Raw genomic sequence first — 71,741 nt, forward strand, 5'->3', positions numbered from 1 at the left:
GCTTCCCGTTTAGATAGGTTTCCAGTACGAGTACAAGCAATTGAAAGTATTAAGTTAGTATTTCAAGAGTAGTGAGGAACTGGGTTACTCATATAGAACATTGTGCATTTCGTTGAGTGGAAGTTTTTTAAATGCACCTTGTGCTGAGTTGCTCCTATCATAGATGATACTGGCAACTCTCAACTTCCCGTGTATGCCCAGCTACTTGTAACTGCACCTTTGGCGGCGAGTTCATTTTGGCTTATCGCCTGTCTTCTTTCTGGGTGTGTTCTGTATGGTCTCGACAGGTCTCCTGGCGTCGTTAACGTTGGTATGTGCGCCGATCAGTTCAAGTCAGTCAAGGCCACAAAGAACATGGCGAATATTGCACAGTTCTTTCAGCAGCCCAGCTCCACACAGTCGACTGCTGCTACTTCTGCTTCTGCTGCTGTGGCCGCTAAGCCAAGAAGCACCGACAATGCTTGCGGAATGGAAACGTGTGAGTCTGTATCCTGTGCTCAGCCCAGTCAGTCTGTATCATGTGATCAACCAAGTCAGACTAAGCATCCTCTGCAGGATAGTTTATCTACTGAATGTGATGATGTAGTGCAGGCAACGAAGGGGGGCGCTATAGTATCTACCGTGACTTCCACGTGTGGAGGACAGTCAACAAGATCCGTCATCGACATGCTACAGCAGGCGCCAGCTGCTGTTCAGCCGCTTGCAGCTTGCTCCACTGCCGTCGGTGTCCAGCCTGACAACACCACTTCTTCTTCTTCTTGTGACTGGCAGCGGTGTGATCAGTGCAGCAAGATGGTGTCTGCCTGGGACCTGCCCGAACATTTAGACTTCCACTTTGCACAATCACTGCAAACCAAAGAGCGGTCTACCATGAGGGAAACGAACGAAGCACGGCGCAGTTCTCTGCCAGGCCCCGCCGCCAAACGCACGAAAATGCCCCAGCAGAAAAGGAGAAAATCATCTGGCCCATCTGGCCCTCCGATTAACTCCTACTTCTCTAAAGGATCGCCCTCATCAAAGTGAGTCCTTTCAAACTTCATCACACAGTATGCTCTTCTAATTTGTCTTCTTCTTTCTCTTTGGGCTGATTTTCTCAATGCTGACGAGATTAGACAATGCACGCGATTCATCATAACAGGCAGTACATTGCACTTTCATGCAACTAGTTTTACACATTCTGCCGAGTAGAGATATCCAAGCCAAGCTGCTTCTATCCTAATATTTTCAAATTCTGAAATTCCCTGTATTTGGCCAAGTCATCCAAAATGCTTCACCAAAAGTCATATAACAGAAGACCTTCCATGAGATCAGACTTTTCACTTTTGACATATTCTAGATATGCGCATAGACTGTTCGTCCACCAGCTTTCTTGAACTCTGAGCATGGATGGGGGGCAGGCTAACTTATTAGGGGATGTCTATGACCATCTGTAGTTAGATTTTCACAAAACGATATTTCATTTCAACTCTCCCTAAAATTAGAGGAAACATCCATTGTATGCTTTAACTGCCAATACATGCAATGTGCTATTTCCATTTCTGTTGAAAAAGAAAGAAGAAGAAAAAACGGAGTGAAGCCACCGAACCCCAAGTTGTTTTTGTTTTGTTTGTTTTTTAATTTTGCGGAGAACTTGCTAAGAAGTTGAATCAATTACGGCCGACCCCTTGCAACGACATCGAAGTAGTATAGATGTACATGTGTGTATGTGCACCTGTGTATGTGTGCATGCGTGTGCTCTCGACTGTACCTTGCATGCTATCCCTCCCGGATATGGTAGTACAGCCCCACCAGCAAGGAGAAGAGGTGGAGTTGTTGGTAACTGCACGTGCGTGTCACAACATACATGAACATGAGCATTATACCGTCACTTCCAAGCACATTTCAAGCGGTCTTACTCACAGCAAGGTGATATAGCCAGTGAAAATGACTGGGTTGGCTTATGGGGGTGGGGTGGGGTGGCAACTGGTGGCGAAGAAAAAGTCACACCTGCATACGACATGCGTGGGTTGCTATGCACCCACACACTGAGGCAATAGCAAAGTCACACCTTAGTGGATCCAAAATAGAAATCTGATGTGAACTTACAACTCCCTGGGCATTTTTGACATCATCACTTTCAAGCCCTATTGTCTGGATTTCACAACATCCCCCCTGGCCCTCTCCCTCACCTGCAAAGTAGTACAGTCTGTCCCCGGGGAAAAAAATCCCAGAATTTGCAGTGTAATTTGCGAGTAAATATGGCATAATTTGCGATGAATTTGCGGTAAATATGCGGTGAATACTATTGATATGCGGCAAGTTTGTAGTTGATATGAGGCAATTTTCAGTGAGTATGTAGTGAAATCAATCAGTTACAAGTCTCTGGTGTAAGCACTCGTCATATTGGAGTACAAAGCCGCCACGATTAGGCCTTTCCCAAATCGGCTGGCCGAAAAATTCGCCGAAAAGTAGCCTTTTCAGAAAATCGCCGATCTTTTGGCCGAATTCTGAGATTTTGCCAAGAAATCGCCGAATATACATCTACATGTTTTGCAGGGTCGTGGGCAACTGGCCATGACCGCTCGTGTACGCCTGCGTCACGGCCCGTGGGCATTTCCCAAATCGGCCGGCCGAAACATTGCCCGAAAATAGTGGTTTTGAAGAAATCACCGATCTTTTAGCTGAATACGCAATTTTCGCACTGAATTCGCCGAAAATTGATGTTTTAGTGCCTCAATACTCAGTCAATACTCAATAGCATGCAAATACAATTTCTGTAGCCATTATCTGCGAAAGGTGGCTGCGACTTTAGAGCCGAATTTCCACCTTTTACAGAAATTTTCAGCCGATTCTGGCGATTTTTTCAGCCGATCGAAAAGCCGTATAGGCCAAAATAAATGGCCGATTCGGGTAAGGGCTAGCCACGATGAGACGTTGCTGACCGAACAGTGCACTGTGTGTACGTGTAGTGCAACAAAAAAGTTCAAAAAACGCAGGAATATCGCGGAAAACGCGGTCTTTTAAAAACGCGGCCGCGGAATCGCAATTTCCCCCGGGGACAGTACAGTAAAACCTGGTGTAAGCGACCTCTGGGTTTAGCGACCACCTGCTCTTAATTAACGACCGTCTTCCCATGCACCGACAGTTCTACACACCCACTGTGGGACCTGGTTCTAAAGACCACCTGGCTTTAACGACCGTGTTTGCTTGCACCGTGGGGTGGCATGAACGTACACAGATAATGAGAAAATATTCGACAAAAATCAGAAAATGTATTGTCTTCATGATACATGTAATAATGTACTGTATGCCGGTGACCGTCCTGCTGTCTGTACCGAACGAGCCCGATAGACATGTGCTTGGATCTGGAGCCCCCCTCCCCTGGCACCTCAGCCCAGCTCATCTGTACTTTTCTCACAGACTAAAACACCAAGAGTACATGAATTGAAAACCTTTTTTTCGTTTTGTTCCCATGTACTCTTGAAAGCACCAACTGCAAGGACCAAAAACAGTTCCATAGTAGTATGAGTGTTGTGTATGTACATGTAGTGTACTACAATTGTAGTACAGTACCCCTTTTCGTGTGAATCTTATCCAAGCTTCTACAAGTTGTAGAAAATGTCTACTGACAGCAATGTTGACTAGTGATAAGCACAAGTTAGATTTGCAGATTCGCAGTACGGTGCGAAGTAATGTGCAAAGGGCCTATTCCAGTCCCTTTATCGCTGCACAGCTGAGCAGCACAAACAACAGGCTCCCTTGCAGCAAGTTGTCTTTGAAAGTCGTTTCACGGAGGTAAAGGAGACAGCTCGAAGGATAACGTACATCACACAAGTACCCAAAGCCTAACCTGGCACACCAGTGACTCATTAGAAAAAGCATTCTTTGCCATCAACCGTGCATGCCAAACACACAGTCTGCGTAGGAAGCAAAACGCTGCAAAACAATACAATTAGGTAGATCAAGGGAGAAAGGAAAGCTAAAAAAACAACGACAACAGAGGCATGGGGGCCGGCCTGGGTTAGAAAAGAAGGACTGAGATAGATGCAGACAGAGTTTGCTGATTGGCACGGTTTTACTTAAACCATGGCATGATCTGCTCTTCGAAAAAGGTCTGGTTCATCTGCAGATGATCACTGTCACTGGCAAGGAAGTGGATCTTGCCGGCAGCTTCCATCTCCTGCAGGCCGAGCAGGTCTTTCTGATAGACCCTGGTGTCCTTCATCGACACAGTTTCCTTGTCACTGTTTGGCTTGTAGAAACCGAACCATTCGCTAATGGATGGCTGCACCATGGTGTCACGCATGAAGCGCACCAACACCAGGTTGCTCAGCTTCTGAAGGTTCGTCTTGTAAGCAGCATTGTAGGTCTTCTCGTTATTGATGTCGGCGAGGAAGACGTTCTTCTCGACGTACTCGTCATAGTGGAATGGATCCTGCCAGTATTCGGCCTGCACAAGGTGGTCCTGAACGAAAGACACGTAAGCGCCCACATCCAGCAGCTTGCGCATGATCTCGCACAGAGTGCTGTTAGCACCGGGACAGCGGGGAAACCCATACACACCCTGGTGCTGACCACCCACCGAGACCAGGTTGTGCATTTGCGGCTCGGGACAGCGCTGTGCAACGGCGCGCAGGAACTGGCCACCCTGTGAGAAGCCAATAGCATTGAAGCCATCGGCCAGCTTTGGGTCTTGCTTGAGCTTGGCGCAGACCTGTGTGATTTGGTCGTTTGCGTTCATCAGGAATCCATTCTCCGTGTCCTTGACAACTGAATCGCCTATCTCCAATGATCGCACATACACACCTGGAAGGGCAGATTCGAAGGCCTTCTTGATTGAACCCATACTCAGTGGATTGCAGCAGGAATCGCCCATTCCATGCCACATGACAATCGGCAAAACAGCCTGGCTAACATGGCTGCATGCAGCCAGAACAAGCACCAACGCTGACAAGCTACGGAAACACATCTTTACTGGATCAAACAACTACCAGACTATCCCGAGCAAACTTTTCGAGAGACCCTTCACCAGTACTATACAGTGTTCACTTTCACACAAGAGAAGCCCGGATGCAGATCTTCGTCAAACCGTACCCGTACATAGATAGTATACGAAATACTATAAAAAGTGCAAAATGCGTATCATCTGCTTTGGCCAGATTATTATTATTAATTTTATAATGTTATGATGACATAACAGATGATAATGCGCCCTCAGCCACATGTACATGCACATGCCATTCACGTGATCACTTGATTCACTTCTAATTCTACAAGATACAGTTTAAAGGGGAACTACACCCAAAAATCAAAACTTCATGGTCCGTAGAGTTTTGGACGCTGATTCGAATGGTGAAGGTCCCACTTCGATCCGACCAAGCGTTCCTGAGATATCTTCGGTTTAAATTGTACTTTCGGGGGACGCGCCATGACGTCATGCGGCCGCGACACACCCCCAACACGCCCTTCTACGTCATTGAGACTCGCTTGCCTGGGCCAAGCTCAGAAGTACAGGTATTTTGGTATGTGAAAGGAATAGTTCTGACAAAGACGTCCTCACCATGAGCGATTCCGACGTATCAGACGAGCTTGAAAGCTCAGAGCCTGAGCTGAAAATGTTTGGCTTCGGGCATGAGCCGAAATTTTCAGGAAAGGATATGGCAGCGCAAGCGGTGGCTTCCATTCGGGCTGTAAATGTGGATGAAGCAGAAATTACTGCAATTGGAGAAGTCGCTCTCCATCAGCAACATCTGGCAACCGGTTGGCTGGGCTATTTCGAAATAAAGCGGCAGCCAAAGCAGCTCAGACAACCCTGACAATCCGTAAGTGTTTTCACAGTATAGTCCTACGTAATGCTCACAAATCGAATCGTTCTCTTCATATCGTAAATTGTGTGAAATTTTGTATTCGCACAGTACTCAGATCAATAGTCTCCTCACTCGTACTCCTGTACATGGAGTTTGCTGCGTAACATGGCTAGCATTTATCTCCGTGCAAGTCGTGCAATGTGTATGGGTTCACTTGTGCTTTATCTCACATAAGTGGACTGCACCTCAATTCGTAGTGTGGCGAAATACATTCTCACCTTTTGCATTATCACTTAGTCTTTACAGAATGCTGAGACGTTCTCTTGTATTTCACGTAGCTGTGTACCAACAATTACGCTGTGCACTCTAGCAGCAGCAGCAGCAGCACAGTAGCATATTGAGTGCGTTTTGCCCTACATGGTGTCTCATGACTGAGTTACCGGAACAGCTCTGTCCTTGATTATCATTCTAAAATGTGTGCACATATCCGCCTGCGCCCCACACACACGCACGCACATGTGCTCACCTTGGTGGGCACATAGTATAGTAGTCACACATGCTCACGCACGCAGACACGCAATCTCACAAGCGCGTGCGCACACGAGTGCATAAGCATACAAGTGCCTGTGCACATGCTCATGCACGCACACATGCGCACACTCATGCACGCACACATGCGCACACTCATGCACTTGGTTGCATACCCACACATCCCTCAGGATCACTAACGGCAATGCATCTACTACTTGTCATTCCATGTCCCTCCCGCAAGGGGGAGAGAATGACATAAAGGAGAACACAGAATAGATGACGTGAATATCTTTGGAATGTTATATTACATTACACAAAAGCACACGCATGTGCGCGCACACACACACACACTCAAGCGCATGCGCACACACACACACTGACGCGCATGCGCGCGCACACACACTCAGTGTCACGCGCGTGCGCGCGCACACACACTCAGTGTCACGCGCGTGCGCGCGCACACACACACACTCATGCGCGTGCACCCACACACACAATAATAATAATGTCTGTCTCTCGCGCGCGTGCGCGCAAACACACTCACGTGCGCGCACACTCACGCACGGGCGCGCGCACGCACACACTCACGCGCGCGCGTGTGCGCGCACACACACACACTCACACGCTTGCACGCATACACACAATAATAATATTGTCTGGCTCTCATCTGCATCCATACTGAGAAAACCCAACGAGTTCCCGAATAGGTGTACACCGTTGCCGGTATGTGGACTATCTTCTCTCCTTGAACTGCGGGTCATTGCGTGATGTAGCTTATCAGCAGTACATACTGTGTGTTCATACAGGAAAAAAACATGCCAGCTAGAGGCGCTGGCGCTGCAAACAGTCCTTCCTATAACCTTGGGGCGGTGGCAGTGGTCGTAGCTCAACAGTGAGTCACTGCGCCGATGGTACAGCCGCTCTTGATCTTCTTCCTGGAAAATCAAGAACAGCAATCGACGACAGGTTCATCGATCGCACGCAGTATAGCCTAGGGAAACAGGAGATCTACTGCCGTCCTCCTCATCAGGCCGGTTTCGGAAAGCTTCACATTTCGTAGTGATGTAGTCCAAAACAATTCTACAAATGCTTTGGAAAAGAAAGAACTACATACAGTAGCTAGTGTTTTTGAAATATTGCACTCACCTCCGCTTTTCGACTGACACTTCACAGTGTGGCGTGCGAAAAAGGACGCACCACAGTTTCATCCACCAGCGTCCGCATCGGATGGGTGCATAATATTCCTCCTGAAAATCCTCCTCTGCCAAATGGCTGGAACACACGCGTCCCTAAATTCCCTAAATAGTCCCTAAATTGTCAAGCAAATAATTATGTCGCTTGATAGCTGCTATGGTGCACTGCTCGGCCTGTGCCAAGCACAATCCTTCAGAAATTGGTGCAGGTTCATCCCAGGGGGGTTACCAGTAAGATAATAGTAGCCAACAACACAGCCAGAAGCCATGATGACACAAATACCCTCTTCTTCCATGGACAAACAGGAAGAAGATGCGAAATCCCAGTGTTTCTGGATCTGGCCAGAGGATCACCAAGTCTCAATGACGTCACGGGTTTGTGACGTCACGGCACGGACCCGAAAAGGACAATTGCAAACTGATATACAGTATCTCAAGAACGCTTGGTCGGATCGAAGTGGGACCTTCACCATTCGACTCAGCGTCCAAAACTCTACGGACCATGAAGTTTTGATTTTTGGGTGTAGTTCCCCTTTAAGGAGGTTCGCGACGGTTAGCGCCATGTTGGATTTCCGAATTTTTTTCTGAAAAATAATGCCTTTCGGAGTGGAAAATGGGACGCGATCATTCAAGTAGTTTGACCATGACTTCGCAGCGCGTGCTCGAGTCGAGACAAGATTTGAGGAAGAAGCTCAGCCGCTAGTGGACTTGCGGATTTGTTTTGACATCGGCGGTTTTTGGATAGCTTGGTTCTCCTGCCGACGTGTCGTGGAGATGAAGACGCGGGAGAGTAATCCGTCACCCACGATGCGGCCTCGCATTCTGCGTACTGGACGATTCAAGAAGCCGAGAAGGGGGACGCTTCGCAAGCTCGAACGATCGATCGAGTTCCTGAAAAACGGAAAGGGCGATCTCCACCACCAACGCCACTGGATTCGACTCCCGCGAAGAGGTCGTTCAGTGCCCCTCTTCACGGTCGACGAATCGTTCATCTCAGGTATCTGGCTGTGGGATTGTCTGCTTGCCAGAATCCTGGATGTGGCAAACCTCTGGCGCTCATTGATTGCGTTGAAGAGAAGAGGTATGGCCTGGGCAGCGTACTTGTCATTCCGTGTCAGCAGTGTGGGATGGAGAATTTTATAGATACAGATAGCCCTGTAACTGCTCAGCACCCTGGCCCCCGTGCTTCCACAAGCAACACCAAAGCTGCTTTGGGTAAGTGTGTTTTTCAATCTCATCAGATTTATTCATGATATTTGCGAGTCATTGCCACCCTATGGCTATGGAAATGTATGAGCACACTGTATGCGCGGCGCGCGCGAGCGTGTGTGTGTTTGCATAGACCTGCATGTTTGTGCATGTGTGCACCATACGCATGTATGAACATGCACATGCATATGCGCTCATGTGGACGTGCCCTCGCACATATACCATACACACGTGCATGACCGCCCCAAGGGCATGTTGGTGTGACATGATTGTGTATGCGGGCACTTCCACTCATGCACATGAGTGTGCACATGCATGTGGGTGGGTACGTACACGTGCGTGAATGTATGTGTGTGTACGCGCACGCGCGCGTGTGTGTTCTATTGCGTGTGAGAGCATGCGTGTGTGTGTGTGTGTGTGTATTGGCGTGGGCCTGCGTTTTGTAGTGCGTTCAATGATGAGTGTTTTCAATTCTGATTGCCGGTACTTTTATCCCATTGTTGCGGTTCTATAATTTTTTGTGTTACATGTGTGTGTGTGTGTGTGTGTGTGTGTGTGTGTGTGTATGTGTGCACGCATGTGTGTGTCGATGGTGTGCATTTTTGTGCTGGGTGAACACTCTGATCTCTAAACCGCGATACCGGAGCTCCCAAGCTACAGCCTCAGATTGATTTATAGTTCATCGCTGGGAATGAGTTCGCTGCTCATGATGCTGTTGCGGATATTGCGGCCCTAGTCGAAGCTCGCCCTGATGCCAGTATCCTGTAGCACTCTGTCACTTTTGCATCAGCATGTTCGGCGATGGAGTTTGCAGAACATCAGCAAAAGCGGCTGGCCACCCTTCAACCGTTGGTCCAAGCAACGTGCTGCTCTAAATCAGTTGCAGTGCGGGCAGCTGCTAGTGGGTTGGTGATGAAGCACTTTGTCTTGTCCTACAAACGAAGTGGTGAGCCAGCCATTTCCAGACTGATGAAGGAGCAAGTCGGAGGTAAGAAGCGGGTGACAGCCTCAAGGAAGATTATATTAGCGGTGGCTGAACACCTAGCCAAGAACCAGCAGCAACCCAACTGTAAGTAACGCCCTGTGGCACAGCGCTTCACTTGTTTGTGCGCACCGTAAAGTACCATCATTTTTGCCAGTGTGGGAACACGTTCTAGCTCGCATAGTTGAAGAACAAGAGGACTCAATGTTGTCTGATTCGTTCCAACATGTCAGCTTTCATTGTAGTTTGATATGGGGCTGTGCTAAGCGCTATCACAGCTACATGTGTAGTGTATCCACTCCAAACCCCATGCCCGGGAGAATTCCGTCAAATTTGTCTAAATCGCAACTTGTACTCCTGACTCTTCCTTACTTTTTGGTCCCGTATACCGTAATGTCGCGTGCATTAGCCGGGGCTTATATGCCTATAAGCCGGTGATGGAGTCAGGCTTGTACACAAGACAGGCTTATACACGAGACAGGCTTATATGACAAGCACCACTCAATGACCAGGCTTGTATGCGCCGAAACAACTTCAAACAAGCAACTTGCCAAGGGACAAGACGGAAAATGCCATGGGAAAGGTAAGTTTGAAGCTTGAAGAGTGCTGCATGGCCGTCGAGCGCAGCTGGTGTTGATTTCCGCATCTTCCCACGTTTTCCGCGTGTGCAAGTGTACGGTACCATGCAAACATGAACATGTAAAAGGCGCGCTCACCAGTCTTGCGTAGTAGCCCGGCTTACGCACGCGACACGTGGCGCGTCTCGTGTACTGGCCCGGCTTATGCATGCGACAGGCTTGTACGCGAAAAGCTGTTGCAGATTTCATGCTTCTACACGAGACAGGCTTATGCACAAATCCGGCTTATGCACGCGACATTACGGTATCCATAATCACTCCACTCTAGTTTCTGCCGATCCCGCGTACCCGCGCGCGGTGTTCTCACGCACCGTATTGCGTGGTACGATAATGTTGTACTTTCCTATGCCGCGTACCCATTTTTGGCTTTCTTCTCCCTTTTTATGTATTCTCCCTTCGACAAGAAGTGCTTCTCTTCCCTTGGTAGTTAGAAGACGGTTGTCGTTTTTTCTCTCTGAACTTCAGTTTATCCATGTAATTCTGGTGCCCCTGGCTTGCTGTGTCGTGTGGTGTTGGATGTGAGGAATCTGCATGCTTTCCGAAGATTCCAACACATGTACACGTATCAAAACCAAGTACCAACAGGAGAGTAATCATGGAGAAAAGTACCTATCGATAATGCGTGCACCCAGGGTTTTCCGGCAAATTCACTAGTTCAGCTATTCCATCCTTGTATTGTTCTGAACGCCGAGGGCTCTAGCGAGTTTATGCAACACCTAACAGCCAAAAATCCAATAAGTTATGACTAAAGCAGCAGCAGCGAAGTACAAGCAATATAGATACGTGAATTTACCAATTTTAGGCAAATTTTGACAGTTTTTTGGATTTTTCTCCAGAATATGCACGGTGACCCCTATTTTCGCCACGGTAAACCTGTTCCAACCCACTTATAGAATGTATTTGAAGTATCCACATATGGGGCAAACTCAAAAATAAGCTGCAAAAAATATTCAAAGTTTCATTTTTTGCGTCTTTTTGTTCTTCTCAAGGAAATGACGACCTGGATCCCATCGTCAACCAAAGTGTACATTTTTCGGTGTTGATATCATCTTAGTCAATACCTCGAACAGTCTGTATAATTTTATGTCATATTTTCTGTCCTAACTAGTGTTATGGACGATTTCTCATCAATTTTCGGATTTTGCGATATTTTGTGTTATCAAGGAAAATTGTGTTTTTGGCAAGACCTATTCAGGCAATTGAAAAACTGATGTTACTAAGCGAAAATATAAGGCTGTACCTATTCAAACCTGATGTCAGATTGGGCTGATGTTGAAATTAATTTTTTGGGCCTAACTGTCCCGAACCCCCTTAAAATTATTTTTATTTGAATCACATCACGTGTACGCGTGTACACGACGTACTACATATATACGTGACGTCGACAAGACGAGTGATCGACGTCACGCGTCGCGCAGATTTTGTGTAAAATGTGAAAAAAGTGAAAAAAATGATGAAAATAGTGGGTCGGTCACATTCAAAACATTCCGATCCACTGTACTGGCAAAGAAGAGTGTATTCGTACAGTCTTGTACATGTATTATTATTTTTTGAATTAAAATTAATTTGTCTTGTCTTGAAAGTGGCTCATGTTCTCGATCATAGCTGCAGCAGTCTCCGCAGGGCTTTCCTTGTTTGTGACTGGCATATCCTCATTAGTCTTGTAAGTTGTAAGCTCTCGAGTTAGTTGAACACAATGGAGTTATTCCTACCTCCTGAATCTGTACGCGGTATGACGTCTCTCGTCAAGGAGTCGTTCTCCACAGATATTGCAGTACAGGGGATTAATGTGCCTAAAAAGAAATGCCAAGAGGTCGTGAAAGCACTGAGGAAAAATTCCCAATGCCTGAAAGTTTCAGGAGTTGCGCCGGTACGCGAGATACCTGACGATGCGGTTAGTGGCTGAACAGTTTCTATTTCTATAATGATACGTGAAGACCCATTTTCAACTCCCTCAACCTTATGAATATGTGAAGGGTTGTTCACTTTTTTCTAAGTTTTCGATGCATGCATGCGTACCGTTAATTCTAGACCAAGCGCATCATTCCCACATTTACCTACGTAGCTACATACGTGTACATGCATGCACCATAATGATAATTATTTACACAGGAATGAAATAAGAACAGAAAGAGTAAAAAGGTCCAGAAACGTTTTTCATCAATGTTCACCGTTGAATCTCAATCCAATGCAGGCCTTGGTGCTTCGGTACAGAGATGCGTTCGCTTTGAACCCGTCTGAGCTTGGTCGCACTTCGGTGCTGTACCACAAGATTGAGCCACGTGATCGTGGGCCTGTTGCACAGGCTGCTCGGCGTATGCCATGGAACTCTCGTGAAACTGCTCGCGAGCTCGTTGATGATATGAAACGGCAGAGGCTGGTGGAAGATTCTACTTGTATTTGGTCGTTGCCTATTGTGAATGTCAGAAGTAAGACGGTTGACACGATTTAGTGTGGACTACAGGAAGCTTAGTGCTGTGACAGAGCGGAACCGGGATTCCCTCCTGCGAATTAAAGAGACGCCTAGCGCTCTGTACGATTCAAACATGTTGTACCCGAGACCGTTGTTCAGGTTGTCGTTGCTATGCCTTTGAGCAGTTGCTGACAAGAGAAGACGGTCTTCTCTACGCCCGACAGTCATTATCAATTCATGTAATGTCATTCGGAATGTGCAATGGCGCCAGCCATTCCAGCGGCTCATGAGTTCACTACTCAGGGACCGTCCGTGGCGTACCTGCTTTCTAGTGTATCTAGGATGAAATCACTGTTTCAGCGTTCATTGATGAACATCTCAAATGTTACGATGCTGTGCTCAGAGAGTTGGTTGCAAAACCGTACTGTACTGCCGCAGAACTGTGCTACAGTGTGTGGATTGTATCTGTCCTTGTTGGCAGTAATGAGCCTACCATGGAAGTCTTGGCGAGGTCGCCAAGGTCTTTTGTAATGGGTGGAGTGTGGGTGGAACCGATTCGTTGGATACTACCGAGTCTATGAAATGGCTCTTGGAGCTCTGCGGCAGTTTTGTACTGAACCTGATACCTACGTCGGTAGAGGTGTCTACCACAAGTTATGGCCTATGCGCTACCTCCATCTGAGATGGCACGAAATGGCGAACTGTCATACGTATATACTTTGTGTTAGAGATTGGCGAACGTGCATTCGGTTGTACGTGACACGCTGCGTGCTGTTCATCAGCGCCAGGCTCATCTCTACGATAGTAGAGCAGTACCAGTTTCATTTGAAGTTGGAATTTTTTTCGATAGAAATGTCCCTCCTGTGGAGCCACATTTCGTACTTTACGCCCGTACCTGTTACGGTACAGAACTAGTTGGCACGGCCAACAAGAGCTAGGCGGTTACACGACTCGCTGACTTTAATATTAGTTGAGATCACGGGAACGGGATTCTTGAGAGGCCGGGGAATTGTCATGACCAGGGTCAGACTCGTCTTGAAAGCGACCATGCATTGAGTTCAGCAAGCCAAAAGCTGGACTCCGAAATATTCTAGAGTTCTGTAAGAACTATGATTCGTCCTGTGAAGGATTTGGCACTTTCGTTAGCTGAGCAATCATGGCTTACAGCTCGTGGCAGAGAGCCACCAAGTGTTGCCGTACGTCGACGACACCTTCAGTACAAGTCATCAGCGTTGTACTCACTGCACTGTTGAGCTTGAGGGGACCACGCTTCGTCCTGCAAGGGAGCTGATACCCTTGTTAGTTTAGCAAGAGTGGCACCTCTTCTCGCGTCATACGATGTAAAGGGTCTGCAGTGCTTCCCCTACTGACTCCGTGCCTTTTGGAGGGAAAGCGGCCCTGCCGTCTGCTGCTATGTTTGGGGGAAGAGCCCATATTGGGTGAAGCTACAAAAACGCCACAGCTACGCTTCCCGCCTGCTGCAATGCCGATCCAGTCGACCGGATCGCGGACCAAGATCATGCCAGCATTTGGAGATGATTAATATTCATATTTGGTTGAGCGGGCTCCCCGTATTGATATTTGTACATGTACTACATTCTAGTTTGGCTGATTGCACCACTGTTTGAAATGTAGGAATAATACTTACGCATTCTTACCTAACTTGCGCATAATGTAACGTCAAGAGTGCATAAACAAGAGTATGCAACTGTGGTTATGGGCCAGTGCGTGGCGCGCTGCCTTCATTTCGTAACTTGCCTCCATCACGCTCTGAAAGCATGCACTCAAACCCACAATTTCTCGTACGAGCCCATCCGTTTTTGCTCGGTTCATTCCAGTACCTACGCAATCTCTAAATTTTGGTGCGTGAACTCCAGTTCCGTACGAAAATTCATTTCAAACCAGAGGGAAAGCATGATGTTTGATTTTCCCCAGTGCGCGGACTGCAGCTGAATGATGTAATGAAGGCAGCGCACCGCGCATCTGGCCTATAGAAAAGAGATCACAGTTGCATACTCTTGTTTATGGACTCTTGGTAACGTATATAAAGAGCTGTTTTGCTAGCATTCATCCTCGACTCTCGGGGAGCACTCACTCCTCTCGATTCTCAGATTCACTCTCTGATGCTTTCTGGGTCTCTGACTCTTCATGCTTGATCTTTCGATCTAGCATTGCGATGGTTCAATAAACACTGTTCAAGTGGAATTAGAAACCTGTTGTTCTGTGTGAGCTAGCTAACTTGGATGGCGACTACCATATATTGGCCGTCTACCTGGGTAGCCACTAGACTGATCTATGCCTTGTCACAAACCCACAACGCGGCCATGACACAAGCAAGGAAACATTTGTCCCATGAAGATGATTCCCTTTACGGAATTGACCCAGCTTATTGTGATTGGCTGTTGTACGATGCGGTAAAGAAAAATATGTCGTTCTACTGGACTTATCCAGCTATCTTGGACTGTTCTTTCTTGCCCCAATCTTGTGCAGAACTCTATGTTGGTGTTGCTTATGCCCGGTGTCGAGCAAGAGAAATTTCCTGCGTCCGTCTCTGATCTCCTGGCATCTGGTACATCGACCATCAGGGAGACACAGCTTACTATTGGCTTCAACAACTTCAGCACCACACAGCTCCTGGACAGCATTCTACCCAAGTCTGTGCCAAGAATCAATGCATTTGCCACAATCGGCCACATGGCACACATTAACTTGCGGCGAGAGCAAGAGCCTTACAAGAGCATCATTGGTATGTGACTTTTAGATAATAGTCTTACAGAGCATGGTTTGCTTCGGAACTGTCTCTCTCTCTCTCTCTCTCTCTCTCTCTCTCTCTCTCTCTCTCTCTCTCTCTCTCTCTCTCTCTCTCTCTCTCTCTCTCTCTCTCTCTCTCTCTCTCTCTCTCTCTGTCTGTCTTACAAGCATGGTTTGCTGCAGAACTCTCTCTCTCTCTCTTCTCTCTCTCCCGTTTTTTTCTGTCTCTCCCTACGTCTTTGTGTTTTTGTCTGTCTTGGTTTGCTTCGGAACTCTCTCTCTCTCTCTCTCTCTCTCTCTCTCTCTCTCTCTCTCTCTCTCTCTCTCTCTCTCTCTCTCTCTCTCTCTCTCTCTCTCTCTCTCTCTCTCTCTCTCTCTCTCTCTCTCTCTCTCTTCTCTCTCTCCCGTTTTTTCTGTCTCTCCCTACGTCTTTGCGTTTCTGTCTGTCTTGCAGAGCATGGTTTGCTGCGGAACTCTCTCTCTCTCTCTCTCTCTCTCTCTCTCTCTCTCTCTCTCTCTCTCTCTCTCTCTCTCTCTCTCTGCTCTCTCTCCCGTTTTTTTCTGTCTCTCTGTACGTCTCTGTGTTTCTGTCTGTCTGGCTGGCTGGCTCTCCTCTCTCTCTTTCTCACGGACTGACTAAGTGAGTTGACATTGAAGGACAATGTGATGCTCCTCAAATCCTAGTAGTAAACACACATCATGCGCCAATCGCAGAGCCGGTGGCTACCCCTATGTGCTGTTCAACATGGCTCTGTGGCTCGCGCCTTATGGTGTACCTTAGTAGTGGTTTGTTGTTTGTGTGCGTGTCTTGCTTGCTACCGCCGATGCTTATCTAGGTGAGGTGATCCTGGCGAAGAACCAGATCATACGTACAGTTGTGAACAAGACACACTCAATCAACAACACGTTCCGTACGTTCAATATGGAGGTCCTGGCCGGTGAACAAGACACACTGGTGACACACAATGAGAACGGCTGCATGTTCAAGTTTGACTTTGCCAAGGTATTCTGGAACTCGCGCCTATGCGGCGAGCACCAGCGTATCGTGGAGCAGCTGAGTAGGTCCGACGTTGTGTGTGATGTGTTTGCCGGCGTGGGGCCGTTCGTCATCCCCGCTGCTAAGCGAGGCTGCCGCGTCTATGCAAACGATTTGAACAGCGAGTCGACCGCCAGCCTGACAGAGAACTGTCGCTTGAATCACGTCGCCTCGCGGGTGTCTGTGTTTACCCTGGACGGTCGTCAGTTTCTGAAGGAGATATCCGCCAAAGTAGTTGCCGGCCGGGCTGAGAACGGGGTGAACAATAGCAGTGTTGGAGGCAACGAAAGAACGCACGTTGCCTGGCCCATGTTCAATCATGTTGTGATGAACTTGCCGGCGATAGCTATCGAGTTCCTGGATGCATTCCGAGGTGTTTTCACCGGGCATGACGATGTGCGACTGCCCATGGTTCACTGCTACTGCTTCTCATCTGCTGACAATCCCCACCAGGAGGTGCTCGAGCGCGTCAAGAGTGCGCTAGGCGTCAAGGAACTTGGCGATGAGACCAAGCTGCACGAGGTTCGCAGTGTTGCTATCTCCTCTCGCCAATATTGTGTATCATTCCGTCTGCCCAGGGAAGCAGCAATGGCCGAGCCGGACTGCGGGTCAGGTAAGCGACATTGCAAACTCAAATGAAAACAGGTCTACTGTACTGCTGTTTCCTAGGAGACAGAAATGCAATCGGTCGGAAGAACAGAACTAACTTCACATCACAAGAAACACTTCTGAAAGTTTCCACGAGTTCTTTCATTGCCTTCTCTTCAGGTGCATGCCGGAAGAAACGAGACTAACCAGAACAGTAACTGATACGCAATGTAAAGGTGATATAACATGTTGATCGGTTGACAGCGTGTTACAAGGCGGCGGATGCACTGTGTTGAAAACAGTGCTCCTGACTGCAACCATCATCGGTTGGCATAAGTGCGTATACAAAACGTGTACGGATACGACGTACTCTGATAAGACGTACAACTCGAGTATGGCGGGCTTTTTAGCAGGTCCCAACAGAGCTAGTGTATTCTAGAAAGTGCTGACTTTCAAACCTTTAGATAAAGAACACGTGCAAGTCCTATAATCATGCACAAGTGGTGTAAGTGTGAAGAAATCGGCATAGGTGTGATATGCAATGTGATATCAATTGGCAGCGAAGGTACTGAACTAACGATGTGTCGGTTGTTGTCGCTTCTTATCCGTAACTGTGTCGTGCGGTGCAGATGAACCAGATGCGAAGCGAGCACGTGTGGACACATGACAGCCACATGGATGACCAGCCAGTAACCGAGCAGTTATTGTGTGACCAGCCCTGTCTGAGTAGTCATGGTGTGGGACCAACGCGCATCTGGGTAGTCTGTGCGTGTGTGATCACGCACACTTGGGTGGTCACTTTACGAAACAAGTCGTACCAGGATAGTTGCGCATAGTCAGCGGTGATTGTACAATCGCTGTGCAAACTTCTTATAGTGCTACACGGATGCTGTTGTAGGCTGTAGCTATAGGGCACAGATCAGTAGTAACCAGTCACCAGGCACAGTTGCCCTCCCCTACCTGCTGCTGGCCACCATGTGGGCCATTTGCTAGGCCGACCAATACTGCACTGGCCCCGGGCTCTAGTCCAGTGCGAACGCAGCTCAATCTTGCTTTCGAGCAGTGGACATTCCGGGAATGCCCGGCCTATGTCAGGTCTCCTGGCCTAGCTAGTGTCATGTAAGGGGCCCAGGGACGTCACTGGCTACACGTGCCAGTTACTTGCTCAGAGGTCTGAAACCTCTGAGGTAGCATTACCATGATTACTGCAAACCCTGTAAGGTTCACAGCTACATGTATAAACAATGGCCGTCATCTGGATTTCTCATGCCAGTACACATTTTCTATGCCTTGTTGGAACATTAGAGCATTGTTGTTGTTCACTGTGACCTTGGTGACAGTCCCATAACCCAGTACATTGTAGTTGGCCTTTTCTAGATGACTCATAGCCCTCCACTTGATTCAAAGCGCACTGCCTGATTCGTACTTTGCAATGTATTCTAATTTATTTCTGGTGTAGAGAGCACTATTACTCTAGTTCTATTTTCCAACTTTTTTTAAAGAATTTAAAACATGCAAATAATGTCTGGATGTATCATGTACAATCCTGCACTTTAGTGTCACAGCACAGCGCGTTTGCACAATACAGCCGTGAGCCTCGGCGATGTGCACAGTGCAGGCCAGGCCGTTGAATTGTTCAGGTGCTTTGCAGGCAGTGTTGTGTTGTCAGCACACTTGGGGCGCGTTCGAATTGTCACTCTTTGACTTTTCGAGGAGTTTCGTTTTTTCTGAAGGAAGCTTTATTTGCCTCTTCAGAACACGAAAATCTCCTCGAAACTCCACAATCTCATCTGATGGAAGAGGTGGATTAGTTCCGAAGAGTTTGGAATAATAGATGGTCGGTCAGATCGGACATCATTATCGCCATGACAATTCCACTGAAAAACTCTAAAATGATAGAAACCGTTCTATTGTGTCACTTCAACTGATCTCTTTTAAGAATTTGTGCGAAAACTTGATGACAATTCGAACGCACCCTAATAGGCCATTCACACGACGTGTAAACACTTGGACGTGTGTGACCAAGAATAAAATGCCACTGGCAAACCGTGATCCAATTCACTCGGTAGACTGGACAAACTTTGGAACCGTCAATTTATCCATGACCTGAAAATGCCGGGAAATGTTAAATTTTGGATTTTCCTTTGTTCAAGCACTGCATTTGCAGTCGTACGCACTTTCAACCAACATTTTTCAAGGCGTGCAAAGATAATCGCGAGCAAAAGGGCCTCAGCCAAGATATTAAAAAATCAGCTGCACGCGTGTGTCCAAGTTTATCGTATCCGAGTATATACCCTTGGAAACGGTACGATATAAGTGAGTTTGCACGTCGTGTGAATGGCCTATAACTATAAGCAAGGTTTATGTACTCTTGCTATAAGACATGTACATACATGTACTGCCTTTGATCCTAGAGGGTGGTGGCGTTCCCACGGCGGATGCGGAAAACTCGGCTTCCAGCCGAGTCTCACGCGAACCGTGAAATTTAAATTTATTTTTTATACATGTACTGAAGTACTTCCATGGATACCTACATGTTTATGTAGTGTACCTTTTGCTCATTCAATTCCGAGTTCAGGTTTTCACCAGGGAGTCGTAAAATACGGTATTTTGCGACTCCCTGGTTTCCACCCTGGTGGTAGGCCATGGCCGAACATTTGGTGAAATGAAAATCTAAAATCAATTTGCAACAAATAAAAGGTGTGGTTTGGGGGGAGAAATTAATGCGGTCATCTTGCACTGCAAGGTGCCAATGTGCCTAACAAATGCCAACATTTATTCACTAGTTTGAAGGGTCGAAAAGGGAAAAGCCGAAAGAAAAAAATTGACTACCACTACCAGGACTCGAACCAAACGTCAACAAGGGGAATAGAAATTATCAAATTGAAATCTATTTTCTCAAGCACAACATATAGGTTGTGATAGCCTCCTCGATTTAATTTCAAACTGAACAAGACAAGATGCTAAGAGCAGTCAAGTGCCATTGCTGACTGTAGATCGGCTATGTCCCAGATCCACCATCAGGAGGAGCAGGAGACTTGATCTCCAGAGACTGCGATAGTGTCAACCAGCTCAGCAGGGAAAGGTTTTGTGTGACCTTCATACCGCCGCGGAACGCCCCGGGCCAAAGCGAGGACGCTACACCGTACAGGAGTACAGAGGCGGGCACCACCACCGCAACTCCCGCCAATCCGTACCAGAGGTATGATCCCCAGTTCGTGCCCGGGCCAGAAGAGGAATGTTCGCTACCGTTATCATCACCACCGCCGTCACCACCACCACCGGCAGCAGCAGCATCACTACTGCCGTCAGCATTGGTAGTAGCTTGGGCTGATTGACTAGTGCTTTCCCGGCATGCACCTACGCACAGCACAGCACAGCACAGCACAGCACAGCACAGCACAGCACAGCACAGCACACACACACACACACACACACACACACACACACACACACACACACACACACACACACACACACACACACACACACAAGATGGGCAGAGTACAATACAATCACGATATGCATGTCACACAAACACCAATGATTGCTTACAACTTCAAAAGAAGTAACCAATGATTGCTTACTACTTCAAAAGAAGTAACCAATGATTGCTTACTACTTCAAAAGAAGTAACCAATGATTGCTTACTACTTCAAAAGAAGTATTACTCTTTTTTATGATCTCGCTAATAGTAGTATTACAAGAGCATGTTCTTGTATCCGATGTTTAGCGATTTTGCTGAGTGAGTTTTCTTGATAAATGTAACAGCACTTCTTTATTAGAGAGGTTCTGCTACACGGAATGATGTACCAAACTCTGTGTCAACTGGAGTGAAGTTTGACACAGATTTTTCGTACGTTGCACCGGTTCTGCTGTACGTAACATGCTCGAACACCCCGCCATATGTACTCTGTACGCTCAGTTTTCACACAGAGTCCAGTCCGATCGAGTCGAATCGATCGAGTTACGAATGTTTTAGTGTATGCATATCCATCGATCTCTAGAGATCGATTCCAGTAGGCACGGATGGTAAAGGGTTAAAGGGGAAGTTAAGGCTAAAATCAAAATTTCACCAGTTGTAGTTTTCGGGGTGCTGAGTCGAATGGTCTTGGTCCGAGGAAGCTGAGACGCTCCCTTCCTACTTTAATCCCAATCGAACTCGCGCACTTCCACCGAAACTGGGTGACTGCGCCCTACTAGATGGGGATTTGTATGCAAAATGTCACTAAAAGCGCCATTTCGTTCTTATAAAAGCACGGATGACCACGATTGGCCCATATGTTGTAGTCTTTTGGACGCTGAGTCGACTGGTTTTGGTCCGAAAAGGCTGCGATGCAGTGTTCGGCCCTTATTCCCAATCGAACATGGTTGAACAAGCGGTCACGTGCTCCTGCGTACACCAGTCACCTGGTCACCGTGCCTGCAGGGTACAACTTACTAGCCTGTTTGACCTTTTTTGGGTGCAGTCCTGTCACTCGAGTTGAACCTTGGTGTGAAAGTTGTCGCCTGCTGGCGCGGTGACCAGGTGATTTGGCCACCCAGGAGCACGTGACCGCTTGTTCAACCATGTTCGATTGGGAATAAAGGAGGAACGCTGCATCGCAGCCTTTTCGGACCAAAACCAGTCGACGCAGCGTCCAAAAGACTACAACGTATGGGCCAATCGCGGTCATCCGTGCTTTTATAAGAACGACATGGCGCTTTTAGTGACATTTTGCATACAAATCCCCATCTACAATGTAGTAGGGCGCAGTCACCCAGTTTCGGTGGAAGTGAGCGAGTTCGATTGGGAATACAGGGGGAAGGGAGCGTCTCAGCTTCTTCGGACCAAGACCATTCGACTCGGCACCCCGAAGACTACAACTGGTGAACATTTGATTTTAGGCTTAACTCCCCCTATAAGGTATGTCCCTTTGGCTACAATCCTGCTGTAACCATAACGACTTCTGGATGACCACTACACTACACGTTATCTCTGCAGTCCTGCGGTAGGGGACATGATCGCTTGGCAAAGCGAGCATGTGTGCTCAAGTACCGGAACTTCAGTACGCACGCATGCACATACACATGAGAGCACACACGCGTACATACATACACACACACACACACACACACACACACACACGCATGTGTAAATCTGATCGTGTTCACTACATTTCGGCTTCTGACTTTTCGAGGACTATATTGCATGCCGCAAGATGTAACCTAAGCTACTTTGTAAATTGATGATTTGCAGCAGCCCGACAGACATCATTATATTTACCATCCTTTTCCGTTTCTTCTAGCGGAGTGGTAGTTGTGCCATCAACTTCTGTGGGCAATTGAGGAAGACCAGCATCAGTCGCAGGTATAGGAGGTCCAGGTGAGTCAGTGACATAATTATATTTACCATCCTTTTCCGTTTCTTCTAGCGGAGTGGTAGTTGTGCCATCAACTTCTGTGGGCAATCGAGGAAGACCAGCATCAGTCGCAGGTATAGGAGGTCCAGGTGAGTCAGTGCTGTCATATCTCCCTACTCCGACTTCTTCTCTGCTCACAACGGACGCACCACCAGTACTGTACTGTGGACTATCAATGCTGTACTGCATAGTGTCAAGGGTACCACCACCAAGTGCTGCTCTTCCGTCGGCGCTGACCTGCGAGCTGTACTGCATAGTATCAAGAGTACCACCGCGCAGTGCGGCATTTCCGTCGCCGCTGAACCGCGAGCTGTACATCACACATCCATCTCTGCCTGGCGTGACACCACCACCACCATCACCACCATCAGCACCAGAACCAGTAGCCATGGGCGCCGGGGTCACCGGCTTCTCGCCACTTTCATCCGGAGAAGGGCTGACCAGCTCAGCTGATGCACTGCTGGCATAGGTAGGTGTATAGACAGGCTCCGCTATCGCGTGGTCACCGCCGGCATCGCTTGCTTGCTGTGGGGTGATTGGCTGACTGCCGGATCTCTCAACTGCAACACCACCAGGTGAAGAGACAGGTGGAGAGACAACCAAACAAAAACAAACAGACAGACACACAGATTCTGTCGCGTGGTTTGCCCTTCTACCATTGTGCATGTATTTTCCAGACAGATAGACGGGCAGATAGATGGAGAGATTGGCAAACAGAGAGGTCTTGAAGCAAATCCAGTTAGTGACCAGTACAATCACAGGTGTAACACACCATCCATAGTGTATCCATGGTAACACACCATCCATAGTGTATCCATGGTAACACACCATCCATAGTGTATCCACCAAGTGTTGACTGTAGACCTTTGATATTCTGGCAAAATTCCCGGGCAATGTTGGAACTTCCTGCCTCTACAAAATCTTCACCCCCCCCCCCTCACACACACATGCAAACATACACACAAACACACACACACCATTGACCATTTGACGCCCATCGCCAGAGGCGAAGATAGCGATGCTACTGCAGAAGCCATAGCAACTTGTGCTGGGATTGTGCCATTCAACAGCTTGCAAGGCTGAAGAATTGAACGCCACTATTCAGCCTGGTCTACACCACACAGCTATGAAGTGGCTTTCTCTGGCCAGATAATCCCTACTTTTTGGTCTTTTTTCATTTTTTTCCGCACACACGTCACACCACATACTCCGGCATGCACTGGCTGTCGGCAAGAGTACATGAAAACCAGAGTGTGCAGCTTGGGGCCTTTTCTGCTATGGGTGTCTGTCACGGCGAAATTCCGTGATTACATCATATTTGGCCCAGATCTGAGGCGGGAAATGGCGTAGTGCGTACAACTGAGCTGCAGTTGTGCAGAAAGAGACCTGCTTGAATCCTGCTTGCACGCACTACATCACTAAAATGATGTAATCACGGAATTTCGCCGTGACAGCAACCCATCCGAGCTGCACACTCTGGTTTTCATGTACTCTTGCTGTCGGTAACCACCCAGGAGAATGAAAGAAAAGCCAGGAGTCTGAGAAAGAGAAGAAAGACGTGTGTGACCATAATCTTGGGGAATCGAACCCGCAACCTATCGATTGGAATTCGTTGCACATACCACTGCACCATATGGGACACACACACACACACACACACACACACACACACACACACACACACACGCACGCACGCACACACACATGCACTCACACACACACGCACACATGCACTCACACACACACGCACACACACTCACACACACACACATACACAGTCACACATTGATGAAGAAGAAGAAGCATCACCACAACACAGTACATCACAGAATACTCACATTGCTGCATGGCTTCCATCCACGCTGGGACTATTAAAAGTCAGGGCAAGAGAAGCAGCAACACGCAGCCAGCGTCACCGATCAATACAAGAACATGTTTACACACATGGCGTGCACATCCATGTACTATTGTGTGTGTGTGTGTGTGTGTGTGTGTGTGTGTGTATGTGTGTGTGTGTGTGTGCGTGTGTGTGTGTGTGTGTGTGTGTGTGTGTGTGTGCGTGTGTGTGTGCGTGTGTGTGTGCGTGTGTGTGTGTGTGTGTGTGTGTGTGTGTGTGTGTTTCTCAACAATTTTACTTGGTCATAGGGAAATGCCAAAGGATGGAGACAGACTGGGAAAATAGACTGGCAGACAGACTGGCAGACAGACAGACAGACAATGAAACGGAAGATAGCTGGACCACAGGAGCAGGACTAGACTGATTGATACTGATAAATGAATTCCTTGGCTAGACCTATGCTGATGTGTCATCGTAGGGATATCAAAAGCTATTGCCGAGACAGACAGACACACATAGACATGAGAGAGAGGGGGGGGGGGAGAAATGGGGACGAATTGCCAGTTGGGCTGAGAAGTTTGCACAGAGGCGTAACACATGTTGCAACGGAGGAGATGTTTCCAGCTAACTTATAACACATCACCACAGCACACAGCACACAGACTACTTACTAGCATCTTGTTCTCTCCAATGGTGAATTTCTAGCAAGCATTGAAAGAAGAAACAGACAGAACAGGCTCGCATGCAAAACAGAAACTGTAGACTATAATGATAGTATGGAGTACAGGACACATTACCCCCTCCCCCCTTTCCTACACATGAACACACACATACACACACACACACACACACACACACACACACACACACACACACACACACACACACACACACACACACACACACACACACACACACACACACACACACACACACACACACACACACACACACACACACACACACACACACACACACACACACACACACACACACACACACACACACACACACACACACACACACACACACACACACACACACACACACACACACACACACACACACACACACACACACACACACACACACACACACACACACACACACACACACACACACACACACACACACACACACACACACACACACACACACACACACACACACACACACACACACACACACACACACACACACACACACACACACACACACACACACACACACACACACACACACACACACACACACACACACACACACACACACACACACACACACACACACACACACACACACACACACACACACACACACACACACACACACACACACACACACACACACACACACACACACACACACACACACACACACACACACACACACACACACACACACACACACACACACACACACACACACACACACACACACACACACACACACACACACACACACACACACTGTGGCACACACATTCACATGGATAGGTCCGATCCTTGTGACGCGAAAGATGGGTTCAATCGCGACACATTCCCTTGATCAAACATCCAAATAGAACCTTGCTTTGAATCGATGCGAACTTCAGAACCTGTATTTCGAAGGTGCTTCTGGTTGCCCAAATACCCTGCTTACAAAAGACTTCCGCCCAGGGCCATGTTTTAACGTTAGCCAGTGATCCCCTTTCACAGTTGGACCCTTTCACAGTTGGATGGGATTATTCCTCGAGTATGGTCCACTGAGGCACATATCTATTTTTACAAGACACTGCACTCACACATGCACACACCATGCACATGCACACACACACACACACACACACACACACACACACACACACACACACACACACACACACACACACACACACACACACACACACACACACACACACACACACACACACACACACACACACACACATGTGTTGTAGTGCGTTATTTTGTGTACGTCACGTTGGTGCATGCGCGTGTTGCTGTGGTATGAAAAGCAGTCTTCGTCTTGAGAGTTCATGATGTCTTCGTCTTGAGTTCGTCATGTCTAGATGTGTTTCCGTCCTCGTCTCGTAATAAACAGTCTTCCTAAATGTAGCTATCGTCGTCCCTTTGTACAAGTGTGGAGATGGCACGGAACTGGGAGCAGGTAGAGAAAGGCAGTTACAACATTGGTGGCAGCGGTGATAGAAATTTGTTGTCAACTTCTGGATTCGTCCTGCGTGGCCTTCGCTCCCAGTTTCCGATGTCATCTCCAGTCGTCCTATCGTCACAGTTTCGTCCGTCTTCAAGAAGTTCGTCCGTCGTCATTGTCCTTCATCATTCGTCTCTCCCGTCTCTTGTCAGTCGCCGTCACTGGTGGTCCCGGACACGACGTAAAACTGTGCCCAGAAGAAAAACTGAAACAGAAAAAAAGAAGGATGGAAGGTGAAGGCTGCAGTGTGAGGATGTGGACGCTGAGCAGCGCTCCTTGAGATGGCGGACGGCATGGCAGACGGCGTGAGGAGTTTCGTTGGTGAGAGGGTACGTGTGTTGTTGTGAACGTGAGGAGTATGTGAGTTTTGTATTTTCTGTTCTCCCAACATTTTGTTCTTTATTATTTGCTCTCCTCAGCGCGTGTGTTCTGTTTGTTTTTTATTTGCTCTTCTATGAGGATAACTAGAGGCCCCCACAGAGCCAATTGATTTTGTTCTTTTTGTTATTCCTATGATTTGTGCTCTCACATTTTTAGAATTTTTGCGTGATCGTGAGGTGGTGTGTTGTGTTAAGTAGAGTTTTTGAGGTTATCAGTTCCTACACGTGTGACAGCGATCGTGGCTGGTGTTCTGGGTGGGCGGACAGAGTTTTTGTAATCTGCAGTGCAGGCAGAGGTATTTTATTTCTGGGTGTGACTGGTGTGGTATGATTGAGTGATTTGTGTGATCTTTTCCTCTTTTTACTCTGTTTTATCTCTTGGGAGGGAGTTATGTTGTAGTGCGTTATTTTGTGTACGTCGTGTGTACGTCACGTTGGTGCATGCGCGTGTTGCTGTGGTATGAAAAGCAGTCTTCGTCTTGAGAGTTCATGATGTCTTCGTCTTGAGTTCGTCATGTCTACTTGTGTTTCCGTCGTCGTCTTGTAATAAACAGTCTTCCTAAATGTAGTTATCGTCGTCCATTTGTATAAGTCTGGAGATGGCACGGGACTGGGAGCAGGTAGAGAAAAACGAGTTACAACACATTGACACACACACACACATACATAGGCTGTCCTGTCCTGCCAAGCCACAGCCACAAGGGTCACGCTGGCCCCGTAGGGGTAGCGGAGAGAGTATAGGAGAATGCCGTCCTATGGCACATACACGTGCACACACGTGCACACACACTGTCCTGCCAAGCCACAGCCACAAGGGTCACGCTGGCCCCGTAGGGGTAGCGGAGAGAGTATAGGAGAATGCCGTCCCAGGGCACATACACGTGCACACATGTGCACACACACACACACGTGCGCGCGCACACACGTGCACACATACACACACATTACCATGCACACTGCTTCATTCTAAGTTCTTACCTAGTGTGTTGTCGGGATACTCCCTCAACGGCTTCGCCAAGCCTTCGTAGTACATTTTGAAATTTTGTTTGAATGTGTCGGTTTGCTCAATGGCGCACATGAACAATTTCAATCCCTTCTCCGTCTGTGGTAGATATGTCCAAATTGCTCGGAATCGCTCAATGTCAGTTTTCATCGGGTGCTGGAGTTTCTGATGGATCTCGCTGTTTGTTTCAAAGATTCCATTTTCCACAAGATAGTCGATGATCGAATGACTCTCGTTTGCAAATCGTGTTTTCAAGTACACAAGACGCCGCTGGACCCTTTCCACTAACAGTGGCATGCACTCTGCCATTTCGACTTGTGGGAGCCAACTCAGGTTTCACCGCAGCAGCACGGCCGTTGATGAGGTTGATAGTAGTATGTCGGCGGCGGTGGTGGCAGTAGTACGGCCACCGGTGGGTTACATCACTTTGAACAGTTTTATAGTCACTCTAGAAAACCAGATCAGTTCACACACACACACGCACGCACCCACACATGCACATGCACGCACATACACACATCCCACGTGCAAAGCGGACAGAAAACAGAAAGCGTCAGCATTTCATTCTTCAGTTTCATCACTCACAAAAAAACGACAAACCAACCATAAGCCTGCCCCCCCCCCCCCCCCACACACACACACGTACATACACAGTCACAGATATCAACACATGTGTAGTGGCTTGCAGTGACCACTGATGACATGGACCATCTGTGCTGGATGGTACAGTGTACCGTGCAATGTCAGATTCAATGATATAGCGTACTATCACACATCGCACACTACAAGCAAGGGGCACCTTGAAAGCCTGCAATCGAAAGCAAGGTTTAGCCGGCATGGTGATGATGGCAAGCGTGACAGCAGCAGTTACTAGTACAGTGCTGCTCAATACCATCCAGTCACAGCGGTGTCACTCAAGTTTGCGCCTTGCATCATTCCCCCCAGCCCAGAGATCGCAGGTCCATGGCCGCGCAATGCCCGGCGCGTACTTGAGTGATGCGACTCTTGAGTGATGCGACTCTTGAGTGATGCGACTCTTGAGTGATGCGACTCTTGAGTGATGCGACTCTTGAGTGATGCGACTGCCGGGATTCGTTGAGCACTACTGTACATGGTATGTGTACAGACTAAAGACGCATTATTATTTTTAATTCTCTAACATTATAAACTCATGCCACCACCCAAAGCCATCCATTCTTTATCCACTGCATCGCGACGATGTTGTTTAGAATGACGAGAGGTCTGGAAAAGTATCGTAAAACACCCGTGGGGTGTCGCAAGTGTTCATTCAAACATGAATGATCATGAGCATGTGATCGGTAATCAAGTATGACATAACTCAGTACGAGGTCATAATATTATGATGTACACATATCACGCATTAGAGAGGCAAGGACAGCAGAAGCGACCCGCGGGGTCTTGCACTGCAGGAACGGCTGCGTGTACTACTAGGTTGCTATGGCAGCGGAACACTAAAATCTTAGAACACATGAATAGTTCAACAGTGCTAATGTGCGTGCACCATGCGGCGGCGCCCATCGGCAGCACCCGTGCCTCTTACCGGTTTTAAACAGTGTGGGAGGGTGGGTAAGCAATTACCGCGGCGGGCAGGCACAACAAGACACTGGCGGAAATGTCTTTACCTGTTCCTGCCTTGCGAGGGTCGCCTTGGGTGCGCTTGCGCCCAAGGCAGATTTTCTTTTTTTATATGTGGCTTATACGACATGCCGAACGTGCATCGCGGTTGCGCGTGCGGACGTGGGGCACCGTGCGGGAGCCCAGCAGTGCGTACAACTACAGCGGAGCTCGTATGAGATTGCCCCGGTGTTGGCGTGTCAGCAGATAACATCTCCAGGCCGGCGATGCGGCTCTGTGACATGCAGGTTAACTACGATTTGCGCAACGCAAACGAACATTTTAAAATGTGAGTGGCTAACCAGGGGCTTGCCCATCACCTTTTAAAGAAGTGTGCAACAAACAGCAGATGCGGCGCTAGATGGTATGGTATTGATTTATTTGAATTCGGTATCTCAACAGTACAATGTACAACTTGGGAAGATCCGAATGACATAGATACATAAAAATAAAAGTTAGATACGTGTGCATGCTAGCGACGGCCAGACAGTGCACAGGAAACATGCAATTCATCTGCCGGGTTCTCAGCTCGCGTGCCAAGTACAAATACTCGGACTTCCTATCTATCTTATTCTAGCTCCGGTACTTATACCTTCTCTGAAAACACAAAATAAATCAATACTAGTCTTGATGATGATGATGATGCCGAGTTTTACCTTTTAGCTTCTAGCAGATTTGTTTGGCCTTCGACGCTACGACGCGTGTTGTGTTTCATCAGAAGCAGCAGCAGCAGCAGCGGCAGCGGCAGCAGCAGCAGCAGCAGCGGCAGCAGCAGCAGCGGCAGCAGCAGCAGAAGCAGCAGCAGCAGCACACTGCCCAGACACGGGTTTGTGTTGTCACAAGACGCAGATAGACACCTGCGAGTTCAAAGCTTGACCTTGACCGTTCGCTGCTCAGCAGGTAAGAGCCACAAACACCAATGACTATGTTCTTGAGAGGCCGGTACCGTGAACGGACAATACTCAATAGCGAGCAATATCTGCATCAGCTAAACTGCTGGCTCTGCAACATTTGTTCTCGCAGGCCAGCTAGTAGTATAGTGTCTATTTTTCTTTTCTTCTACAAGTTTTTACCAGGAATCAGCAGCAGGATGCAGGCCATCGTCGTCTAGTCTTCCTATGCACATTGACTTTGTATAATACCGGTACATGTATACCAGCGCTTTGGCCGAGTGGTTGTGGGCTTGCCTGCGAATCACAAGGTCCCGAGTTCGAGACCCGCGCTGGGAGCAGGGAGCGTGTACTGGCTACTGCACCATGTGCACTGTGCTAGCAAATGCGGTGATGCACGCGTGATCCACTTGTACATGTACAGTGCGTATCGGTTATAGTGTGGTCGTATACAAGAATATACTGCCTACAACTTCAGGGCTCACAGTAGGCATGCAGGATCGACAAAAGCGTCGTGCGAGGGCGGGTTTGGTGCACGTGAGTCGCGTGACCCCGGGAGAGTACCGATCGTGTGTACATCCCACACAGAAAAGAGAAAGAACCCGAGTTGTACTTCAACTACTATGTCTTGTACCATGTGTACTGCTCTCGTAGTTTTAGAGCCGATGTTCGCGATATTTTGGAGGAGAAGGCGAAACGCAACCTGTGCTAGTCCCAGTAAAAACAACATGCCATGTTCGACCAAGAGCTGATCCTACAATGAGCGATCGTGATGATTCCACAGGTAAGAAGACAAACAAACGAGTCAGAGCTCGCCAGGCAGGTAACGCCGAGAACATGATGATACGACACGGAGCTGGTGATCGGATGGAGGTGAACGGGACCAGCAAATCCACCGGGCGTTTGTCGAGGGCCACTGAAGACCAGGTTTCCCAGGGTGCCAGTTCCTCCATGATGGCGAACTGCGCTGCCACAAGAACTCCAGCGAGAATGAAAGCACAGCAACCAACGCCGCGGGCGAACTGAGGAGAGAACACTGAACAATCTGTGCACAATGATTTTCTCTTCGACGGCACGCGTTGCTGTTCTGCTGCATGCATGCGTTTTTCTTGTTGTTTGATCTTCACACATTTTCGCGCAAGCGGTTGCGCGCCGCTGGGACTCGGGGTTACTAAAATTAGTACAGAGCATCTCCCCCTTGGTCGATTTGGACAATCTATGGCTCAAAATTTTCAGGAGACCCTGGCAAAGAAATTTACCGAGACGTTTCTGGATATTCCTTTCGAATGCTGTACTATATCTCACGAAGTTTACGCATATGCTCTGGCATACCCGTGTGAGTAATGAAAATTTGTTTCGGTAAATCTTTTGGAACACCTGTCAACTGTGCCTGGGCCAAGTCTCAGCTTCGTAGAACCAGGCTGAAGTGCTGCTAACTCCTTCAAACACCCCCTACTTCGAGCAAAATGCGACGAAATGCTGACTGCTGATTGGCCAAGCTGGCATTTTGGAGCACGTGCACCGCCCCCATCTAATCGACGCTTTTCTACGCAACTGTGAGCCCTGAACTTACAAGAATGACCACTCATTTTTTCATAATCATAACACCTATTTTATGTGTATTTTTATTCTTACAAGCAGTATTATCGCATAGTAGAATATATCGGCCCTAAGAATGGATTTTGTGTAGCAAAATATGACAGATTAGTGCAAAGTGTATCGCCTGTAGTAATAACATCTGTGCTCTGTGCATGCTCAATACAATAATATTCAACACAAAAAGAGAGTTATGTCCAACTGAGCATTGTAGAACCACTTTTTCTGTCCAGTCGGACTCTTTCTTCCGACTTCTCTCCTATCTGCTGCTCCGCGCGCAGTCGCCTAGCACGACCGCGAGTCTGATCCGTGTGTACAAGAGTACATGAAAACCAGAGTGTGCAGCTTGGGGCCTTTTCTGCTATCAGTCCATGCGCCAAGGGCCAAAAATGACCCGAATCTTTATGCAAAATGAAGATGACGACGCCGCTTTTTTCGACTATTTCTGTGACCAATTTTGAGCAGAATCACCATTTTGATCGTCTTCGATTTGGCATGGAAGACTTTCATGAATGCTATTGTAACTTGGCCTGCTGAGGGCTAGGATAGTCCCTAAACAAAATCTGGAAGCCGTTCCGCCAGAGATTTTTCCGTCATGTTGCAGCAGAGCCACTTTTCTCAATTTTGCGTCGTCCAGAATTTATGATTTTTGGATGCCAAAATACTTGATGGCGTGAGAACCAAAAAAGAACTACCGGACACCACCCAGACCTCAGGTATGTATAGTCCATTGTCCTAGGCTGCTCATAAAGCAAAAATTGTCTTGGTAGTAACTTGCCCAAAAATTTGGCGAATTTTTCCCAATAACCTAGTTGCCAATACACGAGAATCACGAAAACTGGTATGGCTGATGGATTTCTGATTTTCTTCTCGTAAACATGAGGACAATTATCTACGATGTTACAAATATTAATGGGTGTTTTGAATGTGTACAGATACACTTCAAAAGGCTGATCACGTTCTCAGATCAGCTGCAAACGAGGGTCAAAATTGTAGTTCAGAGCAATGTCCATTGAGGCTCTTCACCCGATTTCACAGTTCATACATGGTAGTCATGGGAAGTTGGGTAGAATTAAATAAGTATGTATGCACTCTTAATTACTCCATAGACAAAGACATGTTCTGGAGTCTCATGGTGTTCGACAGGCGCAATTATTACCTTCATCGTTTCTCGGTGAATTAACTCACTCCACCATTCCACACTGCACTCTTAGCCGACCCACGCCGCTTGCACATCACCAACACAACGGGGACATTCCTGTTGAGATATTCCTGCCCCGTAAGCCGAGAAAAAAGGACAGCATTACAGTGAACAGACCCTGACAAGAGGACCATATCGTAATGGCCCATGCGCTTATACACACGCTTTTGCTGTATTTGTAACTTTTGCAGGTCGATTGGTCTCACATAGAGGCGCATGTGCTTGTAGTTGTGTTACTAGTATGGGATGTGGAAGCTGCGCATTAAACCCTGTAACGATGGCATATGGTGGTATCAGCGTGTCGTGGCCCATGGGATTGGGTTCACCTATGAAGTACAAGTAGGGCTGAAACGATTATACCGATTACTCGGTCATTGATCAATAATTCCTCACAATCAACTTCGATGCTTATGACTTGGTGTGGCTTTTCATTTTGTTTTTGTCCATGCAGGAGTCGGGATTATGCCGTCTACTGAACATTGTCGCATGCGTTCCTATAGAGCAAGCTGGCTGCTCTCCATCTTGATTATGGACTTCAAGTGTGGACCCAACTGGTCAGAGAAATGAAGGAACAATCGTCATGGTGTACTCTCAGGCCAAGGATATGCCTTGTGAAATGTGCCATATGCAGTACTTGAGGGATTGTCTCGTTCTTTGCAAGCTGTTCGGTCACAGGCAATACTGTCAAATCCCATGCACAGCTGAACTGGTTAAGAGTACGTGCACACCCGTCTTGTCCTTTGCCGAGGAACGTGGTCCAGCGTTTCGAACACAGTACGCTGACCATTTACAGCTCGTTTGTAGTGGATTGTGTGAGTTTGGTCTGGTGGGATTCGTAGCCGTGTTTAAACAAGCCACTGGAGACAGATTTTCAGTGCCTCTGTCTTGGTTGAGGTTTTTCCAATCATATTCTGTGCACATATGGGTATCCAAGTACCTATCGAGTATCATGGTCATGGTTACTGCATACAGATCCATGTGGCTCTCGAATATGGACAACAGTGTTCTGTTTGATGGCCAGGCCTGGTGATGTTGTCCTAATTTGGTCACTCCATCTTATCCCGGCATTCAGTGTGTAAATGCTGGTGCTGGATAAGTATAAGGAATGACACATGTGCTTTTCTCAAGATGCTCGTGTAGAATTCACTCCCTTTGACCGAAAGCTTGTGTTTCTGGATCCTGTTTGTAGCTGTACACAATTTCTCCGTTCTTCCTTGTGGTTAACTTTCGCCTCGGACTATCCCTAACAATCTCATTGGTGAGTCTGTCCATGACGTGGCTGGCTGGCATCGGAGTTGGGCACTGCCCTGTCATTCACTGGCATAGTGTTGAACCTAACTGACTTGTATGTCACAACTAGCTGGAAGTTGTTTAAAGGGTTCAGTTTCAGTGTTTTAGTGGCTTTCCCATTCTTATTACTTAGCTATTTCCTTTACTCGGCCTTAGGACACTTTCTTCACCATACACTGTGTTTCTTTGGCCGTAAAAGAGGCAGTCTGCACTTGTATTGAGTTTCCTCATTGTGATGGAGATGGAAAAGAAAGCACCCATATAGCACAGTGCACTTCCTGCCTGTGTCTCGGCTATAAGCACTTTTAGCTGCTACCATGTGGTTGACTGAAACCAGGGTGTGCCAGATTATTGATCAAGAATGCATGCTGCAGCTGGGCTGTTTTGTTCCTTTTCTCATGTAGATCTACATGTACAGTGAAGGAATCGAAATTGCATGTAACGTGCAATGTGTTTGCAAGTGAAATAATGTAAAGTCCCCCCCCCCCCTCCCCCGGAATACCTGCGCTCGAATGCAATGTGGTCCATGTGCATGATCATGATAATTGAATTGGTTCAGCGCTGTATTCTGGTGTATGTGCTGAAGTTGTTTACAGGTAGAAATTGACGGGGGGGGGGGGGGGGGCACACCAAGTTCTTTACATTACATGTACATGTACAGTAGAGCTTCGTCAAAGGGGAAGTTAAGCCTAAAATCAAAATGTTCACCAGTTGTAGTCTTCGAGGTGCTGAATCCAATGGTCTTGGTCCGAGGAAGCTCAGACGCTCCCTTCCTCCTTTATTCCCAAGCGAACTCGTGCACTTCCACCGAAACTGGGTGACTGCGCCCTACGAGATGGGGATTTGTATGCAAAATGTCACTAAAAGCGCCATTTCGTTCTTATAAAGCACGGATGACCGCGATCGACTCATATGTTGTAGTCTTTTGGATGCTGAGTCGACTGGTTTTGGTCCGAAAATGCTGCGATGCAACGTTCCTCCTTTATTCCCAATCGAACATGGCTGAACAAGTGGTCACCTGCTCGTGCGTACACCAGTCACCTGGTCACCGTGCCTGCAGGCTACAACTTACAGCATGTTTGAGCGAGTTTCCGTCACTAGAGTTGAAGTGCGCAAGTTCGATTGGGAATAAAGGAGGAAGGGAGTGTCTCAGCTTCCTCGGGCCAAGAACCATTCAACTCAGCACCCCGAAGACTACAACTGGTGAAAATTTGATTTTAGGGTAAACTTCCCCTTTAAAGAACACGGAGCCCAAGAACACGCAGCCTGAACTACTAATAATTAAAAGAACGCCAGAAACCAAAGCTGAGAATGGGGCATATCATTTTCTACCGTTCTATAATTCAGCTTTTGTTATACATGTACACGTGTTATAAAGTGCACAGCCCAGCACAATAAGTCTAAGAATGTGCTAAAACTCAGAACGCAGCCATATTGCTAAAACAATGACTCAACTGCAGTTCTTTGCGCACAGATCATACTAAGAGTCCATCACACATTTCCCTTGGGGTTGTGGACTCTTGGATCATATTCTCATTGACATTCACAATGACGGTTTAAGACCTTTGCACTTCACTGAGAATTGAAACCTACTTCAAGCTGTCCTGAGAGTACATTACAACTTTCAGTTTCGCACGAATCTTACAAGAGAAGTTCATGAGTAATATAACATGATTGCAAACCCGAAGAACACGCCAATGCTTCATAAACTACATACAGGCTATTGGCTAGGCCATTTTTTAAGGGACCAAAAAATGACATTGAAATTGCGGTCTGCAGACCCTGGTTAGAACTTTGTCATTTGAACGAAGATGATGTGGGCTTCTATCTCAGGCCCCTCAAGAGTGAATACGGGTGCTGGTACGTTTCTTTGCCATGTAATACGTCTCCCACTGGTGACAACAGACAATGCATTGATTTTTTTTGTTCCAAACCGTGGAGGCCACCACGACCCCATCAAGAACCGGACACCGATGAACGCTTCTGGAAGTGTTTCCACATCGGTGGAGAGTCAAAGGAAAGCATCGATGTCTACATACTATCTTGCCCAAAAATTTGGCGAATTTTTCTTTGCCACTTGCCTGATTTTTACGAATATTTGACAGCTCCCACAAGAACACTCCCGGCGACGTCGAGACAATGAGTAACGACCACTACAACTGACATCCATAAGGTCAAAGGCCCAATCAAGGTGTCCGGAAAGCAAAACTTCCGCAAACGAGCACTGATGGAGAGAAAATTGCAAACGACTCGAGACATCTAACATTTTCTTGACAATTTTTCAACGAAGATTTGAATATATTCAGCTCGGAAAAGTGGCTAATCTGCATAAAAAAGTACAACTTTTAGACGACTTTTTCGGTCTTGGCGCATGGACTGCTATGGGTGTCTGTCACGGCGAAATTCCGTGATTACATCATATTTGGCCCAGATCTAGGCGGGAAATGGCGTAGTGCGTACAACTGAGCTGCAGTTAAGTTGTGCAGAAAGAGACCTGCTTGAATCCTGCTTGTACGCACTACATCACTAAAATGATGTAATCACGGAATTTCGCCGTGACAGCAACCCATCCGAGCTGCACACTCTCAGTCCATGCGCCAAGGGCCAAAAATGACCCGAATCTTTATGCAAAATGAAGATGACGACGCCGCTTTTTTCGACTTTTTCTGGGACCAATTTTGAGCAGAATCACCATTTTGATCGTCTTCGATTTGGCATGGAAGACTTTCATGAATGCTATTGTAACTTGGTCTGCTGAGGGCTAGGATAGTCCCTAAACAAAATCTGGAAGCCGTTCCGCCAGAGATTGTTCCGTCATGTTGCAGCAGAGCCACTTTTCTCAATTTTGCGTCGTCCAGAATTTATGATTTTTGGATGCCAAAATACTTGATGGCGTGAGAACCAAAAAAGAACTACCGGACACCGCCCAGACCTCAGGTATGTATAGTCCATTGTCCTAGGCTGCTCATAAAGCAAAAATTGTCTTGATAGTAACTTGCCCAAAAATTTGGCGAATTTTTCCTAATACCCTAGTTGCCAATACACGTGAATCACGAAAACTAGTATGGCTGATGGATTTCTGATTTTCTTCTCGTAAACTTGAGGACAATTATCTACGATGTTACAAATATTAATGGGTGTTTTGAATGTGTACAGATACACTTCAAAAGGCTGATCGCGTTCTCAGATCAGCTGCAAACGAGGGTCAAAATTGTAGTTCAGAGCGATGTCCATTGAGGCTCTTCACCCGATTTCGCAGTTCATACATGGTAGTCATGGGAAGTTGGGTAGAATTAAATAAGTATGTATGCACTCTTAATTACTCCATAGACAAAGACATGTTCTGGAGTCTCATGGTGTTCGGCAGGCGCAATTATTACCTTCATCGTTTCTCGGTGAATTAACTCACTCCACCATTCCACACTGCACTCTTAGCCGACCCACGCCGCGTGCACATCACCAACACAACGGGGACATTCCTGTTGAGGTATTCCTGCCCCGTAAGCCGAGAAAAAAGGACAGCACTGCAGTGAACAGACCCTGACAAGAGGACCATATTGTAATGGCCCATGCGCTTATACACACGCTTTTGCCGTATTTGTAACTTTTGCAGGTCGATTGGTCTCACATAGAGGCGCATGTGCTTGTAGTTGTGTTACCGGTATGGAATGTGGAAGCTGCGCATTAAACCGTGTAAAGATGGCATATGGTGGACCCTGTGGTATCAGCGTGTCGTGGCCCGTGGGATTGGGTTCACCTACGAAGTACAGTGGGCATCGGTTATAGTGTGGGTGTTTGAAAAACGACTTTCTATTCTTATTCCGATATTTCTTACACACGATAAATCAAGTGTGACATATCACGTGCATGTACACGGAGTCAGGAAGATCATCGTACATACAATGTAGTGTTACAGTGCATGCGGCTGGGCATAGTCACATAGGCTTACCATGTGGCTATGCAACATGAGTTACATGACCACAACAGTTGAACCTGCAGCACTACGACCCAACGCGAGTCAGGTCGGAACTGCATTGGACGGATGTTATTACTACAGGCGATATACTTTGTACTAATCTGGTATGTTTTGCTACACAAAGTCCATTCTTAGGACCGATATATTCTACTGTACTATAAAATTGCTTGTAAGAATAAATGTGCACTTGAAATCCATGTTATGATTATGAAAACATGAGAGTTCATTCTTGTAGGCAGTATATTCTTTTTCACGACCACGCTATAACCGATACGCACTGTACAAGTAGGGCTGAAACGATTATACCGATTACTGTAGAACGGGTAACTTTAGCGACGTAAAAACCCTAGTGAATTTAGCGATCGACTCATTTTCGCTAAAGTTTCAAGTCGTTAATCCGTTGAGACATTAGTAGTGCACTGGTGATCCGTGAGTAGTAAGTAGTAATACTAGTACTTCAAGTAGTAGTACTAGTTAGCACATGTTTTATGATGTTCTCTCGTACTAGCACTCATAGTACACGGTAGTGATGGTTTGTACATACAGTAGTAGAATGCAGTATCAAAATGTGTACAATGAAGAAAAATGCAAATCGCTAAAATGAAACGTCGCTAACCGGTTGACAATGGGAAAACGCTAAAATTAATAGTCACTAGAATTACCCGTTCTACAGTACTCGGTCATGGATCAATAATTCCTCACAATGAACTTTGATGCTTATGACTTGGTGTGGCTTTTCATTTTGTTTTTGTCCATGCAGGAGTCGGGATTATGCCGTCTACTGAACATTGTTGCATGCGTTCCTATAGAGCAAGCTGGCTGCTCTCCATCTTGATTATGGACCTCAAGTGTGGACCCAACTGGTCAGAGAAATGAAGGAACAATCGTCATGGTGTACTCTCAGGCCAAGGATATGCCTTGTGAAATGTGCCATATGCAGTTACTAGAGGGATTGTCTCGTTCCTTGCAAGCTGTTCGGTCACAGGCAATACTGTCACATCCCATGCACGGCTGAACTGGTTAAGAGTACGTGCACACCCGTCTTGTCCTTTGCCGAGGAACGTGGTCCAGGGTTTCGAACACAGCACGCTGACCATTTACAGCTCGTTTGTAGTGGATTGTGTGAGTTTGGTCTGGTGGGATTCGTAGCCGTGTTTAAACAAGCCACTGGCGACAGATTTTCAGTGCCTCTGTCTTGGTTGAGGTTTTTCCAATCATATTCTGTGCACATATGGGTATCCAAGTGCCTATCGAGTATCATGGTCAATCGTCATGGTCACTGCATACAGATCCATGTGGCTCTCGAATATGGACAACAGTCTATGGACAACGATCTTCTGTTTGATTGCCAGGCCTGATGATGTTGTCCTAATTTGGTCACTCTATCTTATGCCGGCATTCAGTGTGTAAATGCTGGTGCTGGCTAGACTGTGAAGTATGGGGAATGACACATGTGCTTTTCTCAAGATGCTCGTGTAGAATTCATTCCCTTTGACCGAGAAGCTTGTGTTTCCGGATCCTGTTTGTAGCTGTACACAATTATTATTTCTCCGTTCTTCCTTGTGGTTAACTTTCGCCTCCGACTATCCCTAACCATCTCATTGGTGCGTCTGTCCATGACGTGGCTGGTTGGCATCGGAGTTGGGCACTGCCCTGTCATCCACTGGCATAGTGTTGAACCTAACTGACTTGTATGTCACATACTAGCTGGAAGTTGTTTAAATTAAAGGGTTCAGTTCCAGTCTTTTAGTAGCTTTACCATTCCTATTAGCTATTTCCTTTACTCGGCCTTAGTACACTTTCTTCACCATACACTGTGTTTCTTTGGCCGTAAAAGAGGCAGTCTGCACTTGTATTGAGTTTCCTCATTGTGAAGGAGATGGAAAAGAAAGCACACATATAGCACTTCCTGCCTGTGTCTCAGCTATAAGCACTTTTAGCTGCTACAGTACCATGTGGTTGACTGAAACCAGGGTGTGCCAGATTATTGATCAAGAATGCATGCTGCAGCTGGGCTGTTTAGTTCCTTTTCTTATGTAGATCTACAGTGAAGGAATCGAAATTGCATGTAACGTGCAATGTGTTTGCAAGTGAAATAATGTAAAGTCCCCCCCCCCCCCCCCCCCCGGGAATACCTGCGCTCGAATGTACTATCATGTGTTCCATGTGCATGATCATGATAATTGAATTGGTTCAGCGCTGTATTCTGGTGTATGTGCTGAAGTCGTTTACAGGTAGAAATTGACGGGGGCACACCAAGTTCTTTACATTACATGTACATGTACAGTAGAGCCTCGCTTTAAAGGGGAAGTTAAGCCTGGAATCAATTTTTCACCAGTTGTAGTCTTCGGGGGGCTGAGTCCAATGGTCTCTGTCCGAGGAAGCTGGGACGCTCCCTTCCTCCTTTATTCCCAATCGACCTCGCGCACTTCCACCGAAACTGGGTGGCCCTACTAGATGGGGATTTGTATGCAAAACGTCACTAAAAGCGCCATTTCGTTCTTATAAAAGTACGGATAACCGCGATTGGCCCATATGTTGTACTAGTAGTCTTTTGGACGCTGAGTCGACTGGTTTTGGTCCGAAAAGGCTGTGATGTAGCATTAAGCCCTTATTCCAACTTAAGTTATAGCATGTTTGAGCGAGTTTCTATCACTCGAGTTGAACCTTGGTGTGAAAGTTGTAGCCTGCTGGAGCGGTGACCAGGTAACTTGTGTACGCAGGAGCACGTGACCGCTTGTTCAGCCATGTTCGATCGGGAATAAGGGCCGAACGCTATATCGCAGCCTTTTCGGACCAAAACCAGTCGACTCAGCGTCCAAAAGACTACAACATATGGGCCAATCGCGGTCATCCGTGCTTTTATAAGAACGAAATGGCGCTTTTGGTGACATTTTGCATACAAATCCCCATCTAGTAGGGCGCAGTCACCCAATTTCGGTGGAAGTGCGCGAGTTCGATTGGGAATAAAGGAGGAAGTGAGCGTCTCAGCTTCCTCGGACCAAGACCATCCGACTCAGCGTCCCGAAGATTACAACAGTTACTGGTGAAAATTTGATTTTAGGCTTAACTTCCCCTTTAAAGAACATGGAACCCAAGAACATGCAGCCCGAAATACTAATAATTAAAAGAACGCCAGAAACCAAAGATGAGAATGGGACATATCATTTTCTACCGTTCTGTAAGTTAGCTTTTGTTATATACATGTACACGCAGGGGCGTAGGAGGGGTTTTGGAAGTGGTACGACCGAAGGCCGTGTTGGAGGGGGTGCGGGGGACCTCCCCCGGGAAAAATTTGTAAAAAAGACACAAAATCCTGCGTTCTGGGAACTTCTGGCACACTCCAGGCGCAGTGTGCAGTCAAGTCGAGTACAGTACTCACTCAGTACGACTGCAGATGCATAACAGATATCTACGAGTACGAGTCTAGAAAATGGTCAAAGTCTGATATGCATACATGTACATACATGTATGTATGCATCGATGGATCCTGATTTTTTTAATACGGTTTTGCACGTTCCAGACGGACCACACTTTTCGAAAAGTGGTACGGCCATGGTCGTACCAGTCGTAGCGGGTGCTACGCCCCTGTACACGTGTTATAAAGTGCACACACCATGATCCAGTACAATAAGAGTCTAAGAATGTGCTATAACTCAGAACGCAGCCATGTTGCTAAAACGATGACTCAACTGCAGTTCTTTGCGCACAGATCATACTAAGAGTCCATCACACCTTTCCCTTGGGGTTGTGGACTCTTGGCTCATATTCCCATTGACATTCACGATGACGGTTTAAAGTTTGTTCCACTCAGACCTTTGCACCTCACTGAGAATTGAAACTTACTTCAAGCTGTCCTGAGAGTACATTACAACTTTCAGTTTCGCACGAATCTTGCAAGAGAAGTTCATGATGAATATAATATGATTGCAAGCCCGAAGAACACGCCAATGCTGCATAAACTACCTATAGGCTATTGGCTAGGCCATTTTTCAAGGGACCAAAAATGACATCGAAATTGCTGTCTGCAGATCCTGGTTAGAACTTTGTCATTTGAACGAAGATGATGTGGGCTTCTATCTCAGGCCCCTCCAGAGTGAATACGGGTGCTGGTGTGTTTCTTTGCCATGTAATACGTCTCCTACTGGTGACGACAGACAATGCATTGGTTTTGTTTTGTTCCAAACGGTGGAGGCCACCACGACCCCATCAAGAACCGGACACCGATGAACGCTTCTGGAAGTGTTTCCACATCGGTGGAGAGTCAAAGGAAAGCATCGATGTCTACATACTACCTTGCCCAAAAATTTGGCGAATTTTTCTTTGCCACTTGCCTGATTTTCACGAATATTTGACAGCTCCCACAAGAACACTCCCAGCGACGTCGAGACAATGAGTAACGACCACTACAACTGACATCCATAAGGTCAAAGGCCCAATCAAGGTGTCCGGAAAGCAAAACTTCCGCAAACAATCACTGATGGAGAGAAAATTGCAAACGACTCGAGACATCTAACATTTTCTTGACAATTTTTCAACGAAGATTTGAATATATTCAGCTCAGAAAAGTGGCTAATCTGCATAAAAAAGTACAACTTTTAGACGACTTTTTCGGTCTTGGCGCATGGACTGCTCTGGTTTTCATGTACTCTTGGTGTGTATCATGATTGTGTAGACCTACATGATTGTACGTGTCCACATGCCAAACATGTATTATGTCACACGTGCATATGATATGTCACACGTGATTTATCGTGTGTAAGAAATATCGGCAATAAGAATCAAATGTCGTTTTTCAAACGCGATCAAACACCCACGCTATAACCATTATAGCAATAAAAACTGCTTTATGGCAGTTTTCTAAAAAAAGTTATTGTGTTCTAGTCCATGGACCCTGTCTAAAAAGTAAGAAATTAACGAAATGTGATAGCCGAAAATTAAAATTTCACACAAAACCTCACAATAATCACAACATTTGAAATGCTGCTTTCAACACTAAACTTGTACTGCACCAACAATTGGCAACATGCATGCATAGGAAAGAAGATCATGAGGAGAAAAGGTCTTCTACGGTACATGTAGCTTTTCATTCTGTGTGTGATTATTGTGAGGTTTTGTGTGAAATTTTAATTTTCGGCTATCACATTTCGTTAATTTCTTACTTTTTAGACAGGGTCCATGGACTAGAACACAATAACTTTTTTTAGAAAACTGCCATAAAGCAGTTTTTATTGCTATAATTTCTTTTGTTTTTTTCTGTCACCAATCAATGGAATGCCCTATCTCTTAATTTGCTAAATCCTATATATAGGATTTTGGTCATATTTTTCAACTCAAAATGGGTGTGGCATGAGAATAGCCAAAATGTATGTGACCAATTCTTCCTTGCTAGGTCTTAGTAGATATCGAGAGTTGAATAAGATAATTTTTTCAAACACTACCATCTCAGGCTCATCTCCTTGCCCAATATTACTAAGGCCTGTGCCCTATTTTTCGAATCCTATACATGTATAGGATTTGAGATTTTATTGGACCTTGTTTTATCCTTAAAACTGGTAGTTTCATGACGGCATGTGCGATATGTCGTCATGAAACCACCCCGTGCCACACCTGCAATGTTCTTCTGTACATTCACTGCTTCAGTCCTTTCCATGACAGCAGCTGAACAATTATGCTCAAATTTCCAATTATTGCTGAAAATGGATATTCATCAGAAATATTATCGCCCTATGAATCTTAGGGCATGTTCGATTGGTAGGATCGGGATCCCGATCCACCGGATCCACTGGATTCGCACCCTTTCGATTGGTCGGATCCGGATCCGGATCCTTCGGATTTGGATCCGGTCAACCCTCCTCGGGGAGCAGGGTTGACCGGATCCAACGGATCCAAATGTGACCTTTGTGCGTATATGGCTGGTAAAAATCATTTTTGTACACATTGTAGTACGCACGCGTGGATGGAGATAGAGCTTGTTGACTTTTTGTACGACGCACGGGATGAGTACGACGTTCACCCTTTTGGGTGCCTTGTGAGCGCCATTTTCAACATGGCAACAGTCAAGGTCCAAAATAAAGTGTTCAGTTGAATCTGAAGGATCCGAGGGATCTGAAATCTGGATCCCGATCCCGATCCTTACCAATCGAACATGCCCTAAAATGTAAACATTCATGCCTCAAACATATTAACAACTAACTACTTCCATGAAAACCATTATGTCGTTATTATTGGTCGTGATGACCAATAACAACGGCATAAAAGGCACACATTTTCAAATCCTATATATAGGATTTTCGGTCAGCAAATTAAGAGATATCAATATGTAAATGATGGCCTTCACATCAATAACGTATTATACGCATGATGTGCAAGCCTTTTCTTGCAGAAAATGGCACTAGCATAAATTATGATAATGCATGTTCTTCGGTGGGGAAACATGTGAGTCGTGGTCTGGTGGTGGTGATACTTTTTTATATACGGAGGTCATTCTGTGCATGTTGCAACTTGCTGTTGCAGAATTTCATGACTCTGTCATAAAATTGTCTTGCCTTTCAGATTTCCCCACCCTCGATCAGATTTATTTGAGAAATGTAGCCAGGTGCGTGTCGCAGATGTTTTTGTTGATTCTGTGTTTATAATGGTTTATCGTGATAAGGTCATCCTGCATCATATTGCACTGAAATGGTAATCCTGTTGATGGCGATACAACTTTTGGAAGTAGTTCAATGACTTCAAACTGTTAGTCCACGATTTTCTAAAACAACACAGCAAAGGAGGAACAATAAACATGTATTAAAATGTAAACGAATACATTGCTGAGTCCAAAACCTCGTTCCAACAACTACACTGATCCTGAGGAGAAAAGGGGCAAGGCTATGGTTGGAGGTACTGAGAGATAAACAAGGCACTCCGCAATAATAAAATCTTACACATATTTTGGTGAGCCTGAATGATATCCAGTCGAACCTCTTTAGGACGAACACCAAGAGACCGATAGTATTTATTCTGTGAGTTTGTCTCAACCTATTTTTATAACCAGTGAATACAATTATTTCTCCAATAGACATACGAATAGATTTCTTGTACAGCGAAAGATTCTAAGCCACACCGACTCATTGACTCGTCTCGTATGAAACAATTGAGTCACTAGAGAGATTCTGCAAAACGAAAATGCGTACAAACTTTCGCTCTACATCATGAAGTGCGAAACTTGCAGGGAACGCGAAATGAACTGTCGTAGGAAATTTCGTGAGATCGGGTCATGGCGTACGTGCACTTGGCCCGCGCAAACTACGAAAATGTGCAGAACTCAAAGTTCGTGCAAAAATTCGCACACACTTTCGCAAGGACTGTCGCGAAACTTCGTTCGAATTTTCGTTTTGTAGAACCTCTCTACTGAACCTTTCTTTAGCAACATGACGGCAACTGAAACAGCAACAGAGAAAGTACGACACATGTACTCCACATTCTTACAGGTACTACAAACAGATTGCAGATCGTAATTCTTGCTTTGGCGGCACGAAACTTTATTTGGGGCAGTGCAATCTCGGCGGTACTCACAAATCAAACAGCCCAGACTCGAGTAAACAAATCCAATCATACAGGTACGAGATTTTCACGAGACGAGACTGCACCTCTCCACAATAGAGATTTCCCCTGATATGCGAATTTATTTTGCAAACTCGGTCAATTGGTACTTGAACCTTTCCCACCAGATTGGGAACTGCCAACGATAGTATGCCACTGACCAGTGCCTTACTTGTAACGTACCAATGTACAATGAATATGAGTATTTCGACAACACATCTAACATAAGCCTTACCGTCAAGAAGGTGAATTCGCGTTCTTCGCACACTGTAGACAAGGGCAAAGAGATAAAAATGGATCTAAATCCGAATAAAATCAGCACACGTATTCGTAAATGAAAGGGTGAACATAAGCAAATGAATCGAAGGAAACCGGTCATTAGAGATCACCTGTCATCGAGTATTCCGTAAAAGGAGGCCTCGCAGCTCGGCAGCAGAAAAGCAAAATTTAGAAAAGAGATCCTGTCAACTTTTCCATTATTTATTGCATTCCGCCCCAAAATCAGCACACTTTTCCTGAATGAAAGAGTCAACACAAGCAAATGAATCAAAGGCAACTGGTCAACTCACCTGTCATTGAGTAATATTCCGCAAAAGGAGGTCTCAGCAGCGCCGAAACGAAATAAGACAGGCCATGAGACGAAATATCCGAAACAGCTCATGCAAGAAGCAGTTCCAAAGAAGGAAGTTCCTCGCGCATGCACATCCGAACACGGATCCGCGGACTGCATGCATATGCACTGAACACAATGTCTGCCGTGCACGTGCACAGCACACGGCTACCACGCGGTGGTAGATCTAATACCGAGCACCTTACGTAGAGACTTACGTAGCCTAAGTGAAATACCGAGCACCTTACGTAGAAACTTACGTAGCATAGCGATGTCGTTTTTTCTGCCATGTGAACACAATAATAGAAAAGCTGACAGGATCGCTTTTCTAAATGAACCGATACCTACATTGCATGTCGGAGTTTCCGGTGAGATATAACTATGTCTAGCCCTCGCGATTTACGCGATTTCATGCTCGAACACAGCATTTTTTTAAAGTTCAATATTCTAATGAAGCTGTACTTGATGCAGCTCATCCAAGGCCCTTCAGGCCTTTTTTCATGCTCGAACAAGAAGTGCCTTGAATATTTTCCTCTCACGTCTAAGTAGACTCTCGGCGATGGAGAAGCTTTTAGAGTCTTTGCGTGACGATGATCAGGCGGCTCGCCGCCTTGCCCACGTGCCGGCCGATGCGGTCGAAACCCCCTGAGCCGTGGATGCGGGCGTGTGATGACACCCCAAGATGGGCCGGGTGCTTTGAGTGTTTTGCGTCCACGCGAGTCACGCCGTGACTTTGGGTCGTTACGTGTGATGTTTCTGGCGAAGCCAGGACACGAGTGGCTGGTGGCTCCAGCCCGGCACCTTGTCGGCACCATAGTGCGTCCTTCAATGTGACGAGCACTAACGGCCTAAACGGCCTGAACGGTCTCACGACCTGCTTGGCCTAAGTGCCTACGAGTCCGGCGGACACTGTTGCCAGTGCCTCCGAGTGTGAGTCTGACTGTTCTCAGTCAAAGACATACTCCGACTCAGATGAGGGTGAGCACTACTCTAGTCTCTAGACTTGTCTAGTTCTAGTCAGAGCTCAGATGCTAGTGCCGACTCGGAGTCCTCACATCAGGACAGTGTTACTTGCCACCACCTCGGGCGTAGCACGCGGGCCAAACGGTCCCAATCACATCCACCTCACATGTCTGCTGTATTGCTGCTACATATACATTGTTGCCGCAGCGGCATCTTGATGTGATGGTCTGATGTTGTAACAGTGTACCCATTTGCTAGGCCAGCTTGGTGCGTTCCCGTTGAGTTTGCCGGGGCACCATATTTGTAACGGCGATTCCGTTTGCTGTTGCCGTGGCCGTGTTTGTCACATGATTGGTGCATTCCCGTTGAAGTTGCCAGGCCAGCTTGTCTTGGTGCGTTCCCGGTGAGTTTGCTGGGGCACCATGTTTGAAACGGCGTTCCCGTTGACTGTTGCCGGGGCCGTGTTTTGTATTGGTGCATTTCCGTAGCAGTTGCCCAGCGGGGCACCACATTTGTCCGTTGTGCCGGATTGCAGTTGCCAGGCCAGCTTGCATTGGTGCGTTCCCGTTGAGTTTTCCGGGCACCATGTTTGTAACGGCTTTCCCGTTCGCTGTTGCCGGGGCCGTGTTTGTATTGGTGCACTCACGCTGAAGTTGCCGAGCGGAGCACCACGTTTGTCACTATTTTGTGCCTGTTTGAAGCTACCAGGCCAGCTTGTATTAGTGCGATCCCGTTGAGTTTACCGGGGCACCATATTTGTAACGGCGTTCCCGTTTGCTGATGCCGGGACTGTGTTTGTATTGGTGCATTCCCGCTGACGTTGCCCAGTGGAGCACCATATTTGTCAATTGCACCTGTTTGAAGTTGCCAGGCCAATCCTGTAACGCGCACCCGTTTGCTGTTGCCGGGTGACATGTTTGTCAATTGTGCTTGTAGCATACTGCCGTGATGTGCCATTAATACCAGGCCGCCGGAGCCGGTCAGGTTATTACCGGACCAACTTTTCAGCCAGGAACACGTGTTTCCTACTGCGGAGGGCAGGTGTACCCATCATACCATACACAAAGTATAACGGCCATGATTACCGGACCACTCAAACGCTGCATCCGGCGGTCCTGAATAAGGCGATAATAATTACGAGCCATGCATTGGTTTGTTTGCTAATGGCTCTTTGTGGTACACGGCAATTTGCTATCATTCGTGACATTTCACAGAGTGACGAATGTGAGAAGACAAAACAAAAACAAAAAATAATTTTAATATTGGCAACCCCCGGCCCCCACAATTATCAACCTCCGAGCGCTGAACAACTGTCTGTAGTATCACCACTTCGCGATGGAGTCATTGAAGACAGTGCCGGATCACCTGCAGCTAGGGGATGTGATGATCGGGATAGACTTAAGAGATGCTTATTTCTCCAGTCCAGCGGCTCGATCGTCGGTTTCTCCAGTTTTCGGTGGTATGAACGGCTTTCCCAGTTTAACTGTCTACCGTTTGGCTTGCGCAGTGGTCCCAGAGGCCAGAGTCTTCACCAAGACTAGCTCTGCACCCTGTGGTGAAGATGGTACGTTCGCTCGGCCTACAACTGGTGATTTACCTCGCCGACGTATTCATCATGGCACGGACCACGTCCGACCTGTTTCGCCCTGTTGCTACCATTCTTCATCTGCTGATTGGTCTTGGGTTCGACATCAACTGGACGCAGTCGTATCTGATTCCCACGAGGCAGATACAATACCTAGGTATTCAGGTCAACTCCATCACCATGGAGTTCGAATTGCCGGACACACAAGCATCCACGCTTCAACAACAATGTGCGCGTCTGCTGGCTGCTCACACTGTATCTCTTCGGGGTATTGCGTCAATTGTGGGCATGATGGTGTCCACCATGGTTGCAGTGGCTCCTGCATCACTTAACTATCGTCGCTTGCAGTGTTTGAAGAACACGTTCCTACGGCAGGGTCGCTTTTACACTTACCGGCTTACTCTCAGTCACGAGTTCCGTGCCGGGATTCAATGGTGGATTCGGCCTCTCCCGCTGTGGAGTGGGCGACCTGTACGCCTTTCCGAACCGGACCTCGCCATCCCGTCCGATGCATCCCATGCAGGTCGTTCGGGGTGGGGCCCGGTACGGTGCATAGTGTGCCAATGTCACCACAGGCGGCTGATGGACATCTGCCGAGAAGCAGCTTCACATGAATGTCCCGAACTGCTCGCAGCCCAGTATGCTGTCCAGTCGCTAGCGCCTTCTTTATACCGGGGCAGTATTCTCCTGCAGCTCGCCTAAAGTGTGGCTGTTCCCTGTTTGCCCCGCACTGGCAGCAGTTCATCACCGACATTAGACAGGATAGCTGCCACGCTGTGAGCGTGGTGTCTGCTCAGAGATATCACTTTGATTCCCCAATATCTACCTGGTGCAGTGAACACAGTCGCCGATTATCACTCTCGCCATCACACCGATGCCAGCGACTGGATGCTCGACAGGTCAGTTTTCCAGGATCACCAGATCATGTGACCGAGTACCTGCGACCTGTTTGCATCTCGCACTGAATTAAAAAACTGCACACGTAGACTCTACGTCAGTTGGCGCCCATATGCACACAGCCCGCATGCCTTCAGTCTCGACTGGTCCTGCCTGCAAGTCTATGTCTTCCCTCCAATCTATCTGATTGGCAAATGCCCGGCCAGGGTTGTTCTACAGGAGATCCCATCCATAGTCATGGTCACTCCGCTTTGGCCCGGCCAGGCTTGGTTTCCAGCTCTCTTGGCACTAGTGGTGGACGTTCCGCGCGCGTGCTGTCAGCCTCTCCAGTCTTGTTCGCTGGTCCAGGTCGCAAAGCTCTCCCGTTGGTACAGTCAGCTCACCTCACCATAGTTGCATGGAAACTCTCCGGGCTAGCAATAGCCGCAGCGGAGTTTCGGGCGACACTGCCAACCTACTCTTGGCGTCATGGCGTTCCCTCACCGAACGTGTGTATCAGTCGGCATGGAACACATGGTGTGATTGGTGTGCCACCCGGCAAATTGATTCCCTGGGTGTTCTCTCAGAGGTCTTCGATTTTCTGACCTCCCAATTCCGTCTGGGTCGACTGTATCGTACGCTAGGGTGTTACCGGTCAGCCATGTCAATGACGCTTCCTCCCATCGATGGCGTTGTAGTTGGCCCGCATCCTCTGGTGTCTCATATGCTCCCCGGTGCATACCAGTCCCGTCCTTCTCAGCCGTGCTATGGCAGCATGTGGAATGTACAGGCAGTCCTGGATCGGTTCCGGAACATGTCCTTCATGCCTGAGTCTCTCAAAGAACTGACTCTCAGGTTGACTATGCTGCTGGCTCTGACGGGTGCCCGGCGTTGCTCTGAGCTGCAGAAGCTCGATGTTCGTTTTCTGGATATTATTGTCAACGCTGCTTCATTTGGGATTCCCACTTTTACCCAGAATCAGCGCATCGGTGATCCAGCCAAGCAGTTTGTCTTCCCTGCTTGCCCTCAGCACCCTCAGTTGTGTGTGGATGCTCTAAGGCAGTATCCTGCTTGCACAGCGAGAGAGCGAGTTTCCGGCCGGCTGCCGCCGCGTCTGCCAACCCTCTGCTGCTGTCGCTCCGCCGTCCTCACAAGCCGGGCTCCCCCGAGCACCGTTGCCGCTGAGTGAGGTGGCTCCTCACTTCCATGTCGGATGCTGGTGTGGACACCATCGTTTTCAAGGCGCATTCCACACGTAGTGCGGCCACCTCCGCTACCTGTCGGCAGGGAGCCTCTGTACCCGACATCCTCAGGGCCACCGCCTGGGCGCAATCCTCTACATTCCAGAGGTTTTACTCTCGTGATGCTTCACCCTCCTCCTTCTGATGGCACCACCTTCGGTGCGACTGTCCTTGGCTGACAGTCTGTTATTCCGCCGCTCATGATCGCGGCCGATAGGGTCCCCTGTTTGTGATCCACGGCTTCAGTCCGCCGTGTTCTTTTCTCCTACACATTGTGGTTTTCTCAGACCAGACTTTTTCCTTTCCAAAGGTCCTGTATATACCTGGTATATAGCTGGTGCACCAGTTTTTCCCAGGTGTTCCCACTCTGGAGTTTGCATTGTCCGTTAATTCTGCATTGTTGACTATGCTAAGTTGTATTCCATTTTGGTATGATCTACTCCACTCGCCGTTCCGTGCGTAAGTTTTATGATAATTCCATCTGTACTCAGTGATGGTCATTCAGTGGCCTGTGCCTGGCATAGTGTGGGCTAATTATGCTAGTTTATCATGCCACGCACCTTTTACTAGAACTTTCACTAAGTCCTTGTGTGGACAGTGTGATAGTTTCTTGTTTCCGCTCAGGGTGCGGAACCGACTTTAAACAAGACATAGTTATATCTCACCGGAAACTCCGACATGCAATTTCCCATTTCACAAGCAATGGAAAATTGTGTAGTGAAGTGGGAATTGTATAAGGAGTTGGGGGTGAGATATAACTATGTCCCACCCTGGTTGGGTGTTCTCCATGAAAATAGGCCTGAAGGGCCTTGGATGAGCTGCATCAAGTACAGCTTCATTAGAATATTGAACTTTAAAAAATGCTGTGTTCGAGCATGAAATCGCGTAAATCGCAAGGGCTAGACATAGTTATATCTCACCTCCAACTCCTTATACAATTCCCACTTCACTACACAATTTTCCATTGCTTGTGAAATGGGAAATTTACATGCAGTGAACTGCGCCGACACCCACGGTCAACTGGGTACTCACTACTCGGAGTGAGAGTAACATGGATGCAGCTAACGAGGTTAGCCCCCTTGTTGGGCATTGGTTGTGAGACTTACCACCTCACCCTCGCCGTTAGGCGCTGCATCTGCCACCCTGGTATCACAGGCATGGTGGTGGCCTGGCACATGCGAAGCTTCCTAAGCTGGTTGTGTTTCTCAACGCAATTGTATAGCCGGTGGTAACGCGGACGTGCAAACTTTACTTTACATGTATAACTATAGCTACATCCTACCATTGTACCATCTCCAGGACTGTTGTACCGACCCCTATAAAAAGAGAGTAAAGAGGGTCCGAACCTGGGTTTTCCGGTTCAAATGGTCGCAAGACCGGGAATCTGACAACCGGGTTACCGGTATGGTTGTACTTGTAGTCAGGAGCACTATTGCGTCCTCGCCTTGTAAGTATTAGTTGTAAGTGTTAGTTAACTTACTAGTTGTAAAATATGCTGTCAAAAGCGAAAAAAAGTACAAAACAGTAGACTCGCCAGACCTACCTTGTAACCATGCATGTAGGCTACGTAGATCTACCAGTACCAGGGCGTCGGCTTTCACGACTCCGGTTGTGCCGGGAATTAAAAAAAGGGAGGGCGTAGCCGTAGGGTTGACTGTACTCTCTCTAGCTCTGACGTCTTTCTTCTCTTTCTCAGACTCTTCCTGACTTTTCTTTCATTCTCCTGGGTGGTTACCAACAGCCAATGCATGCCGAAGTATGTGGTGTGATGTGTGTGCGGGGAAAAAGAAAAAAACAACCAAAAATAGTGATTCACTGGTAGCCATTGGCGGACTATGCTCGGCCAATCGTCAAATTATGCTTTTGATTATGCCACGATTATGCCAACAAATATGCTGAATTATGCTGAATAATGCTCGGTTCCACTATGTATTCACGCTGTACATAGAGGATTGAGAAACCACGCATACACACACGGCCATGCCCTAAGCATAATGTTTGTCTAAACCGAAAGATTATGCTGACCTTACACGTTGGAATCCGTATATTATGCCGGAGAATATTTTTTTTTACGAAATCCCAAGATTATGCCAAATTTTATGCCGGCATAATCCGCCAAGGGGTATGACAAGGAGTCGTAACTGGGGTATTAAAAAAAAAAACATCTGCAGGCTTTCTGACAAAGCTGTATTATGCCCCTAAGCATAATTTTTGTCTAAACCGAAAGGTTATGCCGACCTTACACGTTGGAATCCGTATATTATGCCGGAGCATAATTTTTTAACGAAATCCCAAGATTATGCCAAATATTATGCCGGCATAATCCGCCAAGGGCTATTCACTGGCCAGAAAAAGTCACTTCAAATCGCTGTATGGTGTAGACCAGGCTAAATAGTGGCGGTCAATTCTTCAGCCTTGCAAGCTGTTGAATGGAGCAATCCCAGCACAAGTTAGTTGCTATGGCTTCTGCCGTAGCATTGCTATCATCGCCTCCGATCCGGCGATGGGCGTCAAAGGTCAAAGGTCAGCTCTGACTCTGACTCTGAGCTCAGTGTCTACTCTGTCTGTCACCATGTCACCAGTTACGTAGATCTATGCAGAGTCAACGTCATTACTACATTTACATAGGGATTTCTCCGCCCAGTAGCTGCTTGACGCACCGCCGCGGTAGGGTTGGGGTTTTCCTCGTGGTTCTCTCGAATCCCCTTCAAAGCTCGGTGACTGTCTGTGCAAGGACCTTACGGCCCTTAGCCTAGGTGTGCGGCCTGTGTGCAAGTACTTGTGTAGTCTCACGCTGCTTTGTTGTTTACACCTAGGCTACAGTAGTACCTGGTTACGTCGTTGTTCTTACTAAATACTAATCAATCTTACGGACGAATCACGATCATCCTGGCCAGCACTGCACTGTTCGGGCGAGAACAGGAATCCGTTGAGTTGAATGACGCCCAATGCAAGCTGCAGCACATCGTTGTGCAATTCGGATGCATTTTTCTCTCGCTACGTCGTCAGGATTTTGCCTTGAACGGTGGGAGGTTACAGGTAATTACAATTATTAGACACCCTTAGCAAACAACGGTAACGCTATTTTTTACGGTACCAGTGTCTGCTCTAGGATGGTAGGACAGCCGGGTACACGTGAACCTGGCGCAACCATTTCAACCGGGTCGGAGCCGGGTACACATGTACATGTACCTGGCGCTGTCTCACCAGCCGAGTCACATGTTGCCATTGTTGGTTGGTTGGTTTATTTTAATTCGGACAATACTGTATTTTCGGCAGCTATTTAATTTCGGCTATATTCGGCACCGACCCAAAACGCCTAAATTAAAACGCCGATGAAATTTTTCACAGCATCTGTCGCACTACACCATGCCCTCTACCCCACGCCGAAAATAAATCGCCGCCGAAACGTCAAAAATCGTGAAGTGCCGAAATTTTGCAGCGCCGAAATTTATTTACAGTAAACGGGAACTAGGCCCAATGATATAAAGGCGAATGGATAAGCCGCATTTAGAAAAGAGAGGACAGGAATTAGAAAATTACGAAAAAAGAAGAAGTATCTGACACATACCAGCCATGTAGTCAGTCCTTTCAAAGTTCGAAAGTGTAAAGTACCAACCGGGTCACAGGTGACCCGGTACTATATTTTCAACCGGGTCCAAGCGCAGCCCAACCGGGTGGATTACCCGGCTCACCCGGCGCTGGAGCAGACACTGGGTACTCGTACCTTGATCACCCAAATAGCGTTGAAGCTGCAGCGTATAAACGTTATGGGGGCTGATTTATCGTTGTGACCAACGGTACGTGTTTTAGCTAAATATTGCATAGTCCGTACGCATTTCACCTTGTATCGCGTATATGGTGAACAAAATGGTTGTACCGCGCGAAATCAAAGCTATTCTCGTGGCAACAGCGTACTAAAAATAACGTGCATCTTGCTAAAGGTCGAACCCAAATCACGGTATTTTCCCCCTTACGATAATACCGTTACAACATACCGTTGTTTGCTAAGGGTAGACACCCTTAGCAAACAACGGTAACGCTATTTTTTACGGTACTCGTACCTTGATCACCCAAATAGCGTTGAAGCTGCAGCGTATAAACGTTATGGGGGCTGATTTATCGTTGTGACCAACGGTACGTGTTTTGGCCAAATATTGCATAGTCCGTACGCATTTCACCTTGTATCGCGTATATGGTGACAAAAATGGTAGTACCGCGCGAAATCAAAGCTATTCTCGTGGCAACAGCTTACTAAAAATAGCGTGCATTTTGCTAAAGGTCAAACCCAAATCACGGTATTTTCCCCCTTACGATAATACCGTTACAACATAACGTTTTTTGCTAAGGATGTCTATTGTCTATTACATGAAGGTTCTTCCCCCGATGCCAAGTTACTTTCGTGCATACACGCACTACTAACATGACAGTCATGTAGCTGCTACACTACAGATCAGAACCAGGGTCTTCTAAAAAGAGTCTCGAGTTTGTGACAAGGATTGTGTATCCGTATGTGCCTTTCATAATAAGCCGATAAAGTGGCACAGCTCAGCTAGCGAAGGCGCTGTGTAGTACATGGACCATACTCCATAGTATTGTATTGTATTGTATTGTATTTATTTAAAAGGATTCTCCAAAAGCAAATGGATGCTTATCACGGAAGTCTCCCACATAAATATCGCAAGAAAAATGGGGAAATGGGGGAGAGGAGAGTGGAAGATGAAGCATGGGAAGAAGGTAAACAAGTACCTAAATATCGAGGTATAAAAGCAGGAAAGAAATCGACGAGGGAAGAAATCACCTCTGCAGATAATAGCGGGACATTTAGATGAAAAAACCCAGTGCGGGTGTCCATCGTTTCCCTCAAGTACAGGTACGACTGCGGACCAGCAATTAATGGCTATTAAATTATTTGGGAAATTAATTTAGAGATTGAAGGTGCTATGTCATAGTCAGTCCGGAGTCATGACAACGCTGACGTTTGGATCCACTTGGACCCAGGTTTTATATGAGTCCATACTTGTCTGGGTGGGTTTCCATCAGAGTTGGGTTGGGTGACACGTCCGCCAATGACCGCCAGGAGTAGTAACTGGCCTTGGTCGTCCACTTCTAGAGGCTATGAGAATGGTGCAATGGTGCCATTAAGGTTATAGAGGTCACTATGAGAATGATGTCATGGTGGTGAGTCAGTTGAACCGCTTATGGCTATGGGCGCAATGTATACAGCACGAGTCAGCGGTTTCCATGGCTTCTCTTGAGCTAGTGCATCGCGTACTGTGCTGTGGCTGTGCCCTAACATCTAACGTTATAGTCTAGAGGCAAGGTACGTTCGGGCCTGGCTTTGGAAAAATCATTTTTCATTGCTATCAGGTTCGGCCTCATTTCCTCTGTGAGTCCACAAAGGACGGAACAGTTCAGTCCGCAGATTGAGTAGTCTAGCGGTTATGCGATTACATCCGGCATCAGTTGAGAGGCTTTCGCTAAGCCGTGGCACACCGATGCACTTTTTGTAGCTCAAGCGAATCCGCCAACTCATGCTGTATGCTTGCCATTGCTGGCAATAGGAAAATCCCGGCTGGCTCACCGCCATCGCATCCTCTGCATACTAGTAACCTCAATAGAAGAGATTCGAAAACCCTCATACCTGCATGGGCCGGGACATGATGGGTCTACCTGGTACCAGCCAGGGTATGACAGAAAAGTGGACAAAATCGAATTTGCATTTACATGTAAGTTATAGTTTTATGACTTACCACCTCACCCTCGCCGTTTATGGCCCTGCATCTGCCACCCTGGTTTAATTAGGCATGGTGGTGGCCTGGCACGAGCGAAACTTCTCTAAGCAGGTTGTGTTTCTCAACACAATCGTAAGCCGGTGGTAACGCGGATGTGCAAACTTTACTTTTTTATTTGCAGTCGACTCAAATGCATTCGAAACTATTTTACGTTTCCCCGACTGATCCTTTGAACTTGCACTATGCCAACACTATTATGTCAAATGAGCAACTGGAGGCATACTGGAGATGTATCCGCTGCGCTTTGCACTTTCGTCTCAGTGATGGATGACATCATGCTCAGGACGACCGCCGAATCCAGTTTACGAAGGCAGTCCTTGATCCGTCGCTTCAACATCATCTCAGTTGTGGCAAACCAGTGAAACCACCCTCCATCAACCCTGCCCTTCAGAAACGGGTAGACAAGTAATACAGCCCGCAGTCTCAGTAGCCATCCAAATCACCGACCACTTGTCTAAGCTGTACACGCCAGAGCCTGGTGCACTGTTGCTGCGGCGGCCGGGCCTTGCCGACCAGGATTGCGCTATTCAGTACCGCCAGCTTGAGCGGCCCATATTTGAGGCAGAGGTGACACAGGCAGCTGGAAAGTTGAATAATGGCAGGTCAAGTGGCCCAGATAACATGTCAGGGGAGCTGCTAAAGCACTCACCTGCCCTCGTCTACTCCAATATCGCCCAGGTCCTCAACTCTCCCGGCGAGACAGGCCTACCCCTGAACAGCATTGGTAGTGGGTCGCTTATTCCGTTACAAAAGCCTGGCAAATCAAGGGGACCAGTCGCTCACCTACGGCCCGTGGTTTTACTCACAGCGCTCGGGAAGATTCTATCATTGATTGTGCTGCGGAGGATCAACAAGGACGTCAACAACTTCGTTGCACACACACAGAGTGGTTTCCGCCCCAGCAGAAGCACCACAGACGTTGTGTGGTCATGCCTATGGTTGGCGGCTCGATGCCAACGCTATCGCTGTGCGCTGGATATCCTAGGCATTGATATGTCAAAAGCGTTTGACTGTATAAGCAGGCCACGGCTCATCTCGGTGCTGGGATCGTTCTTGCAGCCGGATGAAATCTGAATGATCAGTTACCTCCTCCAGGACACCGTACTGCGGGTTGTACTCCCATCCGCTAAGGGCCCGTCATTCCCCACTCTCCGCGGCACACCCCAAGGTGACTCGTTGTCTCCTGTTTTTTTCATTGTGTACCTTGAGGGTGCACTGCGTGATGTTCGGCCTCTTCTTCAACCACGTCCCCCTGCCGATATCTCCCTGGGGTTACCAACTGAAACTGCCTACGCCGACGATGTGGATTTCGTGACTACTGATGGTGAGAGGCTGAGGACCCTCTTTCCAACCATATCCAACAAGCTCCTCGAATGGGATTTGAAAGTGAATGAGACAAAAACAGAGCACACGCACATCGAACGGCACACTGATCGCATCGAGGAGGAGTGGCGAACCACCAATAAACTCGGGTCCCTATTAGGTGATGCCGAGGATATGCTACGGCGACAGCAACTGGTAACTGTTGCCTTTGGTAAACTCTGGACGCTGTGGATCCATAGGTCGCTAGTTTCGGAGGATCTCCGCATCCGGCTCTATAATGCCTTTGTACTCCCTGTACTCTGCTACAATTGTGCAACATGGGCACCAACGAAATAGCAGCTGAGCCGTATTGAGGCCTTCCACCGAAAACAGCTGCGGGTGCTAATCGGCATTGTGTTCCCGAATGGGATTAGGAACAAGAGGCTCTATGAGTGTACCGGCGCAGTTCCTCTTGGTATTATCATCTTGAGAGCTAGGTGGAGGCTCTTTGGGCACGTCCTCCGGCTCCTGGCTGACTCCCCACCATCACTGGCCATGGGAGCGTACTTTGCAGAGCCTTGTCCAGCGGGCTGGAGGGGACGACTAAGACATACACTACCAACGCTACTACAAGATGATGCCAAGCGGATTGGACTTTCCTTGTCAAGCAAAGTCGATCTGGAGGCGTTCCGTGCCCTTGCTGCTGACCAAAGCGGTTGGGTAGGCATCTTTGCCCGAGTGGTGTCAGCACCCTAGTTTTTGTTTTCTTTTCGCATATTTCTTCTTTTTTTCTGAAACTGTTGTGGTCTTTTGTATCTATTCGAAGTGGCTTATGCAAACACTTTTGGCTGGTTTGCATAATTTGCGTGCCCATTAATGCAGCTGCAGGCCATGTTGATGTCTTCGCGAACAAGCACATAATAATTCTGCCACATCCTGATTCTCTTCCGTTTTATGTTTCTATCCCTGAAGGCATTTTAAAAGAGTTTTGTACAACTACTTGTGACACAACACCAGTCCTTTGTAGTAATTCGGTGGGTGTGTTGTGCATGTAGTAAGGGACAGGCATCAGACATGCACCACCATGAAGTTGAAACATCTTTTTTTCCCTGTTTTGCCATGTCTGCATTTCAGAGCACACTCTCCTGTCTGCAGTAACTGTCATTGCTAGTGTGGGTGATAACTTCCTTTGCCATGGACAGGGCACACAAAGACATTCTCCGAACACAATCACTGGAGATCCGCCGTAGCTTGACAGTCGACGATGATGTCCTGCTGGAATTGAGATCCCGGCGCATCCTCAGCAACACGGACATCATCCGGATACAGCTGAACATCACCTACCGTAGGAATGAAATGGATACAGAAACTAGAACTCAAACGGAGCAGGTACTGGGCTACATTGTGCTTGAGTTTTGCATGTAGGTACTACCATGTCGAGCTGACCTTACTGCTCACGACGCACATTATTAGAATTTTCACTGAACTTTCAGAGGATAGGCCAGCATTTGCCCTTCCCAGTCATTCAGTAGCTGAACAGCATGATTGTGCTGGCAGTTGTGTACAGTCAAACCTGACAGTTACGGACACCCAAGGGACTGAGGCCAAATGTATTCAATTTGCAGGTGTCCTCAATTCTCAGTTGCACCCATCAGCATACAATATGTGCGTCATTTTGTTTGTTGCAATGAATGCGACCATCATGTACACTTCTCCAGTGTGCTTTATGTTCATGAGCATGATTCCATTCAGGTTGCCACGTAGTGTAGAGGAGACAGTTTCAAATAGGACATAGGTTGCAAACCGGAACGGTCTAAATATTCACTTTCTCTCTTGGTATTTTGATTAGAAACGTATGTCACAGTGAGACTACGATGTGTTTTACTCAGCGCCAAAATTCCATGGCTCTGCGATGACCAGAAGCGCCATACCAAGCATTTGAGTTTCGACGTGTTGCTTCCCACTGCGACTTGAGTTTTACGTCTTTTGAAAAATCAACTTCTTGTCGCAGGTAAACAGCGGCTCGCCTCTCGCCAATAAAGAACCGTATATTAATGAAAAGTAATGGAAGCACACACAAGGCTTATTGGTGCTCTGTACTGGCCGTCGTGGAGCCATAGCAATTACCTAATTTCAGACCCAGAGTGAATTTGACGGGCACTCTAAAACCTGTCCGGTTTGAAGCCACCTCTGTAAACACCAACAATTGAGGGCAACTTGGAGGCAACGGGCCAACACAAACTTGGAGGGGCTCAGATCGATCGACTCTGGCCTCAGAGCAAACTTCAAGACAACATGCCAGCTTCCTTCCACAAACATATTTCGAGTGAACAATCCATACTGATGATCGGATTGGGTCTACACAATTTTGCTGTCAACCCGTTCCGGTGTCGAACCGTCGCCTCTACCGTCAGCCTGGTCTATGTAAGCGTACACATAGCATGGAGTGCATGAACCCCGGTACCCCGGTCAGTGTGTCCGCATCCTCCGCATCCGTCAGGCTGAGACCAGTGCAACACAGTACTGTGGGCACGTGAGAGTGTCCGCATTTCGTATTTCACAGGTGACCGCATTATCAAGGGTCCGTGCATACTAAAAAGTACACAAAATCAATGGGGCTGCGACGAGCTCAGTGTCCTCACTTTGCAGGTATCCGTTTTCCTTCTGTGTCCGCAAGGACAGGTTTGGACGTATTACCATCCTGTAATCGACCGACTGTGTGTTCAGCTAGCACACGGTACTGCATGGCAAGGGATCACTGCCCCAGCACAGGGGACTGGCGGTCAAGGGCAGTCAGACGTCCATGAATCAGTGCAGGAAACCTGGGGGCCCTTCTCGTATCTTCATTGTGTCAAGTTAATCAAAAAAGGCTTCTGTAGTTTAACTGTTACTCTCCGTGTGTCTATGTTTGTTTCTCTCTCTCTCTCTCTCTCTCTCTCTCTCTCTCTCTCTCTCTCTCTCTCTCTCTCTCTCTCTCTCTCTCTCTCTCTCTCTCTCTCTCTCTCTCTCTCTCTCTCTCTCTCTCTCTTACTCTCTCTCTCTCATTGTGTCAAGTTAATCAAAAAAGGCTTCTGTAGTTTAACTGTTACTCTCCGTGTGTCTATGTTTGTTTCTCTCTCTCTCTCTCTCTCTCTCTCTCTCTCTCTCTCTCTCTCTCTCTCTCTCTCTCTCTCTCTCTCTCTCTCTCTCTCTCTCTCTCTCTCTCTCTCTCTCTCTCTCTCTCTCTCTCTCTCTCTCTCTCTCTCTCTCTCTCTCTCTCTCTCTCTCTCTCTCTCTCTCTCTCTCTCTCTCTCTCTCTCTCTCTCTCTCTCTCTCTCTCTCTCTGTGTGTGTGTGTTAACTCACCTGCTTTCAGGCTGACATTCTCCTCGACATATTGCCATCACGGGGCAGCACGGCATTCAGCTCATTTCATGATGCACTGCGTGACTCGACACTGACAAGCAACAACGACCTGGCTAGCATGCTGCGGCAAGAAGAGCGGGAAAAGCGGGTGGGAAGGCACCTAACCTGCTTCCCGTTGGCTGACTCTCTGCCCGGTCAGTGCTTCTTCGACCAGTGCAGTCAGTGCAGCCAGTGCAGTCAGTACAGCCAATTTATGTGCTTTTCTTCAAATTGAGCAATTGATCACGTCCCAACCTGCGCAGAAGGATAAGGGTTCGTTCACATATCGCCAGTACGCTGCCGGGGAGTCACCGGCGGTGGGCCGCTTGCAACCTCTCCCGGCGCATTGCGTTTTGTGAACCAGCGTAGTCGTAACAAAATCATACAGTAAATAATCGCAAGAGACCGCCGGCAAAGTTGGGCAGTGCCCAACTCTTGCGATCTGCCCTGGCACCGATCCTTTAACATATTGACCAAAAGTGGTCTGTAAACCATTCGCGCCGGTGATCGCCGGTGCCGGGAGCCAGACTTTGTCAAAATTTCAAACCAATCCTAAACTGAAGCTAGAGATGAGGTCTGTTCGCCATTTTTGTAGTCGCTTCAAGGTGGCTAATAAGTCAGCATACCATCCCGTCCTCCTCGGATGATCTGCTTGACTGTTGTGTAACTTATGAGACAAAGACAATTGAAACAAATAAAAAAATATGATGGATACATTGGCAAGTTCTTGTGACTTCATCAACGTTCGCATGCATAATTTCGACACCATCGCTTACTAGACTGCAATAACATATGGAGAAGAAGTTTCATGATCTCCAGTAAAAGGTAGCACCGAGTGGCCATCACCGAAAGACCTTGAACTACTGAAGAAACAAAGAATTCGAGCTTCAATTGACAAATTGTCGTAGCATTTGGGCACATCATCTGTACTACTTTGTAGTAGGTTTGGTACTCGGACCGTATGCGCAACAGATTGGGAGCTGGCTGACCGCTGATCAGCGCCGATGTTGTGCGGCGCCGATTTTGCTTATGTGAACCAACTCTAAACCGGTGTGCACTACTTCATGTATGCATTATTGTACGGTGCAGATCATGAACTTTGCAGAAAATGTACCGTGTACCACCAAAATCTACACATTTCAGGAATGTGTACGGCAATTGCCTCCTGTATACTTTGATCTGTACGACTTTCCTTTGTCCACAGCTGGCTGAGCCCTGTAGAAACCGAATATTGAACTCATTATAGGTACCAAAAAGGGGCTCTCCAAGCGACGATAAAAAGCTCCATAAGCTATCAATAAGAACGAAGTTCTCAATAAGAGCGCAGCATTTCTTTGCTTCGATTATCCTTTTAGTCGTACTCAGTGCTGTTGAGTTACCGAAGGAAAGTGTGATATCATACCATCATACCATGCTATTTCTCTCTGCACACACACACCACAAATATACCCAATACATGTAGAAGGGTATCAGGACAAGTATGATGCGTTCTACTTGAAGTATGTCTTACAAAGAAACTCTGTTCGTGCTGCCGTCTGCAAGCGCCGTGTGGTCTTGTCGGCCCGGTCAAATTAAAAAAAAAGCCTATCAAAACTATTTTTTTATTTGGCACAATTATCTTGACCTCGTTTAAAAATAACTGCTTGGGCAGCTTCCTTGCAAAGGAAATAATACCCTCAATCTAAAATAGTGCATGGCAGGTTGGGTCTCTAATGGCTTGTTAGTGCCATCCATGTTGATGCCTCATATACTCATGATCTCCAAAAAAAGGTTGACATCAACAAAAAAAGCCACCGTGGGCCAAACCAAGCGGAGTTGCACACTCTTGTTCACATACTCTTGTTATTGCTGATTATATGGCTGATTCTTTCAGGTACAACTAGCAATCCACATTCCTCCAAGCCTTCGAGGCGTATCATTTTCGATATATATACATCAGGCTATGCGGAAACCACCATGGTGGATACAGCTTTGGACTGGGCATTTGGTGCACAGCAAGCTACAGCAGACGGAGACAGTGTCGGATATCTTGGTGCTGGTGCTGAAAATCTCTCTGAAGGTACATGTAGAACTCGTGCTTGTACATGTCTCTTACTTCAATTTCAATTTTCTTCTGTGTGACATGACTGTTGCTATGGAATGGCGTTCGATCATTGGATTCGTTTAGGGCAGGACGTGTTGATGCGCAAACATCGGGGCATTGGACACAGTTCCTTTTTTTATTGTATGTAAGGAGAAAATGATCTAGACTTGGGGCGCATTTGGTTGGTACGAACTAGAACAGGATTCACCAGAACAGCGCTTTTGGTTGGGGCGGCACCTGTTCTGTGTCGGCCAGAACATGTTCTGCTTGCTCCGGCCTCGAGGCTGGAGCAGACCGAGCAGTTTGACTTTTTCGCAGTGAAACCTGGCGGGAACATGGATTTTCGTCCTAAATGATCACGTGCATACGCTTTTGGGTTGGACTCGTCGTACCGTACAAAGTGACCATGGTGACCCATACACATGAAGAATGCACCAAGTTTGGCACATTTTTTTCACAAAAATGTGCTCTGTTTCTGGAGTACCGTTTGGTTGGCATGAGGCTGCTCCATGTGCACCAGCTGTTCGATCCTGTTCTAGATCGTACCAACCAAACGCACCCCAAGTGTGGCCTGTAGTCTTTAGTTTGAGCTTAAAAACACGCTGAACTTTACTTTAGTGAAAGAAGACACATGGTGGGAGGGGGTTGATCAATTTCGTTTCAGAATGCATCAACACATGCATATGGAAGTACCAGCAGTGCACATGTGTGACTTTTTTTGCTGAGCATGCATGTACCGTAAAATCCCGCCAGAGCGCCCCTACCCCCGCAACCATTCGAGTAGATCCATTTGGGAGGGGCGGATGGGCGAGTCCTATTTGCAGCATTCAGTACTACATGAAAAAGTACTCACCCTAGGAAAACTGTGTGTGCGTCTCGTACGCCGACCAAAGGGCAAGAGCTGGGAGTCGTACAAACCCGTCAAAAGTTCTCAAAACCCTAGAGGTTCTGCCATCCCTGGTCAAGAGGGTGGGAACTGTTGCGTACATTTCCAACCAGGTCGAGGACGCGTCTGCAGTACAGTACGGCCTCACACACTTCACAGAGTCATACGAGGATACAATCACTATCACTTCCCTGACAAGAAGTCAGGGAGGGGCGCATGGGAGAGACGGGGCGCTCTGGCGGGATTTTACGGTACTCGAACATGCCTCCGGATAGCACACGACTTGGTTCTAGAAGACTGTATTATAATGTTTTACTCTGACTCAAATCGAAATCATCTTCCAGTACAAAGGATGTTCTGCTTCTCCCAAAGCAGAAGCGGAGATTCAAAAAACAGTCGAATCGCAAGATCGCGCGAAAGCAGTGTACGCACATCAGACGTCAGCTAGTTGACGTGAATACAACATGAGGAACGAATGCGTAGTAGTATGATAATGCACAACAGTACAACAAGCAGTGCTGATAGACATACATAAAACGGAGCGGCTGTGCACCACCTCTGCACCATAATTAGCGGGCTGGATATAAACTATACATTAGGTATGCATATTAGGTATACATATTAGGTATACATATTAGGTATACATATTAGGTATACATATTAGGTATACATATTAGGTATACATATTAGGTATACACACACAACAGAAGCGAAAGGCTGTGTAGCTGTCTCTTATATGTAGGCTGTGTTTACATGAGGCGTCTCAACCCGGGTCAGATTTCAACCCGCCATGTACAGTACACAAAAGGAATGGCGCGTTTACATGACGCATTGCGCTTGACCCGGGTTGAAATTTCTAAAATCGTACTAACGTACTTCTGTGCGTATCTCGCGCCAGGTTTGAACAGCACTGCACGTGCAAATTTCGCGCGAACGGATTCACGTGACCATACAGGACTCCAGAAGTGGACTTTTGGCGGCATATCAGTATTTGACCCGGGTCAACTGTCTTCATGTAAACGCTCACCTATTTTGTCTATCGTACAGACTTTCAACTCGGGCTGAACTCGACCCAGGTTGAAATTTCTCGTGTAAACACAGCCTTAGGGGCCGTCCGTAAATACATGTATTTACTTAGAGACGTGTAAGAGGCGTTTCTTTCTTGACCCACCCACCCATCCCCAGAAACGCCCCTCAAAAATGCAGATAATACCACTCATAATAACCACTATACTATGCACACATATACAGTACAGACGACTCCACTTATAACGAACTCGCATATAGCGAATTTCGTGACATAGCCACAGTATTAGGCCATGTAAAATATATTGATTGTTTATCGTCAGCTTTTCCCGAGAAATCGGGGCGGACGGGAGGGTTTTTATTTTTTATTTTTTATCATGCATGTACCCAGTACATGTATGGCTGTAGCAGGGAGTCGTAAAATACCATTTATTTTTTTATTTTACGACTCCCTGGGCTGTAGGGTACCGGGTAGGTGTTCGCAACCCCAGACATGCCTTTTTCTTGGTTTTTTTGTTGATGTATTTTTTGAAGCCATTTTGGCGCAGAGTGAGATAAATCCATGGGATGCAGATAAATGGTCAGCCACGAATGACATCTTGCAAGACAATTTTGAGGATTCTAATAAGGAAAGGTGTGTGGGAGCAAACCCATTCCTAAAGAAAGGTGCAACAACCAATGTAGAAAAATGAAGAAATCTGGCAGCTGATAATCAGTTTCACTTTTCAAGCCCATACTAGGGCCATAGCGACCAAGTTATGGTTCAGTCTGTGGACTTGACCTTCGAAAATCTAGGCCATGCTGATTAGAGGCCGTAGAAGGCAGGACATACAGTGCATTTACCAGTACTAAAAAATAAAATAAAAATAATTATTTGGCCGGGAGGGTGAAAATTCGGGGCGGGCGCGGACGATAAACAATCAATATTTTTTACTTGGCCTTAGCGAACCCTTGTCCATGTCCCTGTTTGAACCCATACAAAATTGACCATTTATACAATGTCATGTAGCTAGTGAACAGTCTCCCTGGCCACTCTGCAGTGACCCGTGCAGTGCAGTGTAGACTTAGACTGAGTGCGTCTCAACGCCTACCTGTACTAGCTGTAGCAGTGCTACATACACGCGCGGTATGGTATGCATGCATTCCGAAATGTATTTTTTAGAAACGCCTTGCAGGCGAATCCACCCACCAGAAACGCCTCTTAGACGTCTCTAAGTAAATACATGGACGGCCCCTTAGGTATTATTAGGTGTACTAGTACATATTTTAGGTATACTTATTTTTTGTTCTGAGGGGTTAACCTCTTTTGGCCGGAGAACTCCGGCAGCCCTCCACACAAAGTTGCCCTGTTAGGTCGTTCTTAATTATTACCGTGTGTTTTACTGGTTCTATCAGGTACAGCAGTTCGTCGCCGCAATCAAGCAGGACATGTGACAGAAGATGTTCACATTGTGCTCCCTGGCCGTCCGCAACCTGACATCCTTGGAAATAGAATTCGATTTGCCGTCGCTCTTGTTTGTTTTGCGGCTGTGTTCGATCTTCTTTATTACTATGTACTTTGAAGTATTGGGATGGCTTTCACTGGTCCAGTTTGTTTCTTAGAAGGCCGAAGCCACAGGTGTGCCTGTCTCAAGAACATCCAGACTACTGGTAGACAAGCATGGACTCCTTGGCTGCTTGACAATACAACCCAGGGCCAGGGCTCCGTTGGACAAGCATCCCATGTCTGTCCATGACAAGCAGCAGTTTGGTACATGTTCTTGATCCCAACCCTACGTAATATGCAGATACCTTCCCAGCTCAAGTTTATCTAGCCATCTTTTGCAAAGGCAATGCGATCCCGTTCCTTCCTGTTGCCCAGGGCCTCCCACCTTGGAGCACAATGCACCGACTCGAAGTAAGTTGCTAGAAACCTAAAAATAGTTTTCTCCAAATGTGAATACGCTGTACATTCCCAGATTTCTGCACCTCTTCCTAAGAGTAGAATCGTGCCTGGATACGGCAGTGGTGTGGAAAGGGGACATGCCTACTCCGGCGCTGCGTCAATACCTGCACTGTGGCTGTGTCTAGGGGTCAGCGGGTAATGCCGGCTATATATTTAGCATTTATATGGGATTTTAAATTTCGAGACATTACAGGGCATTATCCCTGCGTGACTGTATTGCTCCTACATAACGGCACCAGGATACGTTTACAATAATTATTATTTTTATTACGATTCCGCGTATCTTTTGAATGTCATGTTCCATAATCATGTTTGATGTGTCTTACTAACTATCCCAGAGCATTCATGATGTGAGCATTATATGCTTCTTTTTAGGGCATTACAAAAGCCGCTTCAAAGCTATCGTGAAAAGTTGAGCATTACCCGCTGAGGCGGCGCTGACCCCTACAAGCTGTGTCTCCGGCTACTAGTACTAGTACCTGTGTGGTCATTGGTTAAAGACTCTGACTGCATGGCATTGTCAGGTGACCCTCGGCATCGTAACACTTTGCCCTTTACTGTGCTTGGCTTCAGCAGTATTCAATGTCTGAGATATCCGAAAGATTTCCTCAGCCTTTACACTTTGGCTATGCCGTTGTCTACTTTTGTGTAAATCTGCTTCTGGCCTTTGTGTGCACACCGTTGGGTGGTTGTACATGGCTATTATGCTATGCATCGATACCATTATTGGCCATGCTTGGGTAATGCCGGTCAATGTAGCATTCTTGACTTACTGGAGCGTTATAAGAGCATTGATCATTATGCTACTCAAGTTCCTCGCGAGCATTACTCAAACTATTATACAATGATTATGTACCGTGATGTGACGTAACTCAAGCATTATCCACTGACCCCTATGATCTGTCGCCGATGAGCAACCGGTTTGTCTCTCAGATGAAGTAACGTTATTGGTCTTCAGCTGACCTAGTCCATCACTTTTCAGTGTTGTACATGTACAATGTATGATAATACATGTACAGTCATGTATATGTACAAGTAGAAAGATGCTCTTGTTTGTGGCAGATAGAAAGATTGCCACTTGCCATCCATTCCAATATTTGCTCTTCCTTTAGTAACTTTTGCCACCCCTCCTGGTCGAGCTTATCTGTACAAAATTTGTGTAAGCCCTTTTTTTAAGGGAAACTGAACGCCAAAATGGCAAAAATAAGTATGGCCTTTAATTCTTGCACATTCAAACAGCAGCCAAGAAGCTAGATCTCGGGGTTATGCTGGTAGGAGGATTGGGCCCAGGCCAAGGGGATCGGGGCGATTTCCCTGGGATATCCGGGTTCCCCTGGCCCAGGGTATTATGGAGACTAATCACCATGCTGCAGCTGGGTCGTAGGTCATAGTAAGAGTTATACATTGTATACTCTTGGCCATAGCCGTAGGGGATTATCAGCCCCTGACTTGCCTGACAAGTTTATTAAGTATATAATAACACATGGTACGGAGGGCATTATGGCTGATTTATGCCCTAGTGCGTAGCCCGATGTCGTGCACCGTAGCCCAAGGGCCGCAGGCCCGCGGGCTACGGTGCACGACCGAGGGCTACGCACTAGGGCATACAATCAGCCATAATGCACGACGCACCATGTGTTTATTATAGTTCATACATGCCACGTGCCTAGTTGTAGACAAATAAGGTAAACATGGTCAAGGGAGGAGGAAGGTTCCAATCAGCTGTCATATGAATGAAGGGTCGAACAAGATCGGAAGGAGCTTTCTCCGTGGAATGATAGAACGTTTTGTGTCAGATTTACTTGCAGTTCCAGGATTATGTCTTTGCATTTTGGTGTTAGTGTTGCCTATTGGGCGGTACGGAAGTTAGCTGATTCGCTGCTGCTTTGGAGTTAACGTTGGCCGCAAACATCCTTGACCAAGTGGCACTAGTAAATAGACTAGCTTTGAGAGTACATTGTAAGTGTTCTTATTCGGAACAATGCTTTTTCACATACATGTACATCTGAGATTTTGTTCGCATTGCTTTCAGTTTACTTGAGGTCCATTATGTTCACTGGACAATCATGTAGCTAGGTACATTTGAAGTACATGTACATGTAGATGTAGATGTAACTGTATATTTTGTAGGAGTTCGAGATACAATCTGATCTCTTCCAGATAGGTAACTTTGTGATGCATGTTCACCTGTCGACTTGTTCGTCTCAATTGACTTGAATTTAGTAATGCATGGTAATGACATGCTGTGTGTTATTGTCACGTTGTTATAAATTACTTCTCCTATGTCGACATTGCTAGTAAAATATAATTGTTTTGGACGGTGCACGTAAGTAGTTTCGTTTTGTGTGGTGTGTGCGAGTGCATGTGGTGTCCTTAGGAATGGTCCCACGTGTTCTATGTGCGCTGGAGTGCTGCCAATTATGTACCAGGTCACTGCCCAAAAGGCATGGCTTGGTGCATATTTGGCAGTGCACCAGCGTACGTAGTACGCCTGGGGTCATTCCTAATGGGCATGGGTACGCCGTACCCGGGCATTATCGTCTGATAATGCCCTGGTACGGTGCTGCTCTGATTGGCCAAATGCTAGCAACGACCTGACAACAGGCACGTGACATGTATGAATTACATAATTATAGACCTTGTCACCTGTGCAGGCCTTGACACTTCAACTTTCAAGTCATGATATGGCCCGCGATCTGCTAAAACCAGGTAGTAGTACAATATTAATACCGTATGCAATCAAAGCTCATATTGAAGAAGCTAACGTGGCCCGTGACCTTTATCAAAAGTGTATTACTGCCTGGCATCTGATCATCTGCCTGTGACGCTCCAGACGGCTGGAATCTCACGGCAACGTGCAAAGTACTTGCACCAACAGATTCGTCAGCACTGCCACCCAGAGAGCGGAGATATCACCTGCCCAGCACCAGACCAAGCAGAGCCAATGTCCTAATTATTTGTTCGGAACATACATAGTAGAATACTGGATAGCTGTAATAGTTTTTCTCTCTACACAAACAGGTGTATGAAGCCTCAGATACGAAATATAGTGTGAATATCAATTATTTTGAAACTCGGATGTTGAGCCATAAATAAATGTGGAAGAGAAAAAAGACATATGGATACGAGTTAAGAGTAACTCTCCATCACTGTAACATGATACTATATACAGTCAGAAAGTGCAATAACTAGGCACAAAACTGACAGAGTACTGAAACATTCGACGTCCTGACACCTAGCTTCAACACATCTCCGTAGCGCTAACCGACAGCCTTCCAACTTGGAAGGTTCAAGGTTATGGAAAGACCAAAGAGGGGAAGGCAAGCGCAACGAAAACGAGCAAAAGCTACAGTCCCAAAGGAACAAAGAATGTCGATTGTTACTGGACGATGACGAGACCAGTACGATATTTGACAAAGCGGTCTAACTACAATTCGAAGCAGCAAAGCAGCACACCACCCAACTTGGGTGGGTCATAAATATCAAAGATAAGTAAAGAAAGGGAAGCTTTGCGAGAACGAATTGTACAAGCCGAAAGCCAAACTCCTACAGTACTCCTCATGCATGACATTGTGATGGACTAGTTGACTACAAAACAAGTTGTTTCACACGACGTACGTTTCGCCGTATGGTTCGTGACGGCTCATCAGGTGTGCAATTTGAAACTCGGATGTTGAGCCATAAATAAATGTGGAAGAGAAAAAAGACATATGGATACGAGTTAAGACTTAACTCGTATCCATATGTCTTTTTTCTCTTCCACATCAATTATTTTCGGCATTTTTAATTTTTTATGCACCAAAAGCTTTCATAAGATGGGTCATATTTCAATGAATATATACAATTTGAGCCTAATACTTCACCATATGTTTGGGCAATGGCCAGGGACCAACTTCCGGCCAAAAACTCATTTTCGGCAAAATAGCACC

The 71,741-nt window shown here is 46.9% G+C and overlaps 4 protein-coding genes and 2 long non-coding RNA genes across 7 annotated transcripts; 4 read left to right on the forward strand and 2 right to left on the reverse strand.

Annotated features, from left to right (window-relative positions):
* Positions 1 to 3,748: 3,748 nt before the first annotated feature.
* Positions 3,749 to 5,118, reverse strand: LOC135830678 (palmitoyl-protein thioesterase 1-like). Its single transcript, XM_065342901.1, has one exon. The coding sequence runs from the start codon at positions 4,946 to 4,948 to the stop codon at positions 4,055 to 4,057; it is 894 nt and encodes a 297-aa protein (XP_065198973.1). The 5' UTR covers positions 4,949 to 5,118; the 3' UTR covers positions 3,749 to 4,054.
* Positions 5,119 to 11,859: 6,741 nt separating this feature from the next.
* On the forward strand, positions 11,860 to 18,678 carry LOC135830676 (uncharacterized). Its single transcript, XM_065342900.1, has 4 exons — positions 11,860 to 12,233; positions 15,243 to 15,498; positions 16,340 to 17,152; positions 17,757 to 18,678. Exons 1-4 carry the CDS (start codon positions 12,036 to 12,038, stop codon positions 17,792 to 17,794), a joined length of 1,305 nt encoding a protein of 434 aa, XP_065198972.1. The 5' UTR covers positions 11,860 to 12,035; the 3' UTR covers positions 17,795 to 18,678.
* A 1,050-nt stretch (positions 18,679 to 19,728) lies between these two features.
* LOC135830679 (uncharacterized) lies at positions 19,729 to 30,602 on the reverse strand. 2 transcript variants are annotated; one of them, XM_065342903.1, is made up of 7 exons: positions 30,234 to 30,602; positions 27,918 to 28,390; positions 25,038 to 25,067; positions 24,368 to 24,397; positions 22,394 to 23,089; positions 20,330 to 20,487; positions 19,729 to 20,288 (listed from the first exon to the last, which is right to left on the reverse strand). In XM_065342903.1, the coding sequence occupies exons 2-7, from the start codon at positions 28,249 to 28,251 to the stop codon at positions 20,148 to 20,150; spliced, it is 1,389 nt and encodes a 462-aa protein (XP_065198975.1). In that variant the 5' UTR covers positions 28,252 to 28,390; positions 30,234 to 30,602; the 3' UTR covers positions 19,729 to 20,147. The 2 variants fall into 2 exon arrangements, with proteins under 2 accessions (XP_065198975.1, XP_065198974.1); XM_065342902.1 differs by having other exon boundaries at positions 19,729 to 20,487; positions 30,234 to 30,600.
* Positions 30,603 to 32,500: 1,898 nt separating this feature from the next.
* LOC135830674 (uncharacterized) lies at positions 32,501 to 34,989 on the forward strand. The gene is made up of 2 exons (XR_010556088.1): positions 32,501 to 32,779; positions 33,716 to 34,989. It is a non-coding gene; the product is annotated as an uncharacterized LOC135830674 (long non-coding RNA).
* Positions 34,990 to 37,138: 2,149 nt separating this feature from the next.
* LOC135830673 (uncharacterized) lies at positions 37,139 to 40,438 on the forward strand. Its single transcript, XR_010556087.1, has 2 exons — positions 37,139 to 37,491; positions 39,291 to 40,438. It is a non-coding gene; the product is annotated as an uncharacterized LOC135830673 (long non-coding RNA).
* A 13,658-nt stretch (positions 40,439 to 54,096) lies between these two features.
* LOC135830675 (uncharacterized) lies at positions 54,097 to 68,430 on the forward strand. The gene is made up of 5 exons (XM_065342899.1): positions 54,097 to 54,431; positions 59,624 to 59,878; positions 61,844 to 62,027; positions 63,746 to 63,931; positions 67,263 to 68,430. Exons 2-5 carry the CDS (start codon positions 59,684 to 59,686, stop codon positions 67,427 to 67,429), a joined length of 732 nt encoding a protein of 243 aa, XP_065198971.1. The 5' UTR covers positions 54,097 to 54,431; positions 59,624 to 59,683; the 3' UTR covers positions 67,430 to 68,430.
* The last annotated feature ends 3,311 nt before the right edge of the window (positions 68,431 to 71,741 follow it).

Source organism: Sycon ciliatum, unplaced genomic scaffold, assembly GCF_964019385.1.
Source record: "Sycon ciliatum unplaced genomic scaffold, ocSycCili1.1 SCAFFOLD_380, whole genome shotgun sequence".
In the NCBI taxonomy this organism is placed as follows: domain Eukaryota; kingdom Metazoa; phylum Porifera; class Calcarea; order Leucosolenida; family Sycettidae; genus Sycon; species Sycon ciliatum.

Coding starts and splice junctions, on each gene's coding strand:
- LOC135830678 (XM_065342901.1), bottom strand. CDS start 4,948: ATGTGTTTCCGTAGCTTGTCAGCGTTGGTGCTTGTTCTGGCTGCATGC.
- LOC135830675 (XM_065342899.1), top strand. CDS start 59,684: ATGGACAGGGCACACAAAGACATTCTCCGAACACAATCACTGGAGATC. Junction 59,879..61,843: donor CTAGAACTCAAACGGAGCAG/GTACTGGGCTAC, acceptor ACCTGCTTTCAG/GCTGACATTCTCCTCGACAT. Junction 63,932..67,262: donor TGCTGAAAATCTCTCTGAAG/GTACATGTAGAA, acceptor TGGTTCTATCAG/GTACAGCAGTTCGTCGCCGC.
- LOC135830676 (XM_065342900.1), top strand. CDS start 12,036: ATGGAGTTATTCCTACCTCCTGAATCTGTACGCGGTATGACGTCTCTC. Junction 15,499..16,339: donor GCCTTACAAGAGCATCATTG/GTATGTGACTTT, acceptor ATGCTTATCTAG/GTGAGGTGATCCTGGCGAAG. Junction 17,153..17,756: donor CGAGCCGGACTGCGGGTCAG/GTAAGCGACATT, acceptor CGTGCGGTGCAG/ATGAACCAGATGCGAAGCGA.
- LOC135830679 (XM_065342902.1), bottom strand. CDS start 28,251: ATGGCAGAGTGCATGCCACTGTTAGTGGAAAGGGTCCAGCGGCGTCTT. Junction 23,090..24,367: donor GATGGAAGCCATGCAGCAAT/GTGAGTATTCTG, acceptor GTGGTGTTGCAG/TTGAGAGATCCGGCAGTCAG. Junction 20,488..22,393: donor AGAAGAAACGGAAAAGGATG/GTAAATATAATG, acceptor TGCTGTGCGTAG/GTGCATGCCGGGAAAGCACT.